The sequence below is a fragment of the Ixodes scapularis genome, unplaced genomic scaffold (assembly GCF_016920785.2).
Source record: "Ixodes scapularis isolate PalLabHiFi unplaced genomic scaffold, ASM1692078v2 PGA_scaffold5__190_contigs__length_132052651, whole genome shotgun sequence".
Classification (NCBI taxonomy): domain Eukaryota; kingdom Metazoa; phylum Arthropoda; class Arachnida; order Ixodida; family Ixodidae; genus Ixodes; species Ixodes scapularis.
The window spans coordinates 8,834,812-8,906,356 of record NW_024609880.1 but is presented as its reverse complement, the minus strand read 5'-3'; the positions used below and the strand labels follow the sequence as shown (position 1 = coordinate 8,906,356).

Sequence of the window (71,545 nt, the reverse complement as noted above, 5' to 3'; positions counted from 1 at the left end):
GAATGGCACGAACAAGAAGGAGGAGATCAACACAGCGCTGTGTTGTGTTCATATCCTCCGTTCCCATATTCTTCATGATTTCTTTTCAATAATTGGCTACTAACTAGTCCAATCATCAGCACTAGTCAATAAAAGTATGCTGCGATTTATTAGTATGCATTAACACTGTGCTTGCAGTCGAATCCTAGAGTCATTTATTAATAAACAAAAAGGATGGTGCAAGCTAGCTAAACAGGCTAAACACATAATTTATTAAAGACGGGTTCTCTGAAGGATGACACAAACGCAGAGAAGTATCAAACACAGCTGAGTATTAATGGACAAAGATGAATAGGCGACCCAAAAAAGAAAACGTAAGGAAAGACATGAAGTCAATCTTTACAATTTCTCTTCTGCTTGTCACCACTTTACAAAGGAAATTCCTTCCTGGGCCTTACAGCGTTTCACTGTTCGCAACCCCTGACATACCCAAGGACAGTAAACATAAAAAAGAAACCTACTAACATTTGAGTAAATGTGACTGAACAAACAACAGGGAATGCCTTGAGCTTTCAACGTAGGAAATAAAAAAATATGCACAACATCAAGATTTAAAAAAAAATAAAAACAGACGGACGCATCACACACGTTTCCAATAAAAATATAGGCCAAGAAACTTCTTTCACTCGATGGCCAAACACAGGGAAGGCACTAATAGATTTCTAGGTTTCATCATTGTTAGTGATTCTTTCCGTATACACTGTAATCACTCTCTTTAGTCAAAATTATTTCATCATCATCACTCATTAATTCTTCATCACAGTTGTGTTCTTTAAAGGGGTACGGAAACAAAAATTGAAATATTCAAATTTCGTTCGGAAGTGAGTCAAGCATGACGTATAATAACCGTAAATGATAATCGCACGTTTGTATTTTGAACGATTGGCTATATTTTTCGTTCCAAACGGTGCACTCGAACAAGCGCTCGAAGAGAAGCGAACGGAGAGCGCGATGCGTCATGGGATATCCGGCGCAAACAAAAACAGAACGAAAAGAATCCCCGCGTTCGTGGAGTAGCAAGGCAGGCGTGGTTATGAGCTTTGCCCTTGGTGGCGTTGTCAGCGTTGTGGTGGTGTCAATAGCGTCAGCGCGTTACAACCGAGCCGTTTGAAGTACCCGTGGCGTGACGAGCGTGTGGCTGGCCCACGTGGGCTGGCCCAAGGAGCACGTAGCTTCCACAACACTGTCAGCTTAGGGCTGAACGGGATGGGGAAAGCAACTTTTGTTCGAGTTTTAAGCGACGGGCTAATCTTCTAGGGAAAGAATGGCTGTTTCCGGTTGCACGAACGAGGGTCCGAGAATGACGGGAGTCCTTCCTTTCCGTCTTCTTGGACCGTTTAATACAATGCGCGATTTGTGAGTTGAGCCAGGAGGAAAGCTAATAGCGAGTTCGTTTCACGGCACTCGTGCTCACGCGTGCCAACTCGCAGCGTGGAACGGGTTCGTTTCGGCCGGCACTCCACGAGTGGTTGCACTCTCCGAGTTCGTGTCAGCGCTGACACCCCACGCGTGCATGCGCTCGCTGCACCGAGAAAATCGGGAGTGCGCCAAAATGCAATCCCGTCATGCCTCGCTCCGGTGGGGCCGGCGAGGAGCGGGAGCAGACGACGAGAGTTCGTCTGCTGCGATGTGTCGCGGAACCAAACGGGGAAAAAAAGAAGTAGATTTTTCGATAGAAATCGCGTCCCGCGGGCAACGAAATCAAACGCGAGCTTGAATTGTGGGCGTCTGCTATTTCACGAAGGAAGCAATCGACAACCCGTAATTTATTTGCAGGTTTTAAATCGCTCTGTTGCCGTACAAACGCTGAAATATACCAGTGTGTAAAGAAACGTTCAGAACAAACGCAACAGCGGCCCCCGAGATGTCTATCACCATCCGTGTGCGGGTGAAACATTTAACAATTGTCGACAAAACTCCCCCAGCAGAAAACACTGACTGCCCAATAAGCATCAGAGAAAGCTAAAGATGGAGACTTTACTCAAGGATTGGGCAACATCATCACGTTTAACATTTACCTACGTCAGCTAACTTGCCCCGTCGTATTTTGTTAGAGAAAGCTCTCGGTCTCGACTACCTCACCAAGGCTAATATCTAATCCACCTATAAGGACGATCCAAATCGAAAGTCGCAGTTTTGCTGGATATTCCAACAGGCTAGTTTTAAGCCGTACGCTTTCAGTGGTTCACGCATAATACCATACTCAAACGGATCAAGCTTCTGCTTGGGCAGCATCGTCAGTTTTCTTCAGTGTAAACGGTTATAAGAATTGAAAGATCGCAACCAGCTGCTTTGTAGACAGCTGGTTGCGGAAATTTACGCCCTCTGTAATTATCTCTACGGCAGCCGAGCTGCTTGAAGTCATCGCAACTATAAACTACAGGTTACAGTGACCAACGTTTGTAGATGAACGTTGGTAGCGACTTCATTCTCGCATTCCCACGCATCACTCCGAACAGAAAGGCGCTAGTTTCGGTTTGAAGTCGGTACCTTTTCTACAACATAGATGGCGGCAGCATGAGTCTTCTGCACTTGGTGCATCTGGCGAGTTCGTTTGAGTCCAGTTTTCCGTGCAGCACTCTGTGAGTGCGATGCATTCTGGGGAGAGAACTCGAACGGTGCCAGTGCGCGTGAAACGAACACGCTATAAGAAAGAAAATGTTGAAATTCCAAAGGGCGGCGCTGCTCCGAAGGAATCTGCTACGTCACGACTACGTAGCAAGTTCCTCAGTGTTGCTAGATTACCTCCCAAATAGGCTCCGCATGCATCCACCAGGTGCACATTGAGAGATCGTTTATTTAGCTTTAAAATTAGTTTTCTTGTGCCTTTCAACGGAAGACTGGTGTTTTTGAGGTTAGGGTGCAACGCATTCAAGCTAGAAAATGAGTGCTGAAATTTCGTTTCCCTACCCCTTTAAAGGGGTAGGGAAACGAAATTTCAGCGATCATTCTCAAGCTTATACTTATATGTGTTATTTTTTTTTCATTTGTTTCGCTTTATTTCTTGCTTCCCAGCTTTTTGTAATATACAGAAATTCCACTACTACTGGTCTACCAGCGCGAGTTATTCGTTGAAGAATGCATGTCGGGCTGCGCAAACTCTCGCTTAGCAGGGGCAAGTGCGAAAAAAAAGCTATGAGCTCGGAATTCTCGGATTAAAAAAAATATCAGCATTAAAAAACGAGTATTTGTTCAGAGTATTATAATAAAAATTGTGAGCAATTAAAGAACTGCCAAATTAACTGATTGTGTTTGAAAGACATGTTGAGCTGGGAAGAACAGATAACTAGGTTTTTTGTTATATTAAAAGTGCCAGCACGTCGGCGGGGCGGTATCATTTTAATTCTTGTTATCACATCAGGACAGGGCCCAAACTAGTCATATAAACAAATGAAATTTAAAGATGTCACTGCCAAAACTGTGAGTTTACAGAAAGCATAGGTCACAAGCTCTGTTCTCACGCCTTACGTCGGCCCTCGACGTTTCTGGTGTGGGCTATCTGGCCCCCACACTCTAAGAAAAAAGGGAGGAGAAAGGTAGCAACAGCGACTGTTCCTCCTTGTTGCGGACAAGTTGCCATGAGAAGGGAGGAACGGCAGTTCAAATGAAAGGAGGAGGGCGAGTTCCTCCTTGTTCAGTTGGCGCAGGGGTAAAACATTGCGCTACTGACCAAGTGGTCAAAGGTTCGATCCCCGGAGGAGCGGTCTTTTTTTTTTTTTACGTAAATTATTATTATGATTTTTTATTTTTTTTTTATTTACCGAAACACGCATAAACAAACCCACACCGATGAAAGGAAAATTAAAGTCCTTATTATTCACCGAGACGTTTTCCTCCTCCAGGCAGACCGGAGAAAGCTTTCGCCCTCCCGACCCATCTTCTTTCGGTTTCGTTTTTCGAGCACATCGCGCACGTTGTTTACTAAATTAATGTTGAGTTGATTGAGCTTCAGCGGCAGCGAAGGCTGCCTGTAATTCCGTCTTCTAGTCCAAACGTGCAGAACATTTCGGTTGCATTGACGTTTTTACCACTAATTTTATCAAACGAGCTACCGAAGCCGCTAGAAACAGCGAAGTTCCGGAGCAGTGCCAGCAGCGCTACATACACTGGGTAAGACGGCCGTCTCCAATTTGCGGGACCCACGCGGAACTACAGCAGCGAAACCACGAGGAACTGTGTCGACGTTTTCGACGTTATGGAAATCGCGGGAACTGCGTCCAAGGCAGGTAAGTTTTCCTGCCGGCTGCCTGGGTGCCTTCCATGCTGAGTTCGGTTCTGTTGTCCCGTGCCGAGTGCCAACCGGCGTTCAACGTGATTCTGTATTTCTGCGTGTCAAAAACATCGTCAACGTGGTTCTGTATTTCTGCGTGTCAGCGACATCGTGATGGCAGTGTTGTGGGTTGTGAACAGAAGACTGGAATTATCGCCGATGTGACCGTGTGTTCGCGTATCAGTGGTGTAACAACAAGATGAGATGACGTAAACTGTCGGGCATTGATGCCGCTGGTCGGGCCGTTATCGGAGGGGGCGGGGTGTCGCAGGATGACATTCCGCTTTACATTAAAGAGTTTAAAACCACTTGAGGGATTAGGTGCAGTCGATCGACGTGTGGATAGTCATGTTGGAACGCTGGTCTGAATGGTAAGCTCCTATCATACAGTGGCCTATGTGACTGTCGGTCCCCGAGAGCGATTGCGCTCTGGGGAAAAGACTGAACACTACGAAAGTATGACGGAAAGTATGACGGAAAGTACGTATATTTACAATGGAAGTTTAGCATAAAAAAAGAAAAACAGGTAAAATCGAAAAAAAAATCGCTATCCTTTATTTTACTGTTTAAATGTGTTACGGCTCCTGTAGAAACTGCCCTCTAAGTGGCGTGCTGGGATGGGCGCTGGAAGTTTTCGAGCTCGCAGCGGCGTAGCTCCGTACACTTAACAGTTGTCGCAAGTCGCGGCTTTGACTGCATTCAAGTTGATCGAAAAGCGATTTCTCTGCCCGTGAAGCATCACTTCCAGCTGAGTGGATATCCGCTCTACAGAGATTAATTCAAGATGGCAATTGCAGCCGTGCGCGAACAGCACAAATAGAAAAACACTACAATATAAATTCTGGCTACGAAGGGCCATGCGGGAAAACAAACTCATGGCTTGGAACCACATTGGAGCGGCTCGATTTATTGGCTTTCAGATAATTATGGCATGATCGAGCGTTTTCTTTTTAATAAGAGATTCATCCCCTGAGCTATTAAAAATAGCCTCAGATGTATGACATTGCTGAAAAAAACATGAACATGTTCGGAATATTGTTTATTGCTTAGGGAGTCACCTGAAAATTCCGTCGGTTCAAAACGACCAGTATAAAAGACGGAAATGCGGGGCTCGGGAGTTGTGATAGGGGTAGTGTGCTGTTGTATTGATGTTTGTATGTGCGATACCTGTGTATGCGTTCAATGTATGTTCACCTGATGCTCGTAGTGTGCTCAACGTGTCAACGTGTGTTAGAGATTCCCGAAGAAAAGTAAACGCAATGTGGCGTAAGGAAATACAAATATTTTTTTGTAAAACATGAATTGGGCGGTACCTAGCGCCACCTAGCCTAGCTACGTGCGATTACTCTGCTTGATCCTGCCATCTAGTGGCAAGCGATTTAACACTCTTTTGCGCTACGCGGCTTCGCCATAATTTCGTGTTATCGTGCTGAGGTAAGCCAAGAGGTTGCTTCGGATTTGCTTTTTTTGAGAGCGGCTTTTGGTTTTACGGGCGAATGATTTTCACTCGTCCGTGATGTGAGGTTGACGCAACGGTTGACGAAGGAATTGTGGCTCGAGGAATAGCAAAGGTTAGACATAAAGTGCGCGAACTGGGTGCCGGTTGTCTCCGTTGAACATCGCAGTGCTGACGATGAGAAGACTGAGCGACTGCATGCTTTCGAAACGTAAGTTTCTTTACCTGCAAGGGTAAAGAAACTTCGGAAATAAATACAGTTCGCGGAAAGCTCGTGTTACGTTTTTATTTCCTGCTCCTCTCGCTTCGTGCAATAGACTTAGTGTTCTCGTTAAGCATTATCGAGCTCGATTTGCTCGATTCGTGGCCACCATAATGAGATGCAGTCGACGGACGAACTTTTCCTCCCCTGCTTAAGGGACGAAAGTTTCTCCCTTTCTGAAGGAGAGATGTGTCAAGAGCGTTCCTCCCTTTAGGGAGGACTATACTGACCCTTTTTTTGTAAGAGTGCACTCTCGAATGAGTTTGAGACCACTGTCCTAGAAGATTAGCCCGTCGCTCAAAACTCGAACAAGAGTTGCTTTCCCCACCTCGTTCAGCGCTAAGCTGACAGTGTTGTGAAAGCTACGTGCTCCTTGGGCCAACCACACGCTCGTCACCCCACGGGTACTTCGAACGGCTCGGTTGTAACGCACTGACGCTATTGACACCACCGCAACGCTGACAACGCCACCAACGGCAAAGCTCATAATCACGCCAGCCTTGCTACGTCACGAACGCGGGGTATATTTTCTTTCTGTTTTTGTTTGCGCCGTATATCCCATGACGCATCGCGCTCTCCGTTCGCTTCTCTTCGAGCGCTTGCTCGAGTGCACCGTTTGGAACGAAAAATATAGCCAATCGTTCAAAATACAAACGTGCTATTATCATTTACGGTTATTATCTGTCATGCTTGACTCGTTTACGAACGAAATCTGAATATTTCAATTTTTGTTTCCGTACCCCTTTAAGGCCACACAATTATTACATTAGATCAGATGTTTTGACACAGCTGAATACAGATCCTTATTTTCTGCAACATTTATACTAAGTTCAATCGGTCCTTAATGCAGGGCTTTGTCGCATGAAGTGTTCTATGAGTCGAGCGAGAATTTCTAGCGAGCCTTGGGACATGTCGTGCTGTAGACTTACGTATTACTGGCTTTTCTTTGTTACTTTGTGGGATATGGCAAGCGGTATTGAATTTATTGCAGGTCCCAGCTGCACCAAGCGAGTAAACTCACCGTCAAAGACCGTCAAAGACCGCAAACTGCTATCTTCAAGCCGCGCAGAGTGTTCTATGAGGTGAGCAATCATGTTTGGCAGTCTTCGGTACATGCAGTGCTGGGGGTTTATGTAAAACTGGCCTTGTCCGTTTGATCCAGTTTTACTTCAGAAAAAAGTGGACCTCTATAGTGGGATGGTGCACGGCTGCATGCACATGCACCCGGTATTTATTATATTTATATATACATAAATACGAAGCTTTCTATTTTGATTCAAACAAAGTAAAAAAAAAACAAAAAAACACGGCGTTAGTGTTACTTGGATGTTGACTTCAATGTATGTTTGCGGGGCTCAGAGGACGTTGCATAAGGGGAAAACCCTTAGCAGTATGTTATTCAAAACTAATTAACCAAAATGTTTAATAATGGTTTTATGGGGTATGCTTCAATTCTAGTTTCAAAGGCAGTGAATATTGAAGACTAACACAATTGACACAATTTGCAAATGGCAAAAATTTCGAAATATTCAGTGCTAAAATACTGCCTTTTTGTCGCCCCATTCCAAAATCTTGCGCTCAGAAGGCCTCAGGATGTCGTGCGGACCTGGTTGCTTCGGACCCACCTTCACTATCCTGGAAGTATGACGCCGATGCTTCCGCCAAGGATACACTGTCGAGATAGCGACGACGTACCCTGTATGACTAGGGGACTCTTCTGCCCATTATTAACGGCACGAAATCTTGAGCTCAAGCTGAGCACGGTTTTTCCATCCGACATTAAAAACGCAAAATTTGGACAATGAATACCTCCAAGCCGCTTGGCTTTTTGTGAATGGTTTAAATAGGGATAGCCTTTAATATTGACTGGCTTTTAACACTACAGATGCAACATGGTTCATAAAGCCATGAATTACAAAGCTAACAGATTTTGGTCAATTAGTCAACGTACTGTGACAGTTATCCCCTTTACTAATGTCCGCCGAGTCCCACGAACACGCAATGAAGACATCGACAGAACTCTCACGGCCTTTTTTTAAAACTTTGTTAGCGTTCAAATAGAAGCTGTGCAGATTGTATACACGTAAAACGACTTGTAGAATGTAATCATGCGCATAATTGTTACAAAACTTTGCTTTTCACCCAATTAAGTATTGCATTTGTCATTGCAACCTTCCAAACATAAGCAAAGCATCCAGTATTGTACTCAAAGTGTATTCTATTCGGCAATAAATCAACGGACTACTACTTGGTTCGCCTTTGGCTGCATTGTGAAAATAATAGGCATGTGCGAATCATGGCTTTTGGCTTAAAATTGATAATAATTTGAGCTTATTAACTTTTCAGTTGAATGTCACATAGTTTCTGCACCTCTCTCCAAGCCCGTGAATTCTGGGTCCGTTTACATGAAGTCATCCAGCAGCCGCAGGTTACCTTTTGGGCCACCGAGATTGCTCTTCTCTTGACGCAGACAGCTCATTGTATATTATGTCAGAACACCTTTGTCTGTCACGGATTCGAGGGGTGCATTGAGGTGCAAACGCAACAATGTATCATAGATAGCTGTAGAAATATATTATCACGAGCACCTTTTAATGTGTAATCACCCCCTCCACCGTTGAAAACCGCAGCCGTCAACCTCGACACGCTGCATGCTGGATTTTGCTGCACCGGTTGGTGTTCGGACGGGGGAGTTCATATTGCCGGCGACTGTACACACTAAACTTTTTTACACACCTTAGGGGTGTAAAGCACTTGTCCCAGGACGAGCACCCTTTGAGGGTGCAAACGAGCACCCCTCTGCCAAAGCACCCTATAGGGGTGTGATGTAGTATAGGGTGCAAGGTGCAATGCACCCCAATCCAAGGGTGCTGATGCTAATTTTAATGGGTGCTCGAGGATGATTCATTCTAATCGAAACAAAACTTTTCTCATTTACACAGATGATCTCGTTACAGATGAGCACTTAGCCAAGCCGACACTTTGTACAGGCAGGCTGGCTCTAAAAGTGGACTATTCTCTAAAATTAGTTGATTAACTTTTCCAATTACTGGTTAGACAGCTGTTAGGAAATTGAAGGCAATCACCTCCTTAAATCAGTAATTTTTTTATAAATCCTGAAATGAGCACATAGACCAAAAAAGAGAAAATATCATTTCGCCAAAGGCAGCGGTATTGTAGCGGTCCAGAAAGTATTGTATCCCACAACCCGTTTTGTGTGCAACAATCTTTCACAATCGTTTTTTTTTTCTGAGGTTTGTGCTCGTTTCACGAAAAATAAGCTGGTCTGAGAAGGTGACTGCCCCCATTTTCACAATATGTGCTGGTGCTATCGAACCAGTAACTAAAAAGCTAATTCATGAATTTTATGCAAAAGTCCACTTTTAACTGTCATCTTGACTGTATAAAGTGTCTGCCAGGACAACTATAAGTCAACTGTAAAAAGATAATTTGCATAAAACAAAAGTTTTATTTTACAAGAATCTGTTCCGATGAGAATGAATCACCCTGTATCTCAGCACCTGTCAAACAGGGTTAAGTATGCCAAGCATGGCAACCAGAAAACCACGAAGTATGCAGACCAGATAAGTGAAGAAATAAGGAGATGCAAAAGTGCAGTGCCAGCCATACCTCGGCAAACCTCACTCATGAGGGCCCTCACTCACCCTCACTCACCCTCATCTTCACAGGTGAGGTGAGGGTGAGTGAGTTTCTGAACCAGGAAAATTCATGAGTGTGAGGGTGAGTGAGGGCTGTGAGGGCGGTGAGGGCGGTGAGGGCCGTGAGGGCTGTGAGGGCGTTGAGGGCCGTGAGGGCGGTGAGAGCCGGGAGGGCCGTGAGGGCGGTGAGGGCCGTGAGGGCCGTGAGGGCCATGAGCGCTATGAGGGCGGTGAGGGCGGTAGGGTATGAGGGCCATGAGTGCGTGAGGGGCGTGAGGGCGGTGAGTGGCGTGAGGACCATGAGTGCGTGAGTGGTGTGAGGGCGTGAGTGCGTGAGGGGTGTGAGGGCCATGAGTGCGTGAGGGCAGTGAGTGGCATGAGAGGCGTGAGGGCCGTGAGGGAGGTGAGTGCATGAGATGTGTGAAGGCCATGAGTGCGTAAGGGCGGTGAGTGCATGAGGCCCCCTTCAGATCGAGCATCTTTCTCAGCAATTGTGGTGTTAATGACGGGTTGTTCTGTCGCTTTCATTAGATCGACACGAATTGCTGAGATCGGGTCCGGCTCGAAATAAGCAAGCAACTCGGAGCAATTCGAATACGTTTGAAGCGGCTGCATCCAATCAGGGACGCAAATTTTTCACATGATACCTCGGGCCGGTGATGATGACACCGAAAGACTTGGTTCTGGTTTGAAATCGATCGTTTTTTTTTTTTAATAAACTGTTTCAGAAAGGTGCATTAGTATTCTTAACGAGATTTAAATGCATAAAAACACGTGCATAACGCGTAATTGTGTCTAAATAGTGCAAGAAAAATAAAATTTTATGATGACGATGGCAAATTGCAGATATTGGTTGCTGCGTGTGATCGCGGGCGGCCCGTGTTGCTGGTGTTGCGACGTAACGTTTCTGGGCGAAATTGCCCCATCTGAAGCTGGCCTGAGTGGCGTGAGGGCCATCAGTACGTGAGGGGTGTGAGGGCCGCAAGGGCGGTGAGGGGCGTGAGGGCGGTGAGTGGCGTGAGGGCGGTGAGTGGCGTGAGGGCCGTGAGGGCGGTGAGTGGCGTGAGGGCTATGAGTGCGTGAGGGCCGTGAGGGCGGTGAGGGCCGTGAGGGCAGCGAGGGTGGTGAGGGCCGTGAGTGCGGTGAGTGGCGTGAGGGCGGTGAGTGGCGTGAAGGCCATGAGTGAGTGAGGGGCGTGAGGGCCGTGAGGGCCGTGAGGGCGGTGAGGGGTGTGAGGGCCGTGAGGGGCGTGAGGGCGCTGAGGGCGGTGAGTGCGTGAGGGCTGAAGGTGAGTGTGACTGTGAGGGTGAGGGTGAGTGAGGGGCTGAAGGTGAGTGTAGCTGTGAGGGTGAGGGTGAGTGAGGGGCTTAGGTGAGTGTGGCTGTGGGGGTGAGGGTGAGTGAGGGCGACCTAAAATGCCGACGTCTGGTGCCAGCACAGGACCTTGTTACAGAAACTGGATTCCTGATTTGATGTGTACAATGCATCGGCACATATGCTACTTGAAGCAGTCGTGCATAGATGCACTGTCCGATAATGAAGGCAAGATGTGCATGGCAGAAAAGGTAATATTTCAATGTGAAGCTTATGTGCAAACGGAAGTTACAGGAAAATCTTGAGTAACTTAAGTTTTACTTCCGACAAAATTTGGAAGGAAAATAAGAAAATATCACAGAATTTGTTCCATGGCAAAAGCTTCTGAATTTATTAATTGCTCGATGGTCTTAATACTGGTATATTAGAATAGATCAGTGGGAGACATTCTCAAACATCATTTTAAAGAAGTCTGCCACCAATCTCAATGTGTCATCAACTGACCAATTGCCAAACTGCCAACACTGAAGTGTGATATGCATCACATGCATAATCAGCACTTGCTCATGCAAGCTAAGCAATGTGAGAAAGTGTATGGTACAAACATTAACAAGGAGCTTAGCTTGTTCAATTCCGACACTTGGTCCTTGCGTCCTGCTCCGGCTCGTCGGTCATTTCCCTTGCATATGAGGTGGTTACGAGTTGTCATACTTGGCATGCCGTAGTACCTTTACACTTTCGCCCAAGGCATGGCGAGTGGCATCAACTGCAAACAGCATGTGATTGAGCTGCAAGTAAATACAATTTGTTATAAAATTAGTAAAAAAACTAAAAGAAAAACTAAATTAATAACTATTTATTGAGCTATTATGTGACCACAAAAAAAATAATGAGGTATGTCCTCCACACAGATATCCAAATACAATACTTGAGGCATTCTATCAAATATCACAGCATATATAGGCCTAGATGCTAGTAAAAATCGAGACAAAATTAAGGGGTTTGAGTCAATAAAAGCCAAACTAAATGAATAATCATTTATTGAACTATTATGTGAGCACAACAAAATAACCAGCTATGTCCTCCATACAAATAACCAAATATATTTTCTTTAAATATCACAGTGCAGGCCTAAGATGCTAGCAAAAATAAGAAAAAAAATCAAAAATCAATACAGATTACCTCAGTACATCACAATGGTTCTTGATAAAATGACTAGAACAGAAGAACAATTTCGACGCCTTCCGTTTCGAGTGTATACTTTTTGTTCCCTTGCTCATGAGACTTTCATTTAGGACCCTAAAGTTGCATAAAAATCAAGCTACACTTCTTTTAGTTTAGGGCTTAAAACATTAAAACAAGCTACCACAGTTTCCAGACTATACTTCACAATCAGCTGTATAATGCGCAAGGGTAAATTTCGGCTAAAAAGAAAAAGTATTTTTTTAGATAGTCCGCACTAGGTGTATAGTCCTGGGGGAAAACTTCAGGCTGGAGAACTCCACAAAAGAGATATCTGCGGATGAATGGCAGGGGGCTTTCTGTAATCTGCTCGTCAGCCAATCGAAGAGTTCCTCAAGATTAAGCTTGACCTAAGTTGGTTGCTTGCGGGCTCCCAAGCAAACAACATGTCAGATGCGAGGTATCGAAAGCCTGGGAAACAGACTGACGGTAAGAGGTTGTCTTGATTACTTTATCCCAGCGTAAAATATCCAAAACACGGCAATCTGGCCTAACCAGTTTTGTAATAATGAACAATCTTGAAACAAAAATAGTAGAGTCCACACCTGTAGATAGACTGTACGGTGTAAAATATCAACTTTTAGACATGTATAGTTTGTGCACTATAGTCTGGAAAGTATAGTACATTTATTTTAGTTTCGAGTTAGAAGGTTAAATGGGTGCTGTACTGAATTTTGACTTCACAAAACAAGGCACCAGAAGCACACAGAGAGATGCTACAGACCCCAAAACATCACTCATGCTGCAGTATCTCAACTGGATGGGCATATTTTCGAAAAAGGGAAGAAGAGAATATAAATGTCGCAAGCTTTGTTAATCATGCTCATATTTTCCAAAAAGTACTGCCATCCGTACAAGATACCGTCATATGAGTTATGTTCTAAGGTTTGCAGCATCCCACCTAGTGCTCCGCCCTGGTTTCGTGCATCCAAATCTCGGTTCAGCATCCCTTTGGTACTAGAACGGTTGTTTGTCGGCCTCATTGATTCCACGCTCTTGCGACCTTGTTCAGGAATTTCATGAGAACTGGCCTCGGAGTAGTGCTGCTGAGGCCGACAAACAACCATTCTAGTACAGCAACTGTGTTTGCTGCCTTTTTCGAGTACGTATATTAAAAAGCCAGTAAGCCACCATGATGGCAGCGATGTCGTCCTCTGCATTCTTCACGGACAAAAACCGCTGCCTATCGACAGCGAGGTACAAAAAGTCAGCCCCCTCGGCGTCATTGCCAGAGTACACGACGCACGGCATTGCCGGGATGTCTTGCTCCTGTGTTATCAAACAAAATCAATGCAATGTAAGGCAGGAACGCTAGAAGCGCTAGGTTACATTTTGCAACCTATGCTAGAAAAGATAGTTGAGAGCTTACCCCCCCTCCAACAAACAGATGTGACAGTGCCATGGTTTCCTTGACATTGTAAACCACGATCATCGTAGCCGCTACTGCCAAGATGTCTGAAAAATAGTAGCACAGTTCCAGTATAAGGTTAGTAGAAATTCTCTACAGTTTTCATGCCCTTGGCGCCGTGGAGGGCTCGCCTTCCACGGCGCTTGCCTACATGATTTGCAAGGTCCATCGAAGTTGGAGCTTCGGGTACTAAAAGGAGTGTGGAGCTGGATGTAGTGCTGTACAAGCATACTTCTTGTAAGCGCCTAAAGCGCACTGGCGAAGACTCTTGGCTCCTGCCGGTATCAGGGGCAGCAGAAGACGACCAAGACCATGCTAATGTTCCGAGCATGCCTGCTTACAGCGCCCGGCGACACGAAAGCACAAATTGGCGAGCATTTGTTGCATTCGTCCCACAACCTCCTGTTGCACAAAATTAAGGAGCTTGGTTCCAAGCAAAGTTTCCTGCAATCACACAGGTGTAATTGCAGCCACTGCGCAGCTGTGACAACTGCTAAGTGTGCCTTTACTGCTGAGAGCTACTGCGGTGCGCCCCCTTTTCCACCGCTTCATGGCGGGTGTGTTGATGATTTGATGTTTTCATTGCTTAATGATTTCATACTTTATAATTATAACTTCAGATGTTCCTTGTTTATCTGCAATATTAAATAAAAAGTACCTTAATAAATAACTGGTGCAGCTGCCTGATTATAATATTCATTTTGCTTTAAAAAAGACAAAGCGGCGGGTCTGACCCATCGTAGTTGCTTCATGAGGCATCGCCAATGTGTCGCAAGTCACGTGCATTCGACATTATGTGACGCCACAGCACCACAAACTGGTTCTGCCTTGTTCAATTAAAACATAATGCACTAGTAACATAATTCTCTCCTTATTGCCTAGGTTGCCCAAACCACCAATACAGGGATTCTGAGGATTCCTTTTATCTGAAGAAGCTGAAATGGAAGGTCATAAAATGCAACAAAAAAAAAATGCTCCTTCATCGTCTTTCGCCCAGTACAAACTGACATGTCTAGCTAATTGCTTCAGGGAGCCCAACGACGTTACAACGCACAAAATGAAAGCAACTGCATGGCAACTCCATCGGTAGTGGATTATTCTGTCCGTCTTGTTTTTCTGTACTATTGTTCTGTCATGTGTGCATTCAATTTTGTTATCCTCTGCCTGCATTCCCCCAGGGCAGTTTCTCAGCCGCTAATACATATTATAGCTTTTTGGATCCAATTAATTTGAAGGATATGAACCTCAGCTTTCCCAGTGCCACAGAGGCATTGCCAGCGCCCGTCCTACTCAAAAGATAACGAAAGCCCATCCCCCTCTCCGCTCCCTCCCCCCCTCCCCAAAGTCTTCCATTTTGCTGGGGCCTCTTGTCCCCCATCCCCCTCATACAGCATTTTGTCATGGGCGCCGCGGAATCAAGATTTTGGCTACGTGCCTGGCTTGCACCCATTTTTTGTTTGTTCATTACTGTAGGATTTAACTGTAAGCACAGTGTTAATGCAGAGTAAAAGATAGCAGCATACTCTTGTTGGCTAGTGCTGATGATTGGACCAGTTGGTAGACAATTATTAAAAATAAATTGTGAAGAATATGGGAACAGAGCATACGGACATGACACAGCACTGTGTTCATCTCCTCCTCCTTGTCTGTGCGACTCCCATTCTTTTTTTCAGATAATAATTCATTTTTAATGATTTTCTGTTTGGTATCATCTGTATGGGGGTTCACTGTAACGACCCACCTGCCATTGCATTCACTTTGGGGGCAGCTCCCTCTTCCTTATGGTGCCATCGTAGAGGAAGTGCAGGGTGGGCGTCACTCTCACTCTTGTGGTGCAGTTCTTCAGGTTCCCATAGGTTGCAAGCTGCCAGCCAAACTGAGTCAGGCCTGCCAGCCCTGCGGGAAATGTCAATTCCACTCTTTTAGACGTAGACACCCACGTTTTGAGTGTACCTGAAAAAGCTTCAACAGAGAGGAAACGCAATATTTAGCCCTTTTTGAATGCATCTTTTTCTTTTGCTGGGAACATGCATAACACCACACACTAGTGTACATTCAGTGGTGTGGCTTAATTTATGATGAGCATTTTTTATATAACTTGAAGCATTTGGCGAAAACGTACAATATAATGGGTCTTACAGAAATTGTTTCTGTGAACTATCCTACACTTTTACACATTACCTGATATCATGAAAGCAACATAGCAGGGAAGGCTGTACTGCATGAATTACACATGATTTATAACCAATTAAAAGTTGGTATTTTTTCATTTATTACTATTGGTTATTATTTTTTGACAGAAAGAATAACTGGGCGAGTCGGTGCGTTGGTAGTCTTTCAACACCATCGAATATTCAGGATCTTTTCGCATTTTTTCATACTTTTGCTTTTTCTAGCTGCTCTGCTTTTGAAGCGGCTTTCGCTGCCCCATAAAAACGCGACATTCAAACTCACTTTATTTACATCGCACAATCGTAAACTTCAAAAGCGTGCCGTTTCGGCATACGCGAAATGACCGCGCGTTTCTGCGGCACAGGCATAATAAGCATAGGCAAGAAATCATGCTGCTCGCTCTTGTAACGTTTTTTCTCGCTCCCGCTTTACGAAACGAATCGGTGGCGAGCGGCTGTTGAGACCACACGGCAGAACTAGCATGACCTGTGATTGCTTGAACTGCCGTCAGACTGCACTTGAACGCTCCGCAAAATGCGTCATCGGACGAACGTCGTAGAACGGCGCCCAGAACAGCCTCTCGGTTCCGCCGCACACGAATCTTTCTCACCCTGCGGAGCAAGCCATAGGTTTTGAACAACGTACGCTCTTTTCAATTAACGAAATAACACCGGCCAGAAGCATCGTTAGAATCAAGCATAGCTTAGCAAGCACATCGTACACGACAGTTTCAAAACAGCGACGCAGTTCGCAAAAACAGAAGTGCTCACCGGCGTTTGCAGCAGTGTTGATGGACTGTCCGCCACTTGCGTTGGTAAGACGCAGCGTCTCCCAGCTCTCAGTCATCCCTTGCTACGCTTGAACACGTTATTCGTAAGGAAGATATCTAAAATATCGGCTAAAACGTAAAAAGGAAGCGATCCTCGAAGCCTGTGTAACACCCAACGGCTGCCAACGGTAGCTGAGTGCAATAGCGACGGGCCTTGCGCAGTCTTCAAAAGGCTCTTCTTTTTTTTTTTTTTTAAACGAAACTAAGCAAATAAGTATTATATTACTATTAATAGTGTCACTATAATGTTGTGGAAAGTTAACAAAAATTTAGCCTATCTTAGGTTTTATCTAAGTTTTAGGTTTTCTTTTTAAACACGAAACCGAAACTATAGCTCAAGCACGTTTCGTTTGTCGTATTCATTTCCGTGCGTGCGTGCGTGTGTGCGTGCATGCTCCCGTGCTCGTGTGCGCGTGTGAATACGTCCTCGTGGTTGTTTCTGCGTGCGTCTGCGTCTGCGTGCGTTTGCGCGTGTACATGCTTGCGTACGCGCGTGCGCGCGTGTATGTGTGTGTGCGCGCGCACAAGCATATCTATTTATGCATTCTATTGAACTACGCTAGCAAGAAGGCCAATAGACCGATCTCACCAAGCGTTCCACGCATGCGTGACTCCGCCATTGCTGTAGTTCGTAGGAGGCAGACGCCAATTCACGAGATAGCTCATGCCGCCTCGTGCTCTGCACGCGGAGACCTCTAGCAGGGTTGTCGCGTGTGCAGAAAGACTACAGCTCCCACGATGCATGTCGGCAGCGGTGGAGTATACTCAAACTAGCTGTGGGATCGGTCTATTGAATGTCCCTGGGCACTGCAAAAAACAATGAATGATTTTATTTTTATTGTTATTATTGAACTATGCCAGCGTGAAATCCGGTGATTCTTCCTTAACTCCGCAGTAAATACTAGTTGATTGATTGATTGATTGAGCTTTATTTTTGCTGGTCGTAATTTGAAATAGATGCCGATCAGATTTTCGGAGTAACAGATTTTGGTTGATTAGCCATAACTAAAAATAAAATGAATAAAAAATATACTGTGGTTCATCAATTCATTTAATGTACGCTGAGCCTAGTTATATAAACTGAAGACGACATACAGATATCTATCGCTTCCTTTTTTTCTAGATTATGCTGTTAAAAATAAAGAACACCCTTGACCCAATAACTGAGCACCGTTCCAACACCCTTCCAGCTCTCAGCACCCCTCACAATAAATCGGAAGGGTGCTCGCGCAAAAGCACCCTCGCTTTCGTCAAGGGTGCTAGACGGCTAAGTGAAGGGTGCAAACCCCCTGCAGCACCCCTAAAGGGTGCTGTAGCACCCTTAAAGGGTTTAAAAAAGTTAAGTGTGTACTTAAAATGTAGCCTTTGAAAATTAATTTCTACCGCCACATGCAAAAAATTTTTATGTTGGCTGTTTTCTGTAACCTTTATCTTTGGGTTTTTCAGTGTAGAGGAGGAGGCAAAAAAATTAGCATTGGCCAAGGGACAAATATTGGCATGTACCGTTATGGTCAGTCGGCAGCCCTATACGGTTCATAAATGCAGGTTGGCGAGGTGAGAAGGGTGCGTCTGTGACAAACATAGATTGTAGCACCTAAGTTCCCAGTCTTCTGTCGGTGTTTGTCCCTTTTTTTTCGCAACTTGACTTCCCTTGGCTATGTTTGCTGATACCGAAAAGAACCCATTATCGCACCCAATGAACGCTGGCGACCGATGACACCGCCTGACAAAGCGTGTCTGCCCAAACGTCCCTGCTTTTTGCCTTCTTCTTTTAGACATATTGTTTCTCATCCGTGCACTTGTTAGTGGCCTCTTACCCATAGAATAACTTATATGTACACAGGAAGGCTGCTGCCAGCAGAAAGAAAACCGTCCGCTGTAGCAGTTAAAAGTGAGAGCAAAGCAAAAAATCGCTGATTGCGAAAATAAACCAGTGATGCGTCGGATCTTTCCGTGGCTTTTTTTATCTCCAAACCTGTCAGCTCATTTTTAACAATAAATGTTACAAGATACATAAGTCTAGCAGCGTATCATAATACATCGCAAAAGTATTTCATTACTGAAACACAAATAGATTTCGTAAATGCATTTCGGTACAGAAATAGAGATACTCACAAGTGCCCCTAAGATTATATCACAATGCTTGCATGTTGTGATGTTGCCCCGATTGTAATTCTTCATTCGTTTTACATTGCTGCAGACGCCTGTTACTTGTTCCAACATAAGCACTGTATGCCTGTGTGTAGGCTGATGCTCATGGCCTTAACTGCAGCGAATAATAGCAGTTGACAAGAGCAAACATGTTTTGGCCTTCTACATTAAACTATGTTTTGCTTTATCCTTTTACCTAACGCAGGACGAGAACACCCCACCGGCACCATGTGTCCTCTACAACAAGCAAGAGCTGGACGATGCAGACTTTCTTCACCTTGTTGAGGACCGTGAGCGCTTGTTTTCCGTTTTTAATGCAGAAGAGGGGCTGTGGATGTTGTTGGCAGCATATTGGCTTTTCAGCATCCAGTACGAATGCAAGGCCTCCAACACACTGGTTGCTCTGGAGAGGATTTTCCTTGGCTTGAGCGACACCAATCCAAGGACAGTCGTAATTAAATTTTTGAACAAAGTTTGCAGAAAGGTATGTGGTTGAAGAGATGTTTCGTGAGCCGTTTTAAAAGTGTATAATCCACTTTTCTCGCCAGTATTATCAGGTTAATTTTTATTTTGCTTCCATAACGAATGATGGAAGGTTTTATGAAGGCATGTTTTACTTTTTTTCTTTAAATGTTGGGCACTTTCTGAGATAACTAATGCTGACCTCATCTAGACGAGGTGCTTAGAATTTAGCTGTACGAGTTCCTTATCCATAGTCGTCTTCCAGAACTTTATAATTTTCTTTGTACGTGAGCAAGAGGATAGCGTCTTCTACTGAAACGTTTGCTTTTTTGCCGTAGAGTGCAAGGTCATTCTGTAATATTTTTCATTACATGTTTGCAGATAGCATTCTTTATTTCATGGAATGGCATACATTGTATTTCCCATTTCTCAAGGCTCAATAAATGTTCAATTTAACACATTCTAATTGATGTCATAATGAGCTTCACCTAATGAAATACTGCTGAGGTTCAGTCAAGGGCTAAACCACCCCCCTCTACCCTGCTTCCAATTAGTAAACAGATGCGCGTAGGAGATAAGTGATAAGCGAAGCGTGTTGCCTGCAATCCTCTGAGATAAAGAAAACATGTCACTTGATCTCCAAATCAGGAAAGCTTTACATGCTTCGTTTGTGGCAGACCATGATATTCACAATGGTTCAGCCGTGCAGTACGATGCTTGGGGCCACTGCTTGCTCACTTAGAGTTCGAGAAAGGGGGGTGCCGTAACACTTCCCAAGTGCCCACGGGGTTATGATGTGGCTTGCAAGGAGCTCTTTTGTATTACTTCTTCATGAAGTGAGTTGTGTTTAGTGTGACTCATTATTTCTTTATCACGTGCCTCGTATGTGGTGATGTGGCAATCCCTCTAAGTGAAAAAAATGTAAATTTGTTCAATAAACATGATAAGCTGTAAATCATATAATAATAATTTAAGAATATGCAATACCATATATGATTCTCGTACAATTCACAAGTTATGATATGTGTATTTGACAGATTCCAATGAAATGTTCACTGGGGTCTATACTTCATTTCACCCTTCGTCCGAGCGCGGCGGACGCTACCAGCCAATCCAGTGTCGAGAGAGCGTCATGTGACCTTGAACTCCACATAAGCAAAATGTCGCATGATACTCTCCCGGCGCCAGATTGGCTGGGGTGGCCCAGCATCCACTGGGCCACCCCAGCAGGTGCCTATTTCATGCCAAACACCCTTCACCAAGGGTGTTAGCAAGCATCCTTTGTAAAGGGTGCTTGCCTGAACGCCATAAGGGTGTTAGCCCAGGGACAAACTGATTTACACCCTTAAGTGTGTAAAAACCTTTACTATGTACTCAAGGATTCTCTTTCCCATTAGTGCCAGTAACCTTGTGTAAAGTGAAAAATATTGTAACTGAACAGTAGAGAGTTTTAGTAGATCGCCCCCATGACTCCGATAACGATACCTGATACTCCGCCACCGCCTCCCTTGCGCATGCATGGTATCGTTATCGGGGCTATCGGAGGTATCGGAACGATCTACTAAAACTATCTATTGTTGCACTGTCCCTTCACCTGAAGTTACTTTCTTTAATTTTTTTTAACTGCTGCACTACCGGGGGATCCTAATGGTGGGACAACATACCATCCCTGAACCTGCGACGACTGGAATGGTGGTCCCAACCAGCGTCGTAAGACTTAGTACTCAAAACGTCCAATAAATATTGAGCAGCCTTGCAGCAGCTTCGCGTGTTATTACTATGTAAGAGTTTCTGGGGTTGAGTTCTAAAACTTGACCTCCCGAAACTCTTGACAGTCTTCTGAGGAACACTGAGGCAGTCTCTGATAAATTATGTATTAAGTGTATAACTACAGCCACTTTCGGCCAGTGACTGGCCGGAAGTCAATGGCCAGTGGCTGGCCGAAAGTGACTGGCCAAAGGTGAATGGCAAGTCACTGGCCTAAAGTGAATGGCTAGTCACTGGCCAAATGTGAATGGCCAGTCACTGGCCAAAGGTGAATGGCCATTCTCTGGCCTAGAGTGAATGGCCAGCCACTGGACAAAGGTGAATGGCCAGCCACTGGCCTAAAGTGAATGGCCAGTCACTGGCCTAAAGTCAATGGCCAGCGACTGGCATAAAGTGAATGGCAAGTCACCAGACGAGGACGAAAACACTTTTATTGCCGAGCACTTTGGCCAAGCTTGGGCCATCGAAAATCTGGTTGGCCATAGTACACTTGCCAGCGATGGCCCATTCACAACGTGCTGCTTGGGTATGCCTTGGAGCCTTGGCTCATCACCCCTCTCCCTGGATTCCACGCGACCCTCAGCGCATGCGGTCGGTTTAATATAGCATATTCTTCGACGAAGTCCGTTGTGGAGCGCTGCATTTGGCTGTTGAAAAGCAGATACCGGTGTCTGGAAAGGCACCGGGTTCTCTATTATCATCCTACAACAGCCACCATCAATATATCGGCGTGTGCAGCGCTCCACAATATCTGCCTTTCATCGAAGGAGCCAGAACCGGAGCCAGACTCTTACCCTGACGAGCCAGGGTTGGAGTCTGGGCCGAGCTCGGACGGTTCAGAGTCAAGCTCGGAGGGGTCAACGGCGGATGACGAGAGGCCGGCTCCTGCCCACCCTCAAGTCAGCCTCTCGGACAGGGGGAGGGCTCTGAGGCAGCGCCTTGTTGCCCAATTCCAAACCTGCCACAGCCGTGCCGCCCGGGAGCCCCATGCAAGCCACAGTGGCAGTCCCGCCCACCAGGGACACCACCAGCGCCAAGGAGTCTGTCGCCACAACGGAGGTCCCGCCCATCAGGGACACTGTCGGCGACAGGGAACCCTTCATCGTCCTCGCCGCGGTGGCACTCCCGCACACCAGGGACACCACCGGCGACAGCGAACCTTTCGTCGTCCTCACCTCGACTGACGCCCTTGACACCAGAGAAGCCCTCCCTATGGCAGTATGTACTTCACTTGTTGTTCCACAGTCATGGCCGTCCATAAGCTCCACAGTGTCAACTCCAACGCCTTCGTAGTTCGCCGCACAACCACCATGCTACCTTTAAGGACATGTAGTACTGCCTCCGAAAAGCTATTCGGTGCATCACGGTGATGTTGATGGAGCCTTTTTTAATTTGAAAGCAGGGTGCATTAAATGTGTGGGACAATAACAGAAGGTTTTGTAAGGTTATGAAGCTAGCCAACAGGGGGCATCTGGCTCGCCCTTGCAGGAGACTAAGAACTCAATGAGTCTACTGGCGATTCCTAGTTTCCTTTCTTTACTGCAATATAATGTTTGTATCGGGTTTGTACATCGATTAATTTTCTCTACACTTCCATTGCCCTGCTCCATTTTACAATCTATTATGGCTACCACAGAGCCAGGTGTATTACTCGATAATTGCAGATTGGATTTGTTTCAGGTTGAATGTATAAAGAAGACAACAAGCAGTTTGTTTTTGAAAGGGCTTTCTTTTTTTTATAACAGTGCCGTATGTAACGTAAAAAATAAACATGAAAAAACACAGGTTCCAGTGCTTTCTTTAAAGGGAAATTGAGCATAGACTAGTAAACACCGTATAAATTTTTTGTCATTATCAAGGATATATCACAGACATTATTTCACACTTCACTTCATTCACGACACTGCTATTTCGTTTGCATTTTGTCACACATGGAAGCATGACATTCCATAGTAGAGGCATGTTGACATCAACAATGATATAAGAAAACGAAAACACACAAAAAAAACTCGGGGACACAGACGAAGGTAACCAGGACAAGATGCACTCTCAACTAAAGTTTATTGAAAATTCAACTTCAGTTGAGTGTGCGCTTTGTCCTGTTTCTCTTCGTCTGCCCCCGCAGGGGGCACTTGTGAAAGCAGCCCTACCGAAAAAACGAGTATGATTTTAATCGGGAAACAAATTGGTTTTGTCAAAACCCAGTTTAAACAAACCAGGGAACATACTGATTTCCACTACCCAGTTTAAACATTTGGGGTTTCATACTGTGAATGAAATCGGAACTCTAAAACCCAATTTGGGCATGCTGGGTTTTAATCGGTAAGTATATATGGAAGTAAGAACCCAATTTGGGCATCCTGGGTTCCAACCGGGAAGTATATATGGAAGTAAAAACCCAGTTTAGGCAAGTTGGGTTTTGGCTGGGAGATGTTATATTTGTAAAACCCAGTTTCGGTAAACTGGGTATTAACCCGGGAATACAGCAGTGTATAACCATTTTTCAGAGAAGCTGGGTATAAAGTGGGAAGGTGGGCTGGTTGACTGATGACTATAATAACTCTAAAAGATGATGTGCATGGTGCTTTTCTGTAAAGAAACATATCAAAGCAACGATCTAAGAAAGTTTGAAGTGAATGCGTGCGTAGAGGCGAGGTGGTTGCAAGCACCGGCATTAACAGTTAAGTGGGGAAACAACGAGACAGGAAATCACCAATGTCCAAACACAGATTATTATTGAGCGAACCACATCCTTAAATAGATAACAAAGTAAAAGAGCCGAATATACCAGAAGACGACTCGGATAACGCCAACTAGGACACACAAACCTAACTAGGCGATGACATATTGAATCCCCAAACCAGGCTTCACTACAAAGAGAGTACAGTTGGATGCAGACTAAATTTAGGGTACACGCGTCAGGATAAAAGTACATAAAATCACTAAAAGAGAAACCATAGACATTGGCCAGGCGATGACATGAACCCCAAAACCTGGTTTTACAACAGAGACGTTGACACGCGATGACACAACAAACTTTGCTACGTAAAGCAGGTATCTTTACGACCTTATCCGACTATAACCGGTACGCCACTTCCTGTATAGGACAAAGCTCAAAGCGACAAACTTTCCAACAAAAAATACAAACAAACGAGGGTGTCCTTCACACAGAGTGTGCGAGAAATTCCGAGGAACGCCCCTTGTGGAGAGCGCCAATGTCGCTGGATTCTCCAATCCCTTCCTTCAAGAATTCGCGAAATTTAGTAGTTGCGAATTTTATGGCCTTGTCCACAAGAATTTGCAAACTTACTAAGTAGACGCATATCTGCACCCTTTTCCACCATTCGTGAAATTGAAGAGTTTTACAGCAACTGATTTGGAATACATGTCCAACTGTATATTTAGTACATAAAGGGGGAAATTTATAATGCTCTGCAAGAAGCCAAACATTTTTTTTCTACGGTCCTTGAGGTAAAATAAGTTTAGCTTAAAAGAGGACGACTAGAGAACAGCTGTTCTTTTAAAAAAAATACAGATCACTTATTACAGCTATATACAACAAGCCGTTTATACAGTGCGAAACGAGGCTCAATATGACGCTCAAATTCAAACATAGTCCTCTTTAGTCGCGTTCAATCTCGTTTGGTAGCGTGCAAACATAGCTGGACACGGGGTTCTGAAACCTCATAAAAAGGCATGCTGCCTTCAGATTGTGAGGCTCCAGGACATGTAAAGTACCAACCATGGATACAAACCAATCCTTAATATGTGAAGGAAAATGCCCACTTTCTATAAGGATAACTTTCTTGCACAGCAAGAAAACCCTTCCACTGAGGGAAATGATCTTTGTTATTACAAAGAAGTCTCTTTCGTTTGTCTCAATGACAGATGAGTCAGACTTTGTGGCACGCTTGTATGCTGTGCTGTGAAAAATCTGCCGTCAGTAAACCAGCCGTGAGTATTCCACACAGGTCCCAGGACATGGCTGTCCTGCAAAAGCAGCGTGAACTTCTTTTGGAGTCTCTAGTTGCTTAGCATGGCCAAGCAAACAAACATCCCCAGCAAAAACAAAGTTTTCTAGCTTTGCATATCCCAGCATTTCTCGGCACAAGCTTGCAATGTGCTGAGAGACCAGTGAAGAAGAAAGAAAACACTCCAGTTGTTGAGACATCACAACTCTCTCAACAATTTGGAGCGGTGCACCACTGGCCCCAGTCACCAGCTTGACGAGCCGTCCATTTCCGCTCTCGAAAACAAACGCTGAGTGAGCCCAGAGAGGTCCGAACCGGCGAGCCACCTCTGCCAGGTGCAGCATCTGATGGACATTGAATGTCATCGCTGTCGATTCATACAACCGCTGCGTGTCAACAACGAAGAGCTTCAGCAGTGTGTCTGCAAAGAGAAAAATTTTAAATATTTATTTTTATTTTAAGGCCAAGTGAGCAATATTAATAAGAGCCACCCTCAGATCATGGACTTGTTGATTCCTGAACAACAGACTGTGTTTGAGTTACCAATGTCCGATATCAATGCAACCCATTACATACTTACTAGAGTGTCGCCCTCTTCTCCGTGTCAACTGAGATATCTACAGACCGCACACGCGAAGTGCAGATGTGCAACAGAGCTGAACACAGATGTTGGCAGAGTGGGCAAAAAAAGCTGCTCTTGAGTGCGGCTGAGCATGTATTCTGGCCAAAACCGATGCGATGGATGCCACATCCTTCCTCCAGCTTTTTGATTTTCTTATCTTCAGTTCCTTTTCTCAACACTTATTAGTTTCTTTTTACAAAGGCTCTTAATTACACGCTGGTTTCCCTCACTTGGTCACATGATAGCCCGGCTAGCTTTTGTATAGAGTATAAGGTATATTAAATAAGATTAATTGAAAGAACTAGACAAAACTTGCATGACAGAAGTGCGAATATGCAAGTTGCGTCACCACCTCCAAGTTTATCAAGGCAAAAGCCGTATATGTCTCATCGTTCAGTCGACCTTCAAAAAACGTTGGTGACACAAAGGTACCATAACTTCCCATTGGCTGGGATGCATCATATCAGGACCGGCTTGCTAGAAACAGCGTCTCAGCATAGACTAAGTGAGAGAAAGCACTGCTAAAGCCAGCGCACGAGCTGAGTGGGACTCAACCCGCATCTCAAGACGCTCCCACGTCCCAGCCTTTGTAGTGCTTTCTTTCACTCAGTCTCAGCCGAGATGCTGCTTATAGCAAGCCGGCCCAGGTGCTTCGTCACAGAAGCCGGCGAGGCCGCTTGAGGTCAAAGCGGACGTGCCTCAGAAATAAAACACAAAGGAAAGAACAGCAATGCAGATGCACCGCGAATGCCAATGAATTGGTGCCAAAAGTGTGTCATTAGAGAGCGCGCTGTCTTCGGAAGCTCGCTATCACCGGGACCACAGTCAACGCCACGATCCGAGTGAGCCAATGAAACGGCACCAAACGTGTGTCGTCATAGAGCGTGCTGTCTTCGAAGGTTTCCTATCACGTTTACGTGACCACTCAAACGAATTAGAGGCAATGAATTTGCAAAGTATGACAAAGCGAATTAACAGGAGAAAAAGTGAATTAAGTCAAGAGCGGCAAGTGCAGACTCAAGCCGGCTCATGTGTCTGTCTTTAATGCATTGGCGCTTGGGCTTTCGCCTTCAAGTCGTTTTAGGGTTAACATAAGAGCCCTGTTAATTTTTTGAAGTAGCAGAAGTTAACAACCCCCTTTCGTGCCTTCTGTGTTGGAATAAGCTCTCCTTGCTCACATTACAACAAGTAAAAAAAAAGCGCATAGATGTTCAGAGAGGTCTTGCCTTGCAGCAACCAGCAGCACCCAATGAAAAGGCAAGCCAGCTGCAACACCGCACTCTACAATCACCATATGTCTAGACAAAGTAAAAAAATATAATGTGGAAACACTCACCAGCACGGTCAATAGAGAGCTGCGTGAGCTGATCGCTGAGGAGGATGTGCACAGCCTCTACGAACTGCTTGAGATGCGCCCAGTATTGTTGCGGCAGCACGTCGAGTGTACAGGGGAGGGAGTAGAACAACAGCCAGTGGCGCCATTCACTGGCCTTCCAAGATCCTCGAGTGCCGAGTGGCCTGGGCAGTCTTGTGAACGAGTGGGGTGGCTTGATCGCTGCAAGCCGCCGGTTCATCTCCGCAACACGTGCAGGGGTGCCTGCAAGTTCAGTCAATGTGTCCAATAATAATTAAAAGGGTGATGAAAACAAAACAGATTCACCTGGTTTTCACTTTCCAGCTTCTTTCACCAGTACGAATGATATTTAAGAAATGTTTCAGCAAAATATTGCACCAATATTTGTGTTTAAATTTATGTTTAAGAAATAGTTAGCTGAAGAGATCACTCAACTTGAGTGGTTATTGTGAGAGTTGAAGCATGTCACGTCAGGTTTGCAAGAATAAAGAACAATCGCAAACGTTTTGTGTGAAAATAAATCAGATTGAAAACAACAGTGTGCCAGATGCAATTCCGTCATACATTGTTTGAGTCTCCTGTTTCGCAAACAAGCAGCATTCCGTCCAATGTTTACAGGCGGACTCGGCACTGACAGACTAACAACTGTGTTTGCATTTTCTAACTGAGGTTTTGTTGTAGGAGTGCTGTGGCTTGCAGATCTGAATTATTTGGCAACATCAATGCTTGTCACGCAGATAATCGGCTATGACTTTGGTGCGTGAGCAGGGTGATGCACTTCGGCTCTAGGCTGCTAAGACTGATGCAATGTCTCCGTTTCCACCGCTGCACTTCTCCACACGGTGTTCCTCGTTTATTTCAATAAGTGTTCTTGTGCCGACAGCAAATCCTGCGAGCTCGTGGAAAAGATTAGTATCAAGAACGATAGGCCTGTTGAGAAAGCTGCACCCAAACAGCAGCGAGAGGCCGGCAGGGCAAGTGGCAACGGTATTGTTTGTCTCTGGGCTGTCTGTAGGATTTTTTGTTACAAGATTGTACAATTCTCTTCCAATGTCACTATTAACATTAAAAAAGATATATCATCGCAGTTGCCAAACCAGGAACTGAAAGCGTTTGACAAAGCTGCTCAACTCACCACATATGTACAGTCGGCCTTAAAAAATATGAACACAAAGGAGCAATGGCCCGGCCGGCGATAAGGCGACACGGGGCGCTACGATAGTGTAAGCATGCTAAGGCCACAATTACCGAATTAGTCCACTTTTGGATACGTGGGGGACGTCGGCACACCGAAGTCGTTCCCAAAGCACGTTTTTCAAATGACACTGTTTGACCGCGCACATGTGTTCTGTTTTCGCTCACTCCTTGAGAGCAGAACTATCTTTTTTATCTTTGTTTTACCGTCATTTACGATTTATTAATGGTAAACTGTCAAAACTAACAAATAAAAAAACTGCCCGTAAAAAAAAAAGAAAAGGAAAATGATTGCAAACAATAACTCTCTTCAAGCACCCCTGCGATTCAAAAGTGGGAATGCCCCGGCCACTCTCACTCCCAGTGTTATCACGAAATACAGCACATCTGGCGGTTTCCCCGCGCCGGCCACGCATAATCTTTTTTAAGGCCGCGTCTACATGACTGTGCATATGTAGTTACCAAATAGCTTTGTTGCCTTATAATAGCCCTTTCCCCTGGCAAATAGCGAGCGCTCGGCGAGCGCTCGCTGAGCGGATTCTTGTTTCCCTCGCGAGATGAGAGCAATCTCTCCGCGTGCCGCTTGAAGATCTGGAGCCAGTGGGGCGCTCGCCGAGCGGCTCCAATCGCTCCGTGGAAAAGTGGCGGAGCGCGTTGAGCGGTCCGGAGTAGTTCTCCGCGCTGCCTTTTTCGGAGGAGTACGATCTGTAGCCGACTCTCGCAACGTCTCAGTTTCGTTATCGACATTCCCGCGGGGGAGTGAAGGAGTTTCGCAGCTTTTTTGTTTAGACTGCTGGGTGGGCTCTCTTTGTGTGCTCGTTTTCGTTCCCCTCGTCATGACCGACTCGCTTGAGCATACTGCGGCGATGACATCGTTGCAGTTAATTTCAGGAGGTCTAATAAAACGCAGTGACAGCGACGAAGATACCAGCTTAGCTCCAGCTGGAGTGATGACGAGGCAGCCATTCTCGGCGAAGTATTTGCAGAGTCGTTTGGCCGGCCGGCGAACAGGCCCAAGATACCGCGTTACGCCGAAGGCGTTGTGCGCGCCTATTCGGATGAAGAGCTAGGTATGTCGTTTGTTTGTTTTATGGTTTCTGTAATGTAATTGGAATAATTAGAAGACAACACGCCAAATACTCCGCAGATGTAAGTCGCCTTTGCAGGTGACGATCGCTTTACGGCATACGTGTTTGGTATTGCTTAATAGCATCCTACGGCTCGTACAAGTACTTCTAGTTGTCTTCATCGGGCTTATATAACTGTAAGGAAAAATAAATTGTGTCTTAACGTCGGGGCCACCGTTAGTCAAGTAGTAAACAATCAATTTTTTGTCAAAGCATACAGTTCCGATCAGAACTTCATGCTTTCAGCAAGAAACCAATGGGAGCCGCAACTGTTCAAAAGCGGGAGCAGACGCTCTGGAAGCGGTGGCGCTGGGAGCGTTACATTCGATTTGCTCCGCAGCGCGTACCACTGGGATGGGTCACGTGACCAATCGCTCACAGAGGCCGACCGCTCGACGACCACTAGCACGGAGCGCTCGGCATTTGCCAGGGGAAGGGGCTATAAGTCACCACATGTTTGACTGAAAAGTAAACATTTGTATGGACTGCAATTGAATCGATTTTCATTTCAGTGGGGACAGGAACAGCAAGAATAGTCTATTGTGAGCGAGTTCAAAGTAACAGGGCACGTGGCAGCTGCTCTAAACAATGAAAAATTGTGGGATCTCTGTGCATTCCGGACCATGCGATGGACCGCATTTGTATGTTGCTTTTTGAGCATAATGCTTCGATCTGCGACGAAGTGCATTGTTAGCGGGAATGCTCGATCATCGATTTCAGGTGTCTGAAGACAACACAGTGACATTTGCGACTGCAAAACCAGTCGCAGTCTGTATCGGTTAAAAGGGTTATGTCAAAAAAATATCTTCTAATCTGCATTCCAATGCAGTAAGTGCTGGCAACCATTCCTTCTTACAGTTCTTGTGTGGGGTTTTGTGTGAAATTTACGCAGCCTCTAAAAATCTCCACGACAGTGAAGTTGTCTAAGGCATTTTCCATCGCAAGTGGAATCAATTCACTGCACTGTTGTAATCCCCGCCTGTCCCATCATCCTCCAGCGCGCTTGCTTGGGTTCGTGGTTGGTACATCTACTACAACATAGATGGTAACAGCACCGGGTCGTGCTCAGCGAGTTTATTTGAGACTGGTTTTCGGTGCACCTCTATGAGCGTGATGCAATTCTGGGAAAAGCCAGTACAGTGTCAAACGAACTGTTCATTACTCATGACTCAAGTCTGTGTTACATCTAATGAGTGTTATTTTGGTTTCGATTTCAAACTACCATGATGAAAACGTTAATCTAGCTAAAAAAACAGAGCTAGCAGTTGTTATATGTATTAGAAGCGCTTAACAAAGTTATACCTGTGTCAGATGGGCATTTAAAATTAAACTCAGCTGAATGGCATTTAGGAATCAGTGAAACAATGCGTGCCTCTAAGAATGCTGAGAGTGCCACGAATGTCACTCGGTCCCGGAAGTGCAATCTGATTTGCTGATTGCTTAAATACCATTCTACTAAATGCAGGTGCTCGTCTGAGAGCAGTGCTGTTGGGTGTGCCAGCAGCTGGGAGTCATGTTGCACACAGCTAAGGAATGAAAAAGCAGGCAATACCAGCAATGCAGCCTATGTGGACGTGTGGAATACTTTCAGCATCATTGCTCTTTTATACAGTCAGCAGCTCTGGTTGTGCTTTTTGATTGCTGCTCATGTACTCTTGGAGTTAGCGTATGCCAACATTTTATAGTGCAGCTTTCATGAACTCCTGCAAAAATTGCAAAGCCTCTTTTCCAAAGTTGCAAAGCCTAGTTTCAGTGTGCTTCTGTGGTGCGTGTGTGCACAATGGTAGCCAACATAATGTTTTGGGACGACAGTGCCCTTTCAAAGCATGTGAAATTCTGTAGAGTTAACTTGCAACCTCTCTCACCATCATCGCCCCAATGAAATATTGAATAGCACAAGGAGTAACCATTCGAGATATTTTTGTACAAGTCAGTGCTACTAAGTGTGCTACTTTGTGCTAGTAGAGCATGAAGGGGCACACTTCTAGGATATTCTTATGTCTTACTATATTCATAATTTTGTGTAGAAAACTCACCAATGTAGTATCTCTTTTGGGAGTTTGATGAAGTAAGCAGTTCCTCGGTGATCTGGCGGGTAACGCCCAGAAGCACGCCGTGCATGTAGTCCACCGTGAAGCCCCACACTAGGTCAAAGTGGGGAAGCTTCACGGTAGGAGATGGGCCCTTGTACCCATTGATGGGCACAGAGCACTCTAGACCGAGGGCCATGTCCCTCAGAACGCCTTCCGTTGTCCTGTCTGGTGAATCAGATGAATTGATGTAGCGCACACATCCTGTGACGCAAAAGTTAAAATACATAAAGAGTTCATTTATACACAGGCCAGGTGCATGCTGTTAAATAAAGCCATGAAAATTGAGAAAAGAAAGACAAAAAAAAAGACTGATTAATAAGTCTGGTTTACAATTTTTAATAAAAAATAATGCATTTACATTAATTATAATTTAACTCTTTGGTCACAAATTTAGGCACCTCAACCTTGATAAGAGTTTATTACATTCCTATACTCCTAGAACAAATTTGGTGATATAGGGGTGATAACTTCTGCTATACACTCCAGTCATGGCCGCAATGTCTTCCTGAAATTTGCAATGGGGAAGGATTGATCACTGCAATGGAACAAGCACACTCGTTTTTTACAGCTTCATTTTTCTTATATATTGTTCACCAATGTTTGCTACTTCAGGAAACCTACTATACTCGTTTTCACCTCAATACCGGCTAGTAAAAAAAGACTAGCTTTTGCGGAGGGTTACTAATTCTCATCTTTTTGTACTCAGTTAGGTACGTGTTTATGACCAAAATGTAACCTGAGTAAAATGCACAATGAAATGCCCAGCACGTCATGTAACGAGTCGGAAAAATGGCATTTGATCGCGCTAAAGGTACTCGGCCTTTAATTGTGCATCAGTCTCATGTCGAATGCGTTTAGATTCAGCCATCTTTCCAACACATTGTATGATGGACCAGGCACTGTGTGCATCTAGCCCTTAACAATAAGGATTTTGTATGAAAAAGCTCCAATAAATTAAAAATCACTCAAACAAAATCACTACTCATTTTTTGCTTAAATTTATTGAGCCAAATAGTTAATTTGATTGCAATATGTTTATCTCTCTGCCCACATTTCAAGGGAGATAGTAAATCAATTTGGTGTAACATGCTTGTATGGCTCTGGAGAATAGAAGAACATATTGAAATATGTCTCTGCTACATGGCTTGTTTTCAAATGTGAAGCACCTAAAGGGGTTATGACACAAAAATTAAACGGATAGATTATTCTTGAAATGGAATGCTCATAGGCTACTTAGTATATACACAAAGTTACGCAATTTTTAGAGCTCTGGTAATTGCAATATTCAATTTACGAATTTTTATCACTTTCATCTGGCGACCAGGCAACGCTGCCCAAGTTGGTCACACCATGGTGTCCATAAACCATATGACCATGAACGCTCTCTCGTTCTAGGCACCCCCATGATCACCAAAGCTCTCCTCGCCGTGGTACGATCAAAACCGCTCACGCAACTCGGTAACCCAAAAGCTATTCGCACTCTCGCCCCGGCTCGTTGACCTTCCACCCCGCATGCGCCTGCAAGATATTCTCGGACGGTGGTGACCACGGCGAGTTCGTCCGTAACTCGTCGTCGCTGGAGCTGGTCGCCAGCGGGTCGCAGTCAGATTGAACAGCTTCCAACATCTCTTGTTAGCAATCACTCTGATCGCTGCTGCGATCACTGTCAAACATTTTGACAAGGGGAGCAATGCCGTAGAAGTAATCGTCACGGACCGCATGCACGCAATGTGGAAGGTAAACGAGGCAGCTGAAGCTCAAGACGCTAAGAGAGCCAAGTCTGTGAATGCGTGCAAGGAGACACCGCGCTGGAGGCTGGCTCTGTAGCCAGCCTTCAGCTCCGCCCGGATCCGGCCCTCCGAGGGACCTGCATATAAATCGATTTACCCATCGAAACTATTCTGCCATTTTAAAAACAAATTTAGCAGGATTATGGGAGCATCCAATGGGTCCTAGCAGTATAGTTATCTTATATTTTATTTTTTTGGCATGTCATAACCCCTTTAACATTGTGCTTTAGCACCAAAGACAAAAATATGCAATCATACGTTACTGAATAATTGTCTTTGCTACAGTTCGAAACTGCAAAGTAATATTCTCACCCTCAATGTAGTCTCCTTTGATTAAGCACCACGGGCAGCCAAAGTAACCGTTGAACAGCACACAGTTCTGGACCGCAGATCGTGCTGGTGCATCAAGGGAGAAGCAGATGACAAAGGCTCTCGAAGAATGGCGGGTCCCTTGGTGCTCCCAGACAACTGGCTCCATGCTGTTGATGTCCTCAACAAACTTATTGAGGAATAGAGCCATGTTTGGGTGTCCCTTGCCAAACCACAGTCCTGCGAGGGTGCAATGCTCAAAACGCTGGGGGACCGGCAGTTCGTTCACCGTGAACTGGATGGGCCAAATGGAAGCCCCAGATGAAGAAAACACTGGACTGCCATCGGTGTTCACGGTGAGGGTGAGGTCACTGGCACCCAGACGCCCGCTTGCCCGTAGCTGGCAGTGTGTCGTGGCTGAAGTAATGTCTGCGATCACTACAGGCTCACTGGATGGCATATTTGTAAGACTGTCATGTAGCATGGCCTTTGTTTGACTGATGACCTGTTTCAGCTGTTCGTGCATTTTCAATGTTACGAAGAAAGCCCCACTCCTCTTCAGCTCATTGGCTTTGTTTTCTTCCTCGCACGTTGGGCAGAAAAGGGAATCCATTCCGTCACGAGACGATAACAGGTCACTGCAGGAATTGCAGTAATAGTGGTACTCTACCAGTTTTTCGGTCTTCGACCCCCACAACTTCCGAAACAAGTATTTGCTCCGGGGGAAGACGTCTGCCGCCGGAGCGAAGAAAATGTTGCCCATTTTCACGAGGTCGTCCAAACCCTTACAGCTCAGCCCATTTGCCGATAGGAAGGACATCATCAGCGCGACCGCTTCGGCTTTCGTGGTGGTTGAGTGCGGCAATGTTTCCGATCCGAATTCACGAAGTCCTGCCGCCAGGAATTCCTCTTCCGACATGGCATCTGGTGGAGGGATGTTTTCGTCGACGTACTGACCTCCATCGGCCGTCTCAGTGTCGTCTGCGCTGTGTTCCTCGTCACTGGATGAGTACAACTCGTCGTCGTCGTCGTCGTCGTCGTCGTAAGTGCCACCGGGAGGGCTTTCTGATCCGGCGGGTTCCGAATCCGAGTGAGCCGAAGGCTCTCGTGTGTGCGACTCGCTGTCGGAAATGTGGACAGCAATCGTCGATGGCAGGCTTTGAGAAGACAATTCTGTATTTGCGGAACTCGTCGATGAGTTGATGGCCCTATAATGTGCCATTGTCGACTTTGGAACATCAAAACTATTACCCTTCTCGTAATAGCGCAGCCGCCGACGCTTGGGTTCGCCGCCGCTGGCCATATTTTCTGCGGAAGCTCTAGGGCCCCTAGACAACCTTGTCTCAAGACTTTACGAGGACACAAAAGCTTTTAAGATGTCACTGAAACAAGAAACTCCGTAGGGGCATAGCAGCCTCGCTGGCAAACTATGTACATCACCATGCTTTGGCTCCTTGGCGTAGCTCGCTCGATCAGCTGAACGACGTACCTTTAGAAATGGATTGGTTTGGATTAGATTGTTACTGGGGGTGTTGCTGCTGTCTCGATACAAGTGCTCAAAGTTAATTTCAAGACTGAGATTTTGTTTCATTCAACAAAAATATGGTTCAATAGTATAAATTAAAACGTACAACACACTAATGCGTACTATTATAAAATAATTTTGAGAGGAATTTTAATTTACTTTTTTTATTTCCATTAGTTTTTTCCGATTCGATCCAATCCGTAGCCGATTGAGTTTCCCTTTACCGCCTTTACTTTCTGCTCGTCCTTGTTCCTCGCTCAGTTTCAGATTTCATTTGTGTCTCGGAGTTTATTTGGTTTGTTTTGATTATCGCTATCTCTAGTCTTGTGGTTTCTGCGATGAGGTACGCTTAGATCAAATATGTTCAGGACGGAAAGCGGGCCGTTCTGCCTGTTTCTCTACTACAGAGGTTTTGTGCGAAGTCGAACGACGACCTTCCTTCGGCTTCCGTGAAAGCTTACTGGAGAATGCCGAACGGTGATGAGGAAGGATATTACGATGCCCATGTCCTACACCTTGCAGGTGAGTACACTCTAAGAAAAAATGGAGGAAAAAAGTAGCAACGGCGCGCCTTCCTCCCTCCTACCGACGCGCCCCCAAGCGGACACGAGAAAAGGGGAGGAACGAAATGTTTTTCTCCTTCTCCAGGCAGACGGGAGAAAGCTTTCGCCCTCCCGACTCATCGTCTTTCGGTTTCGTTTTTCGAGCAGGTCGCGCGCGTTGTTTAATAAATAGCTGTTGAGTTGATTGAGCTTCAGCAGCAGCGAAGGCCGCCTGTAATTCCATCTTCTAGTTTAAACGTCCAGAACATTTCGGTTGCATTGACGTTTTTATCACTAATTTTATCAAACGAGCAAACGAAGCCGCTAGAAACAGCGAAGTTCGGAGCAGTGCCAGCAGCGCCACACACTGGGGGATGGCCCTCTCCGGATTGCGTGACTCGCGCGGCACGGAACGACGGAACTAGAGCAACTAGAGCCACTGCAGGCTGCAGCACTACAGACTACAGTAGCGAAAGCACGCGGAACTGTGTCGACGTTTTCGACCTTATGGAAACTGCAGGAACTGCGTCCAAGACAGGCAGGCTTTGCTGCCGGCTGCCTGGGTGCCTTCCCCCCTGAGTTCGGTTCTGTTTTCCGATGCCGAGTGCAACCGGCGTTCAACGTGGTTTTGTGTTTGTGCGTGTCAGCAACATAGCTGCAACATCGTGATGACAGTGTTGGGTTCTGAACAGAAGACTGGAATTATCGCCGGTGTGACCATGTGTTCGCGTATCAGTGATGTAACAAGAAGATGAGATCGTAAACTGTTGGGCATTGATGCCGCTGGTCGGGTTGTGATCGGAGGGGGCGGGGTGTCGCAGTTTGACATTCCGCTTTACATTAAAAAGTTTAATACCACTTGATGGGTTACGTGCAATCGATCAACGTGCAGATAGTCATGTTGGAACGCTGGTCTGAACAGTAGAAGCTCCTATCGTACAGTGGCCAATGTGACTGTCGGAATTGTCTCGTCCCCGACAGCGATTGCGCTCAGGGGCAAGGACTGAACAGTACGAAATCGTGACGTAAAGTGCGTATATTTACAGTATGGAATTTCGGCATTAAAAACGGTAGTAGGTAAAATCGGAAAAAAAGCTACCCTTTATTTTGCTGTTTAATTATACTACGGTTGCTGGAGAAACTGCCCTCCGTGGCGCGCTGGGATCAGCGCTAGAAGTTTTCGGGCTCGCCACGGCGTAGTTCCGTACACTTAACACTTGCCGCAAATCGCGGCTTTGACTGCATTCAAGTTGATCGAAAAGCAATTTCTCAGTCCGTGAAGCATCACTTCCAGCTGACTGAATATCCGCTCTACAGAGATTAATTCAAACGGCAATTGCAGCTTCGCGCGAACAGCACAAATAGAAAAACAAATAGAAATACAAGCTACGACTTGCCGTGTGGGGAAACAAACTCATGGCTTCGAACCGCATTGGAGCGGCTTGATTTATTGGCTTTCAAATAATTACGGCATGATTGAGCGTTTACTTTTTAATAAGAGATTCAACCCCTGAGCCATTCAAAATACTCTGTGGGGTATGACATTGCAGGAAAAAAATGAACATGCTGGGAATATCTTTTATTGCTTAGGGAGTCACCGAAAAGTTCCGCACGTTCAAAACGACCAGTATAAAAGACGGAAACGCAGAGCAGGGGTGTAGTGTTCGGGTTAGTGTGGTCGGTGTGGTGTTCCGTTGTATTGATATTTTTGTGTGCAGTGCATGTGCTTAATGTATGTTCACCTGATGCTTGTAATAAGTGTATATGGGTGTCATGTGCGTATTCGCGACTCCAGCGACCTATAGGGGGCGCCTCCACCAAACAAACATGGCGGCTGAGTCCAGGTCGCGTCGGCTCGGCCGGGCTGCCTGAACAGGTGGCGCGTTCAATTTAACAGATTTCCTTTTGTTTAATGCCCGATTTTATAGGTGTTTGAACTGAGACGGTTAAGTGCAGCCGGTGCGCATAAACTTGCAAAGCATGGTTTTGTTTTCCCGGTGTTTTTTGTTCTTTTCATGTCAAACTTTCGTTTCGGAGATTTCGTTCAAAACCGAAACTATGGGCTCCGGAGGGGCGGTAAAATACTAATCAGTTTTGATCATCTAAGGAAAGTGGCAGTGACTACAGAATTCTTCCACCGAGAGTAATTTTCAGCTAACTTGGATGCCTCGACCATGCGACTTCTGTGTCCGCGAAATCGAGCTTTTGTGCGTATCCACGTTCAAGAAACAGCTCCAGTTGTCTGCTCGGTCAACAACACAGGCTGCAGGAAAATTACGAAAATTAAGCAAGCGCTCCTTGAGCCAAGGAGCATGTTAACCCGCCGGCACCTCACTAAGCAGCTGATACTCGTATTTCAATTCAGGTTTTAGTAGCAATCGAGAAGTCATTTTGACGAGCGGGTTATGTATTATATTACGTACTATGTCCCACTAAAACGATATTAGTATATTCTTTGGGTTGAAATATGAGCTTAGTTGACTAGATATTAGGTGAACTGCCGAATAAAAGTCTATTTGACAGACAGAGAGATACTACTTAAACTTAGCCAAATGGTTCTAGCCGGCAGCACGGAGACAAACTGAAGAGAGTCTTCATTGGAGTTCACTGAACGGAGAAAAGAAGTATTTTTTTTTGTGGTTGGTCAATTTGAGCGATGTAGACATATATTGCTGCTGGCTTTGACGGGGGTATAATATAAATATTGGAGGCGCGATAGATCAAAATGCCGTGACAGCTTCTAACGTTGCGAGACGCGTCCCCCACCTTTTGAAAACAGATAATTTCCCTCATTCATCATTTGCAGCGAGCAGGTTTTCCTGAATAAAGTAATTTCGAAATCAGCCCAACTCCTTCAGAGTGGTCCAGAGGCTTTTTCGATGAAAAGCAGCCAAGATGAATAGCCAACGCACCGACCAGCGTGGGTGGCTCAAACTTGAAGCTAATCGAACACAACCAAACTCAACAAAAGCACCTATCGAACCTTCCCATTCACTTGACTGCGACATTGGTGCTCCCTCCAGTGAAATGCCTCGTCTGTCGTCCTCAGTCCACTGTTCTACATCCTTATAAAGAAACCCTTTATCAGTTACCAAGTAGTCGTCACTTTGAATCTGTTTCGAGACAGACAAGAAATCAAAACGTTTTTCCATGGTTCCTCCCCCTCCAAGAAATCGAAAGCACGTAACCGTGTGTTGTGGAGTAAACGGACTTTCAAACACGTGATGGAAGGAAACAATCTACTGAGGCTTCACCGCACTGATTAACACTCAGGCGGACCTTCGTGAAATTACACTGTACGCCATCGCGCCGACAACAACTGTCCGCGAAAGCCATCAGAGACGCGGAGGGGCGCGGAGCGACCTGGACCGGCTGGTTCCCGGTTTTCCCGCTTGGCGGCGTCCGTTTTGCTGGAGTCGCGAATAGTAGAGGATCCTCAAGCACAGTAGTGGCCTGAGAGAAGCAAATTATTTTTTGTAGAACATGAATTGGGCGGTACCTAGCGCCACCTAGCCTAGCTACTTGCAATTACTCTGCTTGACCCCGCCATCTGGTAGCTAGCGATTTAACCTTCTATCACGCTACGCGATAAACAGCGGCTTCGAGTTCGTTCTTTCGAGAGCGGCTTTTGGTTTCGCGGAGTGAGTTTGCCCTTCTCCGTGGTGTGCGGTTGACGAAGGAATTGTGACTCGAGGAACACCAAAGGTAAGACGCAAAGTGCGCGAAGTAACTAGGTATCGGTTGTCTCCGTTTAACATCGCAGTGCTGTCGACGAGAAGACTGAGTAACGCCGTTCGAAACGCAGGTTTCTGTACCTGTGGGGGGAGTCTGGCTTCGGAAATAAACACAGTTTGCGGAAAGCTCGTGTTACGCTTTCATTTGCTGCTGCTCTCGTCCCGTACAAGAGACGTAGCGTCCTCGTTAAGCCTTATTGGGCTCGATTTGCTCGATTCGGGGCCGCCATATTGAGATGCAAGCGACGGTGGAACTTTGCTCCCCTGCTTCAGGGGCAAAGGTTTCTCCCTTTCTAAAGGAACATAGGTTACAAGACCGTTCCTCCCGTAAGGGAGGACTATCCGTACCCTTTTTTCTAAGAGTGTACTTTTCTTTTGTTGCGTTTGTCACCCGCACAAGTTTAGAAACGTTGTGGAAGTGGTATTGCTTTATTCGACCATAAGTCCGAACGCGGCCGATCCTACGAGCAGGAGCAGCCAGTCCGACGCAGAGACCATATCACGTGACCTGCCTAGGGTGACCAGACGTCCCGTTTCCGCCGGGACAGTCCCGTTTTTGAGGTCCACTTCTGCCGTCCAGTCTTTTTATGTTAATATAGAATCATGTCCCGTTTTCGCAGGAGTTCATAGTTTCTAAATTGGCACCGAGCGAGTAGAACCAAACCGAAACTACGCCTGTTTGTACAAGTATATTTCACAAAAAATAATCGTAAGTACTTTAAAATTTTTACCCAGAGAGTAATATTTAGAACTGTTCTTGCCCACAAACATCCTTACTCTCGCGAAAACGCGTGAATATTTTTTAAGCTGCTGGATATAGCACGCATGTAGAATTTCATTATGTTTATTTTCTCCAAATCTTGTACTTTAATACGCCCCCCTCCCTCCCCCTTTTCCGCTAGGATGTCCCGTATTCTAGCTTGAGGAATATGGTCACCCTAGACCTGCCGGTTCCGTGCGGCGGCGTGCGGAGCACATATTCCCCAGAGTTTAACACAAAACTGTTAATGACAACGTTTTGCTGAACTAAACGGTATAGGAATTCCTTTCCGGAGGTACTATCCGGGAAAAATGAAATGCGAACAGAGGAGCGCGTGGTTCGCGGTACAGGCTGCGCCGCCTGTAAGTGAGCCTAGGAGCGAGGGTGTGTGGCCTACTTTGACGTGTTCACGACCCTCCCTCTGCGCTCCCCAAGCTTCAACAGTGCGGCTCTCAGTGCGCTGAAAGCTATCACCGCTATCTTTGCTGGCTCAGCGCGTGCGGTGCAAAGAAGCTCGCCGCACTCGCCGAGCAGGCAAAGATAGCGGTGACAGCTTTCAGTGCACTGAGAGGCGCACTGCCGAAGCTGGGGGAGAGCCAATCGAGGGGCCTGAGCACATTGAAGTAGGCCACGCACCCTCGCCCCTAGGTTGACTTGCAGGCGCTGCAGCCTGTACCGCGAGCCACGCGCTCCTCTGTTCGCATATCATTTTTCTCCGATTGCACAATCGGGGACAGCGAGTTGCTGGCTGGATGCCGCAAGGGGGCATGTCCGGGGACCAAGTGGGTTAATAGGTTTGTAACTAGCAGCCGCAGACTGTTGCCATGAAGCGGGGGGGGGGGGGTCGTAACATGTTCACCAGGGATACATGAGCCGTCCGAAAAGGGTGACTGAAATGGCATGAGTTCTCTGCGCAGTCGTGCATGTAGCAACTTCCCGTGGAGCTGCACTACGTAGTGCAAGTCTCAACTCTGTGCAAACTTGCACTCAGAGTTGCGACTTTAAACAAGTGCAGTCAGTAAGAGCGGTATGGTGGCAGCTAGTAGATGTGCACAATTTTTAAAAGTCCTTGTTTACAAGGCCATCATGGCTACCGTATATAAACAACACACGTCTAAATGCAGACTCGTGTATAATCCGTTACGCAAAATTTTCTCTCGCACTGCACTTAAATGTATATATAATACTCATTTCTTGCAATTCATTACATATTTTTATTGGCAGATAGAACTATCTAAAAATCTAAAGACTTATTGAAAGTACCTGGCCCACTTCCACAACTTGAGTCAAAGCAATTAGTTCTACTGATATTTATGCAGCATAATGGTTGGATGCCTTGGAATCTGGTCACTTTTATTCTGGTTGCAACGGTGATTTGTTCAGTGCAAAAAACTTCTTATGTGCTGCCACTCTTTTTGCATATGAATGTACCAGTAATTTTTCATTATCGCGTACAGAAACAGAGTCGGAGGTCTGCAGGTACCTGGCCAAAATTAAACGGGTGTCTGTTCCGGTAATTTTTACCGAGGATGGCAAAATAGTAAGTATAATTCATAATTTGTCCCTGAATATGTGGAGTGTCTTTTTATTTTACAGGACATTGAAAAGGTCTAGCCCACACAATTTTATTAAATAAAGTAGGATTTTTAAAATCTAAAGAGTCAAATTTTGGACTACAAATACAGACGACCACTCTCTTGTATATAGCAAAACCATTCTTGTTATTTTACTCTTTCGATTGTAAACATTCAACTTACAGTGGGCTTAAGCTAAGCAAACTTTAAATTTTTTTGTAAGGCCTAAGAGCCAAGCTTTGTGGATAAGATGGCATGAATAAGAAATACCGGACTTGTCAAATTGTTTTTTACTCGCTGAGACTGTATGAGCATTGCTCTGTTCAGCACTGCGAAAACAGATTTACTAAAGCTGAGCAAAACATCCTTTGCTGCCGCGTACAATTTCATATTCTTATTTTTTTTTTAGGGTTCTGTCTGCGCTCACGGATTGTTGACATTGTCGTCTGTTTTCTTGTAATCTTTGCAAACATTCAGATATATATATTTTTTTTTATTAAAGAAAGAAGTGGAGCGACCCAGGTCCCACAAAAATGAAACGTCAGGGCCTGCAAAGAAGCAGAGGCCTGCTAATGGTGCAGCTCCGACTGCCAAAGAAATGAAGCGGAAAAAAAATAGCCCAGGACCGTCGAATGGGGGAGTTCTTGCCACCGAAAAGTCGCAGCCGTGCTCCTCAGCATAGCCACTCAGACACGGACTCAAGTGGTGACGACGAGCTGTGTCTAAAGAGTGAACTCCGGCGAGCCAAAAGAACAATCAGGCGTTTGGAAGAGAAGCTCGAGCGGTCGGAGCACACAAACCGTCGCCTGACAAATGCCTTACTGCTGAAGATTGGTGAGATTCCCGGTATTAGAATAATGTTGTTCACATTTTTCTTATTTCTGCTCGTTTTGTATTTTTATTGTACAGAGGCAACAGCTAACAGCACAAAGTTGCCTTCGTCACCTGCAAGTGCCACAAGGAAGCTGCCCACTACTATGCCTGCAGCATCCACTCCAAAAGCGTCTGAAATGCCCCCTCTCGTGGCCCCGCTTGTTCAAGGTAGATTTATATTGTGAATATTTTATATAGCTTTCTGGGAAAAAACATTGGAGCATAAAGATCTCTAAGTGCTTTTCTGCTACACTGCTTTTGCACATAGCCCTTAAAAGTTTTGGTTAACGCAGCAAGGGTGGCAAAGGTGCGAGCGATAGCATTTCCAAGCCTGATAGCATTTTCAAGCAGACAATAGTAGCCACAAAGTCATTTTATCGAACACACTGATGTGTGCCAAAGTACTACTGTATAACCTCCCAAAGAAAGCTGTGTAGTGAATTCTCTTAATCTGAAAACATTGCTGACAGAGCAAGCGTTTGAATTTTCGGAGTGGTCGGTGGTGGTTAGACGTGGCTCCTCCTTGTCAGCTCCGCTTGCATGATTCACGTCTGCGAGTCTCTTAAGATTGATTCACCCTATAAAGCTCACGCTTGAAAACTATGACAGTCTCCTAGCAGTGGGTAACTGACACCACCATTTTGTTTCCAGTTTGCTAAGGCTGCTTCTGCTGCTTCAACTATTTCGGTTTGTAGAGCGAAGATGATTGGAAGTCAGCAGCAGATCACCTAACTTTCCAGAAAATATAAGGTCGCATGTGCAGGTTTCTTAGCAATATTGGTGTGCAATGGAAGTTTGGTTTGATGTAAAGAGGTGAAAAGTGTACGGTAAAAGCAGGGGCCCAAAACAGAGCCTTGCGATGTGCAGCAACGCAAAGAAAACCTCACCCCGTGAACGGAGTGCAGTAGTACGCCCTAAACTTGAGACCAAGGTTGCGGACTTTGGTCAGCGAACTCTAGCTGCGTAGAATTGGAGTAATGCTTAAGTACAAATTTCTTTGCTTATTTTTTTCACATTTGAAACATGCTCCGGTGCATGGTTTCAGGTGCATGTTTGGCAGCAAACGATCAGACATCTGTGGGCTATAAAATATTGCTTCACTTGACTTATTTTACCAACCTTTTATGTCAATCATCTAGATCAGGGGTTCTTCAACTGGGTTCCGGGGAACACAGGGGTTCCACGAGCTGGTCTCATGGGTACCGCGAACACCCAAATTGCAACCCCCCCTCTTCCCTCCCCCACCGCAGGCTGCGCGGCAGGATTGGCAAAGCGCTTTCATCTCACCTTGTACTGACATCGCGATTGATATGGTGGGGATATATGGGAAGCAACACAAGCAAAATCGCCTACAGTTGTGCATCTGTTGCTTCTCGGTCGGCAAATATAGAGGGGGGGGGGGGGGGGGTTCCGCGGCAGTTTTTGAGACTTCCTGGGGTTCCGTGAGACCAAAAAGTTTGAGAACCCCTGATCTAGATAATTCTAACAGATTTCTGGTTCCCAGTGCAGTCAAATTAAGAGAAGTTTACTTTAACAGTACTCCCCCAGGCAACTTCCACGTGATGAATGACTGGCTCTATGGCACTATATATATATTTTACTATCAGAGGCACCAGACCCAGCATCACAGATGGCACCACCGCTGGCCTGCTCGAGCAACACCTCTTGTGGCACGGGGAGAGGTGAGGACGTGCCAGAGGATGTAGCCGTCGGTCCTGTGGTTGGTACGTCCAAACAAGAATGCACTGCATGTCTGCACAACTATAGACGCTTTACAGCGGTTGTGCGTGGGCGCCGCCATAATTGACCTTCAGTTTTTGTTTCCTTTTATTCCGTTCACTTCACTTGGTCATTACCACAACAGACCAGGTATTTGCCATCTTAGATTCTATAATGTCCTCCCCAGCATTGACCTTTGTGGAGGCTCGTCAACACCCGCCTCAGTGGCTCGACATCTTAGTAAGACAAGAGAAGGTCAGCAATGGCAGATGTAATCTGGCACGTGTGTAAAGCGTCTATAACAAGATGATGAATATACAGCTAGCTGAACCTCGTTGGTATGTTCCCAGTTGATAAGCTTTCCCCGCTGTTGCTTCCACGAATGGCAGTCCCATTAATCTTCCATAGGGGTATATGTATTAATTTCCTAGCAATGCATGTTCACATGAAGAAAAATTGGTAATTGCTTTCTGTCTCAAATAACTGACCCCCTCTGCCAAAGAGCATTATTCACTGTTACATTTTCTCGTATCACGCCTTCATTTACGAGGTTCCTTAAAAAACATCAAGGATGTTGTACTGTAGTGTGAACTGAACTTTTATGCATGCTAAAGTTGGAACAGAATAATACTACTTAAAAGCATAGTCCCCTGCATTTTATCAACTTTTGAATTGGATCGAAAGGTCATTTATTCTCTCAATTTATATTGTTACTTGTTCAGTATTTTACAACTTATCATGAACCTTGCTTTTGTGATCACAAGAGGAATGTGTTCGATACAATAAAAAATGCTTTAGTGATAGCTTACATTTGAATGCAGTTCTAACCTCTACAACCATGGTCGCAGTTGCTACAGTAAACTTTCGTTCATTTTATGCACATTCTCCAGCTTATTATTCACCGGGGCAAATTTCCTTGCACAAACCTCAATTCCAGGAAAGCACTAGGGAGACGGTTCTTTTGTATGTTCATTGTGATAATGTAATTTTTTAATGTAATCCTTAAATTTTGCTCCAAAGGTATTGGAGACTTTAAAAAGGGTAAATTAACCCACAATACTGTTTAGCTTTTAACTTATAGATAGCACTGCTTCCTCAAGCTGCATATGAAGCTTGAGGAATGCGACATGATGGGATGGGGGAGAATTGGTGACCGAGCGGGCTAAAGCGCACACCCAGGATCCTGGGTTCAATCCCTGCTTGTTTTAATCTGGATGAGCATCGTTCTGTCGTGCGGTCAAGTATACCACTACTGTTTGGGGCACATTAAAGATCCCAGGCTGGTGACAATGAACCAGTGTCGCCTCATCCTGGCAGACCGAGCTTACGCTGCTTAAACATGAATATCCAATTTGTCTTTTGATGGGATGGGGTCGCCATATCTTCTGCGAAATTATAAAACTGCAAAGTTTATTTACACAAAGACGCGGAAATTAAAGCTCTTTAGCCTTCCTGTCTGTGATAACCTGCAGATTGGAAGCCAAACAGTGAGCAAAGTTTATTCAATAGAACACACACCTATTTAGTAGCTGTTGTCAAGTCTCTGCAGACCATGTGGCATGACATTGCAGTCTCGAGACCATGACATCACACTATCATTGTCTTAAAATTAAGGTAGGAGACACCTCTAGTGGGTGTAATCACGTTTCTGTCACCTTCTCTAGGTAATTTTCATTTATTATTACCTGAAAAACTGCAAAAACATACAATTTTCATATTTCCGGATTTTTTACAACATTTCTGGCAATCTTACAGCAAAATCTAAGGGTTGCATGAACTCTACAGTAGAACCTCGATAATTCCACGCCTGTTAATTAGGTTAATTCAGACTGCCAACACGGTCCCGGCAAACATACGCATTAACATATGGTGCCAAACGCTCACTAATTCGAAGGCAGACGGCATGCATCGGATAATTCAGACTAGCCTCAAAATCCATTGCAATTTCGCAGAGCATGAACGGTGCAAAATGTGCATTGCAGGAGCTGTGAGCGGTGCTGGGGGTTCTTCTTCAGCCGCTCACGAGAGATGCAACGAGCCACAGCTTCTTGTCAGGCCAAGCCAAGCAAAAGCTGCGAGCAGCCTTCTCTTCGGCACGACGGGTTGCGGTGAGCGGCGAGGTGAGAATGCAAGCCCTCTTTTCTATCGCCCGGAGGAACTCAAAGCTCCGGCAGGCACCAATGGCCACCGTCAGTGGGGAGAGCCTGGCTAGTAGGCGTTCTGACGCAGCTTGCACTGCCGGGTGTTGAAATGCAGATGGCACCACACACTGCCGCACGGCCACACTGCAGAGCATGCACTGCGATGGTCATCCTCTACAGATGGGTAGTGGTAGCAGCGACAGTAGCAGGTAGCGGTGGAAGTGCTTCGGTTCTTCACGCCATTTTCGCCCTCATCCGTAGTGTCTGTGGTGTGCAGTTGAGCTCTTCTGCTATTTCCATTTTTTTCTATGGCATGCTTGGTTTCGGGTCTGCTTTTGTCTGAGGTGAACTCTGTTTTGGGTATGATCTGTACACTGTTGTATGCCTTATCATGTCTGCCTTTGCGGCGACGCTGGCACCCAGAAAAAGGCCTGTGCGAGGAGCTGCCAAAGCATCGCACCGTCAAGAAGGTTGCGGAGGCTCTCGTACTAAGATTTTTGCTTTAATGCGCCCGACAGTGCGCAGCGCAATGCAACACTTCGTTGAGTTAAAAAAAAAAAAAAAAGTTGTCGTTACCGCACATATTTTTTACGCAACGCAAGAGGCCATAACAGGGTTCTTCATGAATAGATAGACCATTTCTGCGTCTCTTTTTTGTCCATTAGATATTTTAACACTTTGGTAATTCTGACATTTTTGCCGGTCCTGTGAGACCCAAATTAACAATGTTTTAGTGTATCGCGTCATCTTAATCAACATGCGTTAGAATTGTCTTTCTAGTGCTTTCCTGGAACTCACATTTGTGTAGGTTGACGATTGACGAGTGGATGAAACCCCCTTATGCTGAGTTTATGGGTGTGATCAGAAAATGTCCAGTATGTTTCTTGATTCACAGTACAGTTGAATCTCGTTAATTTGAACAAGAGGGGAACCGAATATTTGTTCAAACTGACAGTAGTCTTTTTTAATGAGGTGCTAACATGTCACATGTTGTGAATGAGTGCACGGCAACAGCTTTCAAGATTTAATATTATGTTGGGCGTTGCCGTACATCACGCATGCGTGGTACTAAGAAAAACGTTTGCAGACTGTAATAACTGCACGGCTAATAAAGCATAACTTTCACCCAGGAGACGTGGAGAGAAAGCAAAGCTGCATCACTAAGCGCTTTCCGGCTACACTATCGTGCTACCGTGTTAGCAATTGACGGCCGCAGTGTATACGGGTGTCTAATAGCAACGTGAACATGGCACTATACAGAAACGTGATGGTAGCTTTCCACTTTCTTTAGGAATTTCGCCTTGGTACCAAGATCCTTTGCCGCATAGTTCCCCCGACTTGCCACAACGGACGAAAGTAACGCGCCGCAAAAAGCGTGCATGCGAAACCACTAAATCAGAGAAGCTGTAAATTATGCAGCTTTTTTTATCATGCGCCACACAATGAACAAGCTTCCCGTGGCACAGGGAAGATGTGATGCCGGCCGCATTAGCGGTATATGCCTGTATTTTCACGACTCGAACATACTCTTCTCCCCTAAAAAATAGGTCTTTATAAATAGCTGCATGTTACAGTTGAAATCGAGAAGCAAAACTGAAATGAAAAATGAAAGAAATACTCGGTGTAAGGTGGTTAGTACAACTGTCATCGTGATCAGATTTATTTATGTTCGCCATTTTGGCATTGGTTTCATACTCTCACACATATTTACTTGTGTCAAAGGGTGTTGCTCTTTGCCTATTTTTTTTATTTTTAGTTATTTCATGTACGCTGAACTTACTTTGGGGCGTTTGATCCTCAACGAGAGACAGGATACCAAGTATACGCTTGCGGCATCATCGTTCAAATTAACCTTTGCACATTTTTATACGTTTGAATTGCCTGGAGCTTTCTCCCTTTCAGATACATAGTACAGTCGAATCTCGTTAATCAACTTGAGGGGGATCAAACATTTTTTTTTAATAAAGCAGAGTTTGAATTGCTGCGAGTTTCCTCCCATAGAGACGCATAGGGTGGGACCTGCATGTTTGATTGAATTATCTGCAAGTTTGAATTAATGAGATTGAACTGTACAACTCTCCCTTTTCTTGCATGTAATAAAATGCATTATATTTGATCTTAGATGCTGCTGATGATTTTGCTGGGGGTCCTGCTGAGCATCTTGCTGAGCATCTTGCTGGGGATCCTGCTGTGGATCCTGCTGTGGATGCTGCCAACAGTGCTGGACCTGCACCTCTGGATGTAGCAGGTGACCAGGTGAGGCTATTCACATGTTTCATAAATGGTACTGAGCTATATACAAACAGTGTACTTTTGTGTTTTTAGATGAATGTGTGAATAGCATAACCTGTCTGACATATAGGAGAGGGCATCAACAGTTTTTTTTCCTCATAGCCACATGGAGCTGGTCTCAGGTTTGCACTCATCGGACATCTTTATGTACTATCGGAAACAAAAATTCTTGGGACGCGCGAGTGGCAACTAAAGCACATCACTGCGCCACTTGCATGGTTTTGAGACTACGGAGGAGCGCATGTGCGTCCTTCTATTCTTTCAAGCATGCGTGTTCTTCCGCTCCACTGTGACATGGTGCATACCCTAGAATTTTACGTGAGGGGCCGCTTCGGAAGCCACAGTGATGGGCATCTGCCATGGATGCTGCAACTAGAGCTGGCGCTTGTGGCTTTTAGGCTCATAAAGCCTAGCAGAAATGCTCAACTTTAGAACAAACTAAGCTTAAATACATTTGTTGCATTTCTTGCTGCATGTTGATGCATGCTATTAGTTTGAAACTGAGTTATCGCGAGCTCTGAACAGCAATACCTCTCCCGGCAAGCCAGCGTATTCACAGTGGCTGTTGGTAAAAGATTAGTGCCCGTTCAGTGATGTCAAGTGCGAACGTTGTGTTCAAGAATAAAGGCGGGAGAGTAAAAACGTGATTGCCTTTTGGAAATTGGAGGGAACATATCTATAGAAGTCAGGGCACTTGATTGCGCTACCTACTGATGCATTCAGAATGTCGTAGACAAAAAGCGAGTTTCATGTCCAAATGTGTTGATTTCATGTTTCTTTTCATATCGCGATTATAGGGCGCACTTTCTGATATATATCTATAGAGCAACAGGTCATAAGCTGTTGACTAAGCGATCCTACGGATGCTGTGATCTCTAGTCGCGGCACCCGTAGCAGAGGATCTTCACAGCTGCCGCCGAAGCACTGACTCTAAGTAAATTTTCTTCACATAAGATGCGAAGAACACGCATGTTTGCAAGCATGGTAGGATGCACATGCGCTTTTACGTGTCCCTAACACCAAGCTAACCTCCGGCAGATGGTGCAGCCGTGCGCATTAGTAGGAAAAACTGTGGACATAAATCGTGGGGATATTTGTTTGCGTTAGTAGATCACTTACTACTTGAAATACTGTTCTGGTTACTTGCAGCGTTACCTGGGCCATGGGATATTCGTCCCAGATTACAAATTTATGTCGGCCAAGAAACATGCCCCAACCGACTCGCGGTTTTGTGGGCTTCTACTTCGCCAGTTGTACACAAACGAGGAGATGATAAATAGAAGTGTGACGGGACAACCGTCCCGTCGAAACCTCAAGAAGGGTGCCGAGAAGAGGAAGCCCCTCACTCCTACAAAGGTCGAAGCCGTGAAGGGTGGGTGTTGGTTTTATTTATGCTTGCTTCCTAGGGTCAACATTTCAAGATGAATGACACTATAGGCATAAAGCAGGATGCTTAATTGTTTAGGATGTGCATTAGCGAATTGCAGATTTCGGCGTTTTACCGTGCAGAGGTCGACCTGGTAGTGTAGAATTTGCATACACGTTTTTTAGAATTATGGTCTAAATATTGAACTGCTGTTCATTTGCAGGTTTAGGTCGTGCAACTAAAGTGTCCATTCAGTCTAGAGAGCTTAGCTGCAAATAGCTAGGCATTGAATTAAAGCATATACCACACAAGTATTACTGCAAAGAACCCAGCTGTAGGGTTGCTGTATTTATGTACAAATCAACCCACTGTCAATGATTGTACCATTCTTATTTGAACCTAGGCCAGCCCCGATATTAAGCCAACCGCAAAAAATCTGAAGCCAGGAAAAAAAAAACTTATCTCGAATGTAGGCCAAATGAAAAGGCAAGGACGGCATTGACAAAAAGATATTTATTGAACCTAAAGATACCGTGCTCATTCTGAGTCATCATCGCTGCTAGCCTAGTCGCTGACTTGTTTGTCACTGTCATCTTTAAACAGTGCGCTATCCTCAGTACCATCAAGCGCATTTGATATGCTGCACTTTTTGAAGGAGAGCACGATTAAAGTTCCAGGGATGTCGTCCCACGCTGCAGCTAGCCAGCCTGCCATCCTCGTTGCGGCGCACGCAAATATCCTCTCCCGTTGCCTCCTCCAACGATGGACATTTTTTTCATCCACGCTGAAGTCCCGCCCGGCTTGAACGTTCGATGACAACTTTTCTTTTAAAGGCGGAACTATAATGGCACTGCCTGTTTGGTGCCATTGCGCTGTTGATAAAAAGAAAACGCCACGCCGCACACAGGCCACTATCAACGCAGGTCAAAATGGCGGCACTGCCTGTGTACTTAAGTGGCTACTGGCTCGGCTAGTAATGGCTAAAATACTTACTTTTCTAGGTGGCGCAGCTGCGCGCCACTTTCTTCAATTTTATTTGGAAATTGGTGCGTGTTTCAAAATCCTCGAATCTAAGCCGTCCCTAGAGTTTGATGATGTATCGATATTTAAAAAAAACTTTCGGCCTAGATTCAAATAAATACGGTAAATCTGCAATAGTTGTCAAACACTCTCTGTGAGATTTGACTCTTTATGGACCTAAAAGGTTGCAGCTGGGCACACATAACCATATTACACTGCTCATATTTGTCTGTATGACTTCTTTTCCCATTGTTTGTAGGAAACTTTAACAACTTCTAATTGTCTCCAGCTATACATTTCTTATGCTTTTGCAGTTGGCTTGACCGATTACATCAGAGGAAGAAAAACAGCCGTGGCCGATGGGGACCGCCTGGACAAACTGAAGACTATATTGTCAAACTTTTTTAGTGACAAAAACAGGCCGGAGAGGGAACCCCGCAAGCCAAAGCCGAAGGCAGGGGCAGAAACTCTGCCGGTGGAGGACTCAGCAGTTTAAATAAACGTCCTGGTTTGATCTTTTTTCCGAAAATGTATGTGGCACTTTATTTTCTCAGCGTTTGACTTCTCAGACCCACAGAATGTGTTGTCACACCCAAGACTTTACACCAACATGGTTATCGGATGTGAAACAAACTGGTTCAATTCAAAATTCATTTCCAGCTAGTTGATTGCCGATTTGAAATGAACCGGTGTATCCCGATCGGGAATGAACCGGGTTCATTTCCCGATTTGGAACGTACCGGTTCGTTTACGGGTTGCAATATATACTGGGTCAGGCACGGTTCAATTCCCAGATTCCATCCCGGTAAGACTCACCGATATGATCCCTGGTTCGATAAACCATATTGAAACCCGATAATAAAACCAGTAAGAAAATTCATATCGGTTTTTTCAGTAGGGAGGTGTTTGGAGAGTGGCGTCTCCACGGGCCCCGAGCCCCGCAGGGGGCGCCTGCACCTTAGGTGCTAGGTGCTTGGTGAGTAGCGTCACCACGGACCCCAGCCACGTGGGCCACCATACCCGCACGCAGGGGGCACCTACTTTTGTAGGTGCTTGGTGAGTGGGGTCACTACAAACCCCGAGCCATGTGGGTTTGCCCACCTACGTCTGACTGTGTGTGGCCTGCCCGTGTCCGGGGAAAAGGGGACCCTGGTGGTTGAGCTGCGCCTGGGGTATGTTTGGACCCTTCGGGGCCCCCCGGGCGAGGCAATACACCGCTTCGACCCCCGCTTCTCGTAGACGGGTGTCCTGGCTTGGCCCGACCAGGATGATTCAGTCAGTCGCCTCTTCTACCCTCTTCTTCCTTCTTTCACTTTTCCTCCCACCTCTTTCTTTTTTCTTCTGCACTCTCTTTCTTTTTCACCTTCTTAGGCGGCAAAGGCTAACCTTGAGTGGAAACATGTCCTGTCCCTGCATCCACACTCGGTTATAGTGCCCGGGCAGCACTGGTAGAGTAAATGTGTCAGCCAAGCCTTCCTTGTTATGGCACATTACCTACCCCCTCGTTGGGCGCCGTGGTGGGCGGTGCACCCGGGCACTGAAATTCCTTCCCATCTTTATGGGTTCCAAAACTGAACCAAGTGATCGGGCCTTGAAAAGGGCCCACACCGAAGTCATTGACATTTCCACTAAAACCCCTGATCTTTTCAAATTTCCAAAGTTTCTTGTTCTGCACTCAGGACGAAAAGCCACACAGCGCTGCTCTAAGTGCCAGAGGTTCGGCCATGGGTTGCGGAGCTGTCGGGGTTGCGAGACCTGCGCCAAATGCTCCAGTAAGGAGCAAGTCGCTAATGTGTGTGAGAACGAAGATCAGTGCACTAACTGTAATGGAAAACATCCAGCATACTCCCGATCTTGCCCGTTATGGAAGCAAAAAAAATAAATTCTCACCTTAAAGGTTAAAGAAAACATTTCCTACATTGATGCAAAAAAGCATTTTGCCTTTGTCTCCAAAGGCTCTTATGCCCAGGCCATACATAGGGGACCGGTACGGCAAATGGTTTCGACTTGAACACAGACGTCTACAGACGATCTGCGCCTCCCGTCGAGGTCTCTGGCGTCCTCGGGAGCGCTGCCAGTGATACCGCTTTCGAATCGCAAGGTGGATGCTGCCTCCTCAGCATCCACCTCAGGGCAGGGGCTGACCCACCCTGCTCCACCTGGCCCTTTGGCCCCTGAGGGCCGAGGCCTACCCCCTCGCACCTGTGCTTCACAGAGGAAGCCCGGGGAGCCGCCAAAGCAGTCGACCTCCAGGGGTCAACTGCCGGCGGCAACAGACGAGCCCATGGACGTAAGTGGGCCCAGGTCCGAGGAGGATGCACCCCTCTCAGGATCGGAGTCGTCTCTTCCTGTCACCAGTGACCCCACTTGGAAACAGAAAGATCCTCCTAAAAAGCAGAGTACCCCACGTGTAAAAATAGATTTTAAACCTTAACGGATCTCCCTTTTAGGTCACTTTTATATTTTTTTTCGTCTTTAAATGGCAAAGAACTTTAGAATTATGCAGTGGAATTGCCGTGGTCTTTTCCCTAATATTGATGACATAAATTTTTTTCTTGATGAGTTCGAGCTGTCGCTATATGCCTACAGGAGACTCATCTCGAGGACACACAAACAAATGTTCTACGTCGTCATCAGGTTTTTAGAATGGACCTTGCATCCCATAGCAACTCCTCTGGTGGAGTAGCTGTGGTTGTGCAGAGTGGTATTGCCTGTGCTTCTGTTCCTCTCACAAGCCCTCTAGAAGCAGTGGCAGTTCGTATTCTTCTTGACCACCTTATTACGCTTGTTTCACGTTACTTCCCACCAAATATTCCACTGCATTTACATGACCTGCATAAACTTGTAGCGCTACTTCCGCAACCTTTTTTTAATCTTGGGGGATTTTAACGCCCACCACCCCATGTGGGGTAGTGCTCGCCAAGACTCCCGTGGTGGTGTCATTGAAAGATTTTTGTGGGAAAATAAGCGCCAAAAAAACACGGACAAAGAGCAGATTGACAACGACACAGGGCGCACTCTCAACTGAATTTATTAGGAAAAAAACACAAACTTATATACCAATGGGAGCACACTATCAGATACCACACGTCACGTTAGTCTCCGCCCAGACCACGTTTCAAATATTCAAACTCATTCGTAGACAGAGCCAATGATATATCGCTAATGCATTTTTTACCCCTTGTCCTAATCTCAAATGCCTCGTGAAGCTCGCGTGACACTTTGTTTCTGTACCTCGCCAATATTTTAGTGCTGTCAAATGATGGGTCGCAAGTGCATCTTTTGCAATGTACAGCCAAATGCCCTGACGGTGTAGTTCTAGTTGAAGCGGCGTGCTCGCGGACCCGATCATTAATACACCTTCCAGACTGCCCTACATAGCTTAAACCACACGTCATTGGTATTTCATAAACGACGGCGGTTGCGCAATCAGTGTACTTATTCCTGTGCTTGGTATGGCACGGGTCAGTTATCGGTTGTGGATCATTAATTCTCCTGCATAATCGCGACATTTTGTTGGGCGCCGAAAATACGACCGGGACATCATAGCGCCCAGCCACCTTCTTAAGGTTATGGGAGACACCGTGCATATATGGTATCACCACAGGCCGTACGATGCTCTTTTCGCGCGGTGGTTTCTGCGTCCCCTTGAACTTCTTTATCAAGCTCCCAGCCACTTCGACCAATGAGCTCATTGGGAAACCCCCTTTGCGCAGACGATCTACTTGTCTGACAAAGCTATCGTGGGCGCTATGCAGGCAAGACTTTCTGAGAGACGCCTCCATACACGAGCTCGCGATGCCTCTCTTCACTAGCTTGGAGTGGCAGGAACTGAAGGGAAGGACCCCCTTCTTAGATCTAGGGGAGTACTCCCAACAAATGTGCTCACCTAGAAAACTTAGCTTGAGGTCAAGAAATTGTATAATTCCGTCCTTAGGAGTCTCGTGCCTAAATGACAATCCGCGGCAGCAAGACTTGAACACCTTTAGCGTCTCTGAAACTTCACAGCTAGAGAGATCGGGATTGCGTCCCAGGATGAGAAAATCATCCACATACCTAAATATCTTGTATTTGCCATCACTCATATCAGAGCTATCCGCTATCGCCTTTCCGCACTTACTTAAAAAGATATTGCACAAAACCGGCGCGACACTGGCACCGATGCAAATTCCCTTCTTTTGTAAATAAACACCTCCCTCAAACGTCACAAACGTGTTCTTTAAATAAAAAGACAGGAGCTCAAGGAAAGCCTCAACATCGACACCACAAGAGCTCTGAAAAGCCGCAACCCCACTCAGGTCGATGCAGTCTCTTACCGCAAGGAAGAGGGGCTCATAAGGGATGGAATAAAACAAATCCTGGACATCTACGGAAAAGCCACTGCGCATGCCATGGTGAGCGTTGCTCAAAAATTCAATGACGCACTCAGAGTTCCTTGCGGCAAACGGGTCGTCCAGTTTTAACCCTAACAAATGATTGCGCAAATAGTCCCCTATCTGCGACTGCCACGTGCCTCTCTCTGTCACTATCGCCCTGAAAGGGCACTCAGGTTTATGAGTCTTAGCGGTGAAAAATATGTCCAAAATCAATTTCTTGCTGGCTTTCACATTTTTCAGAACCGTGGGCAGCTCCAAGGAACGGCGCAAGTCCAGCGCGCGGTCCCTCACCTTCGTTAGGGCACCAGGATTCACCAGCATGAAGTTCCTGTCGATGGCCTGTCTCGTCCTGGTACTATACAGGGCAAGGGGGGCAACCACAAAGCCTCCCTCCTTGTCAGCTGCAAGCAGCTTCAAATCGTGACTCAGGAAGTGGTCGATGATATGGCCGAACTTGAAGCCCCTTGGGGAGATTCCGGAAGTGCGCTGTAGTACGTCTGCGCCGTCCGCCACGCATCGATCTTTGTCTTCGGGTTTGGCCTTTTCACCTATCCATCTCACCAGTGATAGCTTTTCCACAGGGCGTAGCCCTGGCTCATGGCAAAACTTCGGTCCGTGGTCTAGAGCTGACTTGATGTCCGGTGGAAGCCTTGCATCACCTAACAAGGTGACTTCTGCTTGCCCTCCTGACGGGGCAGCTGGGCGCTCCGTACGTTTCCTCTTTACCAGCAGCGGTCTTGCTTGTTCCCAGAAGAACTCCGTGTATTGGGCGGCGGTCCGAAGGTGCGTTCTGTATGCGCTCTCCGCTGAAGCCTCTCTAACTCCGCCTGCGTGACACCGGATCCTCAGGCAGTCCCTGTAGCGTTCCACTTGTTTCCACGTCTCGGAACGGAGAATTCTGCACATTCTTTTGACGTGACCAGTTGACGGCTGGGTTCCATTGAAGAGGGACGTTATTTCGCTCGGGCAGGTGCCTCGACGAATGGCATACGAATACTGCCTGGCTCGGCAGCATGACGTAGCGATGAGGTTAATAAGGGTGTGGACCGAATGATGGGTGGAAGGGGAACATTGAAAGATTTTTATTGTCATCCGGCCTTTGCCTTTTAAATGGGCATGATCCTACATTTTTTAGTGCAGCTCATAATACTTCCACTTCCATCAAATTGTCTCTTTCATCCCCAACTTTACTTCCCTGTTTTTCTTGGAAGGTTTTCGATAACCCTTTTGGGAGCGACCATTTTCCTGTTTTTTTTAGAAAGTACCTGTAGCACCTCCTTCACTTTCAACACATATCTCCAGGTGGAAAATTAGACAAAGCTGACTGGGCTCTTTTTGGATAGGAAGCACTGCATGACCCAACTGAACTTTTAGCTATGACTCCGGAAAATGCCACCTTGTACGTTACTGACCGTATGATAAATGCTGCTTCTGCCTCCATTCCACAAACATCTGAAAATCTTCCTAAGCGCTGCAAGCCTTGGTGGACCAAAGACTGTTCTGTTACGCTTAAACGTCAGAACAGGGCCTGGGGCACTTTTCGCCGCTACCCAACGGTCTGGAAAAAGACAGAGTTTAAAAAATGTAAAGCAAAGGCTCGTTGGACAAGGAAACGAGCTAAGAAAAGCTCATGGATGAAATGTGTTTCCAAGGTGAACTGTTTTGTCACTACTAAGGAGGTGTGGGACCGAATGAGGAAAATTCGGGGTAACTACTACTCTTTTAGAACGCCTCTCTTTCCCTCGGCTTCGCCAACCTTGAAAGGCCAGGCAAATGTTCTTGCGAAACATTTTTGTGAAGTGTCTAGCTCTTCTAATTATTCGGCAAAATTTAAGAAGTTCAAAGCTGTAGCAGAAAAGCGGCCAATCGCTATGTCAGGATCAGACACTCTTGTATACAAGCAGCCTTTCACTCTGTGCAAATCGAGGTGGCCCTTGGGTCAAAAAAGCAGTCGGCACCTGGTCCTGACAAAATCCACTATGAAGTGTTGCGGCACTTGTCTCCTGAATCTCTAGGCCATTTGTTAACCTTTTTTAATCATTTGTGGATGGCTTCTACCTTTCCTCAGGCCTGGAAGCGGGCACATATAATTCCTCTCCTAAAACCCGGTAAAGACTCTACTCTACCAGCAAGTTATCGTCCCATTGCAATGACCAGTTGCCTTGGGAAAACTTATAAAAAACTAATAAATAGACGATTAGTACACTTTTTGGAGACTGACGGCATTTTAGATCCTAATCAGTGTGGGTTTAGAATGGGGCGATCAACATTGGATCATCTTGTTCGCCTGGAAACTTTCATACGTGAAGCGTTTGTTCATCGACAGCATTGCATTTCGGTGTTTTTTGACCTAGAGAAACTATATGATACTACTTGGCGTTACGGGATTTTAAAGGACTTATTCACACATGGTGTCCGTGGCCGCATGTTGCGCTGCATAAGGGAGTTTTTGACTAACCGAACTTTTCAGTTTACGTTTGGTTCCACACTTTCGGATGTTTTTCCTCAGGAAAATGACGTCCCTCAAGGGGCTGTATTGAGCGTCACTTTGTTTGTGGTGAAGATAAACAGCCTTGCTGCAGTGATACCTCCATCAGTTTCATATTCATTATATGTAGATGATGTGCAGAATTCCTTTTCATCTTGTAATCTCTGAAGTTGCGAGCGCCAGCTTCAATAAACAAAATCAGCAATTGGGCCGATCAAACTGGTTTTAAGTTTTCATGTGAAAAAACAGTGTGTTTCCTTTTCACTATGTCGTGGTCTGTCGCTATCCTTGTTTGCAGCTCAATAGCGCTGCAATACCTGTAAAATACGAGCACAAATTTTTAGGGGTTATTTTCGACAAGAAACTTACCTTTCTGGTTCACGTCATAGAGCTGAAGCAGAAATGCTTGCGGTCGTCTAACATTCTCAAAGTACTTTTACACACACCCTGGGGTCTGACAGGCGATGTCTCATCCGGTTGTACAACTCACTGGTCCGTTCCCTTCTGGACTATGGTCCAATTCTGTATGGATCCGCACGGCAATCTGTCTTAAAAATGCTGGATCCGGTCGATCACCTTGGCCTTCGACTTGCCACAGGAGCACTTCGGACAATGCCTGTTTTGAGCCTGTATGTAAATACACATCAAATGTCACTAGAGAAGCGCAGACAATATCTTAGCTTGTGTTATGGGTACAAAGTGAAATCTCATCCTATGCATCCATCAAACAATTCGGTTCACACCTCTATGTTTTTACGGCATTTTGAAAACAAACCTAGCATAATACGCCAATTAAGCTTCCGGCTTCAGAGCATTTCTGCCTCCCTGCAGCTGGGTCTTCCTGAAAGTAACTTGATTAAGGAAACACAAACTGTTACCCCTTGGAAGGCAGTAAGATTGTCATGTGATTGGTCGCTTACAAAATATAATAAAAGGTCAGTTAACCATCAGGTTCTTCACAAGGAATTTCTTGCATTACCAGAGAAATATCGAGACTATGTGCAATTTTTTACTGACAGGGCCAAAAGCTCGTCTTTCGTAAGTTCCCCAGTTCATTCGGAACACTTTAGTAGAGCGAGACGTATTGACAGTGTTGCAAGTATTTTCACTGCTGAGCTTTACGCTGTGCTCATGACGCTTGAACGTATCTTAGAAGATTGTGTGAGAAAGGCTATTTTGTTCGTAGATCCCAGAGTGCTCTACTGGCTGTTTGTTCTCTTACCGTTACGAAGAATCGCCTCGTTCAACAAGTGCGTGTCCAAATGAATCGCGCTCTCCTACTTGGCTTTGATATAAAACTATGCTGGGTGCCAGGCCATGTAGGTATTCCAGGTAATGAGGCAGCAGATAGATTGGCTGCCTCTGTTAATGGTGGCCTAAAAGCATCGGTCTGCCTACGCTTTGAGGATTTTAAACCAGTTAATAAAAAATCAATTTATGAACTTTGGGAGTTAGAGTGGAATCAAGAAACAGACAATAAACTACATAATATTAAACCCTGTTTAGGATTATGGGACAGTTCCCACAAGAGGAACCGGTTCCACGAGGTCTTGATGTGCCGCTTGCGTATTGGACACACTCGTTTAACGCATCTATATTTACTTTGTAATGATACCCCGCGCTGTGAGCATTGTGGTAAAACATTGACTGTCCTACATATTCTGTGGCACTGTAGGCACTTGGATCAAAAACGACGAGTATGTTTTTCCACTATTTTTAGATCCCATCTTCCATTTCATCCCAAATATTTGCTAGGAAATGAACGTCTTGTACCTTTCAGTAAAGTTTTGGAATTTCTTAAAATAACAGGCTATCTACACCTGTTATAACCCCCGTTTTTCACCGTTTTTTATTTTCAGATAATTCCTTATTGATTATAACTTTTATACTTACCTGAAATTCATATCTATATCTTTTACACGATTCATGTTCATACTTTTATTGCATCACCAGCTACTATGACTGTCTTCTCCCTAACCCGTCTCCTGCAATAGTGTATGCACCTGGTGCAATTTGGCCTAGTTGCTCTCGCGCCCTAAAACTCCAATCAATCAATCAATCTTCGTCTGCGTCCCTGTGTTTTTTTCAGCGCTTTTTTGTTTGCCATGAACCAACTGGCGATATAAGAATAATGGCAAACCCAGAGGCCAGTTTCAGGTTTAAGAAAACTACAAGTATAAAATTCCGATGGCACAAGCCACTTGATACCTTTGATGAAAAAGCACACACTACATATTGCTGTCCTACAAACATGAGGAATGGCTAGTTTTAGCATATATCTGTCATGCCTGTTGCCAAGAGCATATTACTAACTTGCTTCACTGGTTATAGTGACTCCAATAAACAAACGCAGAAGGCACTGTCTTTTGTAAACAAACTATGCACTGAAACACATGGACGGACTTTCCTTTTTATGTCAGCATTGTTCTCAAGATGTTTAGACAGGAGGACATCAGCCTTCTTTTAAGCAGTGGCTCATTCATAGTATTATTCACTGTATGGCGAGCCCAGTGTGCGTAAGAACTTGTTCATTAACATGCACCACATACCAGTGGCACAAAAGAACATATTTCTTTCTGGAGAACAAAACAAAAAAGTAAAAGCCGTTTACAAATCCCTGTAACGCCGAATTGGAGCGCAGCTCTTGAGGAGGAGTGAAGGGTACTGAGGGGAGGGTAGACCCCTCCTCCTTCTCCTCCTCCTCCCCTCATTCTTTAATATGCTCCGGGGGGGTGTCACGTGACCTCGGGGGGGGGGGGTGTCACGTGACTTCGGGGAGGGGGGTCACGTGACCTCAGGGAGGCGTGACATGGGGGTCACGTGACCTGGGGTGTCACACGGGGGTCACCTCAAGGTCACGTGACCCCCAAGGTGACCCCCACGTGACCTCAGGGGGTCACGTGACCTTGGGGGTCCGTGACCTGGAGGGGTCCCGTGACCTCGGGGGGTCACGTGACCTTGAGATGACCTTGTGAGGGGTCACGTGACCTTGGGGGTCACGTGACCTTGGGGAGGAGACCACGTGACCTCGGGGGTCACATGACCTCAGAGGGGTCACGTGACTTGGGAGTCACGTGACCTTCAAAGGGTCACGTGGGGTCATCTTGGGGTCACGTGACCTTGAGATGACCTTGGGAGGGGTCACGTGACCTCGAGGGGTCACTTGACGAGGTCACGTGATCCCAAGATGACCCCACGTGACCCCCAAGGTCACGTGACCTTGGGGGTCACGTGACCTTCAGGGGGTCACGTGGGGTCACGTGAGCTTGAGATCACCTTGGGAGGGGTCACGTGACCTTGGGATGACCTTGGTTACGCCGACGCCGACGGCGACGCCGCTCAAGCCGGGAACGGGCCCCTAAGAGCTGCGCTCTAAAACAAAGAAATGAATATCGACTTGGCACATAAAATAATTGTCTATTAAACTAAATTATTCGTGGCTAGACTCTGCGGGACTCGGCTCGGTGGTGCTGGCCTCGGCGGTGCTGGGCTCGGCGGTGCTGGGCTCGGCGGTGCTGGGCTCGGCGGTGCTGGGCTCGGCGGTGCTGGGCGCGACACGGCTCGGCTCGGCTTGGCTGGGCTCGGCGGGGCTGGACTAGGCTGGGCTGGAGGGGTGTCTGGGCAGGGCTCGGCAGGTCTTGGCTATGCTGGGCTCGGCTTTTCTCGGCAGTCAGCAGCAGAACAACCTCGACGTGCACGCGGGTTGTGTTTTGGAGTGCCAGGGCCACAACCTGTGTGGCGCGAGCTTGCTCGTGGTTCGCCTCCGCAACAGCCTCCATGCAGTGGCTGAGGGTCTCGATGGAACGCAGGAGCTGGAAAGACGGGGAATTTAATGCACAGCAGCAACATATTTCTAGACACCCAGAGAGCGTGAAAACCTTGAATATGTCACAGTTAGGTTTGCATTATGCTTTTGTGGATCTTCATTGCCCTCTGCTGTAGTCCCACTTTCACAGTGGCATCTTTGTTGAACTCGTACCTATTAGTTTTTAGCCATGTTACAGAGTTTTTAGCCATGTTACATGGAGTTCCAAGACCAGTACCTGGCCTTGGAACTCCATGTCCCATGCGACCCTCGTCTCATTCTGCTGCAGCTGGAGAGTGTGGTTGGCGACAGCGTGCATGGCAGCCTCGTTGTGCCGCTCCTGCCTCGACATTCGAGGGGTGGCACGAGGCGCCGTGGATCGCACCTGGGGCCTTGCAGGTGGCCTGACATCTGCCAGGAAACAAAGAATGCTTCTGTCATGTCACACAATCCTAGTTGTCCTCATAAGAGATTTCACCCCATGAGGAGGAGGCCACCGGCTCGGCTGCCTGCTGCCCATGACCTGCCTGGGCACCTGCGGATCTCCCCTAGAAGGGAATTTATAAGTTCTAGACAGCACACAGGACTCTCCTGCATTTCCTAGATATTGAGAGTGGGTTTGATGAGGCTGCATTCCACTCAGAGGAAACAAAATTAGACTGTTTCAGAGGTAGTGCCTTTCATGTCAAGGATTGACTTCCCATGTATGTCTAATGGCAGCTGGAAAGGTTGCACTCCCTTTTTTGTGAAAATGTACCTCTGTGATACAGAAATGGAATCTTACGACAGCGTGCACACAATACAACTGAGGGCTGCAACAACCACAAAAACAACAAGAAAAAGGACTACACACAAACTACACTTGTTTTAGCCTTGGAAACTCCAGTATTGCAATACATATGTTTTTGTCGTACGTGCTTTTGTTTTAGATTTTGCCTTTACGTGGACGAATTAATCCGCCCTTTGATTCGCTCGATTATAAAAAGTGCCGGCACCTTTAGTGCATACATTCGCGTTCATATTTATCACAGTTCATTGCGTTATACACCGTAGCTCTCTGATAATAAACCCTGCATGGATATTTTCCTTCCTATTGTGTGGGATTGAACAGTTACATGTGCAATAGTATGTTATGTTCAAGTGTGCACTCGCATCGGCCTGGTCCTCAAAAGCCGAGACGGAAATCCCGGGAGCGCCCAGGGCTGAGTCCTCGCCCACCGGCATCAAAATACGTGCGTACGATGACGCCAGTGAGCGCACCCAGCCGCCTCCGCCCCATTTGCCTGCGAGTAAAGGAAGTAATTGATTAGCTTGGTCCACACTATGAGTAGACGACGCAAATTACCTCGCCTGTTTCGGCTGCCCGCGCCCGCTCCTTTGACCCCTGCACGGCCCAGTAGCATTTCCAACCTTTTGGCTCCCTCCTCAGTGGCCCGAGAAAGTTCAGCCGGGAGGTTAGCTCGGTCCAAAGACTAACTTTGTTGTCTCTGGACAGCGCCGGGCTCAGCTCGGTTGCACCACGTACCAGAGGGGGGTTCTCAGACATAAATGTATCGAGTTCCTCCCTCTGGGCCGCGGTTACGCGTTGCCTGCTCCCGTCGTCCGTGTTGTCTGAACCCTAGTCACTGACAATTTATGAAACGCAGGGTGCTGCAAGTCTGGAACGTTTTATTATCGCTCCGCTGCCAATGAGATAGCCGCATTAGCCGATGAAAACGCCGAGGAACGAATCTCGACGCAAGAAGAGTGAGCATGACAGGCCACATCCTCCAGTTTCTTGAGCAGTCATCAGCGACAGTGATTTGAACTAGGCGCTTATCCGCATCCCGCATGTTGTTCTAACCTTTTATGCGAGTTTAGTCCATCTAATATTTTCTGGAACCGCTACAAAATCGGTTGTTTATTTCAATAGAACACATGGAATTTTTTAGTTTAACAAGGTCATGTGACCCCCTTGATGTCATGTGACTCCCCTGAGGTCAGGTGACCTCAGGGAGTCACTGATCCCTCAGTACCCTGCCATCCTATCCCTGAGTACCCTTCCATCCTCAAGAGCTGCGCTCTAATCCGTCATTACAGGGAGTTGTAAGTGGCTTTAATTTTTCAAAAGTGCTTTTAGAGCGCAGCTCTTAGGCGCCCGTTTCCGTCTTGAGCAGCGTTGCTGTCAATGTAACCGTGAGGTCACGTATCCCCCCAGGTCACGTGACCCCGCCCAGGTCACTTGGCCCCCCCAGGTCACTTAACCACCCCAGTTCACTTGACCCCCCAGTTCATGTGACCTCCCTAGGTCACGTGACCCCCGTGAGGGGAGGAGGAGAAGAAAGGAGGGGAGCAGGGAAAATGAGCAGGGAGGACGAATCCGAATTTGCATTACTCCGAAAAATTATTTTAAAAGACGAATCCCTTGTCCTAACGAAAGCGATCCGGCTTCGAACCGGATCGCTTTCGTTCGGGAGTAGCAGGCAGGATCACGAGAGAGGAGGGAGGAGGAATATACCCTCCCTTCAATACCCTTCCCTCCTCCTCCTCAAGAGCTGTGCTCCAAATCGGCGTTACAGAGAGTGTCGTTCCCGTCGAACGCGAGTTGCTGTTGATGGCAACAATTTTCGGGGTTAATCTTTACGGCAAAGGATCCGACTGTCATCTGATTTGTTGCTAAAGACATAAACTGAATGGCTGGCCGAACTACGGCCGCTACAATGTCGACGAGTCGTGCGTCTGAGAGTGAAGGAAGTGCGGCCTGCATACTGCTAGCCACCGCTGAAGATTGTTCCGCAATCCAATGACTGGTGCATACCCCGAGTTTTAAAAAGCGCCGACAAAGTTCACCGTAGACAGAAAGGTCGCGGTCACATCGTATTGACAGATACCCGTTGTGACCGCGACCTTTCCAGACGAGATGGTGCGGAACATTTTGAGAAAAGGCTGCATCAGCAGTCACCTGGACGGCAAGCATTACAATGCTGCCTGTGACAATGAAGGCACCTCGGATAGCTGCAGTGGCGAGCATATTGAAAATAAAGGTAGGGTTTCTAGCGAGACCTGGACATTGCTTTACATGGTCAGTCCAAATAATATGCAAGGTTTTTTTTTATATTGATAATAATATAATCGTTTATTTTCTCTCCAAAGGAGTTTGGAGAGCAGGGAAAAAAAGCTGCAGTTGCAGCTTGACAGGCCCATGCCCCCCAGCACTTGACATAGAGTACACAATAAAATTCAAACTAAATAATCACTCAAAGCATAGCAGAGCATTTAAAGTCTAACCAACGAAGAGGTGGAGTGACAATAATACAGACATAAACGCGCGAAAATATATACCTATACCTGGACCTGGACATTGCTGCACCTCAAACTTCCTAATCTCAAGTAGGAAGTTTGAGGTGCAGGTTATATGCAGGGGCGGGTAAGATCCACGAAAATGTGTTAACAACGGCTCGAAGACCAAACGTTCAACCACGCAGGGGGCACCTGTGAAAGCAGGTGTTTGGAGAGTGGCGTCTCCACGGACCCCGAGCTCCGCAGGGGGCGCCCGCACCTTGTGTGCTAGGTGCTTGGTGAGTAGCGTCACCACGGACCGCAGCCGCGTGGGCCACCATACCCGCACGCAGGGGGCACCTACTTTAGTAGGTGCTTGGTGAGCGGCGTCACTACGAACCCCGAGCCATGTGGTTCGCCCACCCACGTCTGGCTGTGCGTGGCCCAACCCGTGTCCGGGGAAAAGGAGACCCTGGTGGTTGAGCTGACCCCGGGGTATGTTTGGACCCTTCGGGGCCCCCAGGGCAAGGCAATATACCGCTTCGACCCCTGCTTCTCGTAGACGGGTGTCCTGGCTTGGCCCGACCAGGATGATTCAGCCAGTCGCCTCTTCTACCCTCTTCTTCTTTCATTCACTTTTCCTCCCACCTTTTTTTCTTTTCTTCTACACTCTCTTCCGTCCTTTTTTCACCTTCTTAGGCGGCAAGGGCCAACCTTGAGTGGAAACAGGTTCTGTCCCTGCAACCACACTAGGGTATAGTGCCCGGGCAGCACTGGTAGAGTAATTGTGTCAGCCAAGCCCATCTTGCTATGGCACATTACCTACCCCCTTGTTGGGCTCCGTGGTGGTCGGTGCACCCGGGCACTGAACTTTCTTTCCCATCTATATGGGTTCCAAAACTAAACCAAACGATCGGGCCCTGAAAAGGACCCGCACCGAAGCTCTACCAACATTTCTTTCCAAGGAAAACGTAAATGACCATTTTACAAGATTTTTTGTTCTTCACTCCGACGACGCATCCAAACCACTTTCAAAACTCTCTCCGTTCCTTGTTGCCAAAGTGCTTCAGGGCACGCTAGGAGCAAAGTATGAAGCCAAAAAGCTCTTCTCGGGTGACCTTCTTGTGGAAGTTTACGAGAAATAAAAAGCTACCGCTATGGCAAATCTCCAAATGATCCAAGACCTCAAAGTGACAGTGTCAGCTCATCGTACACTGAACACCATCCGCGGTGTGATCTCGGAAGACGATTTCATAGACAGTACCGAGGAAGAAATTGTAGAAGCTCTACAATCCCAAGGAGTTGTTGCTGCAAAGCGCATCCCAATCCGTCGAGATGGTGAGGAACGAACCACTAAACACGTCATTTTGACCTTCGAGAGGCACACTTTGCCTCCATCTATAAAGGCAGGCTCCATTAATTGCAAGGTGCGACCGTACGTCCCAAATCCACTCCGCTGCTTTCGGTGCCAGCGGTACGGTCACGGATCGCGCACTTGCCGCGGTCGTGAGACATGCGCCAGGTGTGGTGGCAGGGACCATACTGCTGAGGGCTGTAAAGCTGAAAAAAAATGTGCCAATTGCAGTGGCAACCATCGTGCCTACTCCAGATCATGTGAGCTCTTCAAAAAAGAAAAAGAAATCCTTGCACTTCAGGTTAAAGAAAACATAACCTACCAAGATGCAAAGCGTCGCCTTTCCGCTTTCCAGAGGGGCTCTTTTGCCGAGGCGGTCTCCAGCAGGGGACCTGCGCCGTCCAAGGTATCAGTGGCAGCCCAGGTGTCCTTTGGGAGCCCTGGGAAACCACTCCAGTCCTCCACGCCCATGTTGAAGCTTTCTCTTCCTGGGCATTCCCTCTCGGCTGCAAAGGCAGCCGAGGCACCCGGTCATTCCACAGACTCGGGTGCCATTGAGGCAATAGAGGTGACTCCATTGCCCACACCTCGCAGGTCGTCATTGGAAGAGAGCGAGCGAGCCCCTCGCTCCTCTCAGAAGAGGACTTCCTCACCCAAGAAACCTCCAGCTTCGGGGGGAAGCACACCAGCTGACTCCCGGAGTCAGAATGGGCAGGCAATGCCAGTCCGTGGTTTGAGGACTTCCTCTGGTGAGGAGCGGCACTCTCGCCAAAACTCGCTGGAGAGGTCCTGCTCATCCAAAGGGCAGCATCGGGCTGCCCCTTCAGGATCTACGGGGCAGGAACAGAGGGACTCGGGCAATATTACGCCCAGTACCTCCCCTGCCTCTTCAGTGGGGGGTGGTCGTGGACGGGGTTTTCCACCCCGCGCTGTGGACCTACCTAGAACTCTAGGAAAGGTCTCGTCTGAGGAGGTAGAGGCGATGTACGAGGCTACTGATTCGGCTACTCCTGCGTCTGACCATGAAGACATGGAGTGACAAACCCCAAACCGTAAATCGAAAGGGAAGAAGCCTATGACTGCTCCCAAATAGATTATACCAGTTTACCTCTTTAATCGCGAGCATTAATTTTCTTTTCTTTCCTTTTTAATAATTTATTCGTGTACTTTTTTTACTTAAATGAGAAACTTGCATTTTATGCAATGGAACTGTCGAGGTCTCTTACCCAACATCGATGATGTTAATTATTTTGTGGATGAGCTTCGGCCAATTGCCCTTTCTTTACAAGAAACTCATCTTCAAACAGATCATACACAAATTTTGCGACATAATCAAGTTTTCCGCAAGGACCGTTCGAATTCCACTTCTGGTGGGGTAGCAGTGGTCGTGCAGAGTGGGGTTGCCTGCTCGGAGGTTCCTCTTTGCACGCCGCTCGAAGCTGTAGCGGTACGCCTTCTTTTAGATCGCCTCATAACAATTGTGTCCATTTATTTGCCACCAAACGTTCCATTGCAACTTTACGAACTCCAAGGGCTTGTAGGGCAACTCCCTCAACCTTTCTTAATTTTAGGAGATTTTAATGCCCATCACCCTATGTGGGGCAGTACTCGCCTTGATTCTCGAGGCCGAGTAATCAAGCGGTTTTTATTATCATCTAACTTGTGTATTTTTAACTGGAAAGAACCTACTTTTTTTAGTTCTGCTCACAACTCATTTACATCTATTGACCTTTCTATTACTTCACCTTCATTACTTCCATGCTTTTCATGGAAGGTTTTTAGTAATCCTTTTGGGAGCGATCACTTCCCTATCGTTTTAGAGAGTACTGTCTCTCTTCCGACTCTTTTAACGCGAATGCCTCGGTGGAAGCTAGACAAGGCAGATTGGTCCATCTTTCAATTGGAGGCACTAATTGATTCTTCTATAATCTCGAACATGAACGCAGATGAAGCAACACTGTATGTCACAGAGGTTATAATAAGCGCTGCCACACGGAGTATTCCTCAAACGTCTGGTCGTCTTCCTAAAAGAAGCAAGCCTTGGTGGAATGATGATTGTAAAACAATACGAAAGTCTCAGAACAAGGCTTGGGGCATCTTTCGTAGATATCCGACTTCTAGGAACTTACTTGAGTTGAAGAAAGGAAGAGCTAAAGCTCGCTGGACAAGACGCCAGGCGAAGGGAAGCTCCTGGAGGAAGTATTTGACTTCCTTAAGTAGCTTTGTACCTGCAAAAGAAGCGTGGGATCGGCTCAGAAAAATTAGAGGTGACTACTTACCCTTCAGAATTCCACTTTTCCCTGCATCATCTTCAACGTCCCTGAAAGATCAAGCGAATGTTCTTGGGGAACATTTCCAAGACGTTTCTAGTTTACGAAACTGCAGTGAAGCATTCAAAAAGTTCAACGCAACAGCAGAGAAACAACCAATCATTCTGTCTGGGGCTCGTGATGCTCCATACAACAGGCCTTTTACACTCTCTGAGCTCGAACTGGCTCTCAGTGTAAAGAAACAGTCTGCTCCTGGACCAGACAATATTCATTATGAGATCCTGAGGCACCTGTCACCTGATTCTCTGGACAGTTTGCTAACCTTTAATAACTCATTGTGGCAATGCTCTGCCTTCCCCGAGGTTTGGAGAAGAGCACATGTAATCGCTCTTTAGAAGCCTGGTAAGGATTCTTCTCAACCAAGTAGCTACCGTCCCATTGCACTCACAAGCTGCTTGGGTAAAACCTACGAAAGAATGATAATCGACGTCTCATTCATTTCCTGGAGACTGAGAATGTGCTTGACAATAATCAATGTGGTTTTCGAGCTGAACGTTCCACCCTTGACCACCTAGTCCGCCTTGAAACCTCTATTCGGGAGGCATTTGTGCACCACCAGTTCTGTCTCTCTGTGTTCTTTGATCTGCAAAAGGCGTACGACACGACCTGGCGCTATGGGATCCTACGGGATCTCTATGCTTACGGTGTTCAGGGTCGCATGTTGCGATGTATACAAAACTTCTTAATATGACGTACCTTCCAAGTACGTCTGGGCTCCACCTTATCGGACGTGTTTTTTCAAGAAAGTGGTGTCCCTCAGGGAGGGGTGCTGAGTGTCACACTTTTTGCTGTTAAAATCAATAGCCTGGCTAAGGTGATACCACCGACAGTGTCTTATTCTCTGTATGTGGATGATGTGCAAATTTCAGTTTCTTCTTGCAATCTGCATAGTTGCGAACGTCAGCTGCAACTGACAATCAACAGAATGAGCAAATGGGCAGCCGAAAATGGGTTTCGTTTCTGTCCCGACAAAACCGTATGCGTTCCTTTTTCGCTGCGTCGAGGGTTGTCACCGGATCGTACCTTGCAACTGAATAACCTTACCATCGCTGTAAAGGAGGCGCATAAATTTCTAGACGTGATATTCGACAAAAAGCTCACATTCGTACCCCACTTGAAAGAACTGAAACAAAAATGCCTACGATCTTCCAATATTCTTAAGGTGCTGTCACACACTACTTGGGGGTCTGACACACGATGTCTGCTGCGAATTTATAACTCTCTAGTGCGGTCCCGGTTGGATTACAGTGCACCGGTATATGCGTCGGCACGACCATCTGCTTTGAAGATGTTAGACCCAATCCATCACTTGGCGCTGCGTCTAGCCACAGGTGCTTTTCGCACGTCGCCCGTGCTGAGTCTGTATGCTAAAACGCATCAGATGTCGCTTGAGCGACGCAGACAATATCTTAGTCTCTGTTATGCCTACAAAGTTTATAGTGATCCGTACCGCCCTTCATTCTCCGCTCGGCAGACCTCTGCATCACTGCGCCTTTTCAGAACAAGCCTAGTATTGTTCGGCCCTTGAGCCTTCGGGCTGAGAGCATGGCAAGGTCGCTGCACCTTTCTTTTGTTGAGCCTCCCTTGTTGAAACCGGCCTATAGGGTCGCTCCTTGGGACTTGGTGCCAAGCTATTGTGATTGGTCCCTTTCAAGGTACAACTAAAAGGTTGTTGCTCCTTTTGCTCTCTTGCGGAAGTTCGCAGAGCTAGAGCAGAAATATAGTGACTATCTTCACTTTTACACTGATGGCTCGAAAACATCGACTTGCGTAGGCTGTGCAGTTTGTTCTCTCGCTTTCGGCGAAGTTAGGCAACTCAACCCTCTAGCAACTATTTTTACCGCTGAATTGTATGGTATCCTGATTGCTGTTGAATATATTCTAGAAAATAACATTAACAGAGCAGTTCTATTTGTTGATTCCCAAAGTGTTTTCTTAGCTATTTCATCTTTAGCAGACACAAAGAATGTTCTTGTGCAGCAGGTTTCCTTTCAGATAAACAAAGGTTTCCATCTAGGACGACATAAAATTCTGCTGGGTGCCCAGTCATCTGGGCATTCCTGGTAACGAGAATGCAGACCACCTTGCACTTTCTGCAAAAAAACTACACGGAAACGTCTTTTGGCCTGCCACACCAAGACCTGAAGCCAGCCTTAAACAAGTCAATTATTAAGTTATGGCAGCTGGATTGGGACACGCAGATCGATAACAAACTCCACATTACTAAGCCCAACTTAGAAGTATGGGAGAGTTCCTCCCATAAGGACCGCCGTTCGGAAGTCCTTTTGTGCCGCTTGAGAATTGGTCATTCTCGATTGACGCACCTGCACTTGCTCTGCGGTGAAGATGTAAAGCTCTGTGAAAAGTGTGGGAAAGTGTTAACTGTCCTTCACATCCTTTGGAATTGTAGATTTCTTGATCATCAACGTCGAAGATATTTTCCTGAACTTTTCAGAAACCACCTTTCATTTCATCCTTCTTTTTTGCTTGGTGATAGACCCTTGGTACCATTTGCTCGCGTTTTAAGTTTCCTACATGCAATTGGCTTTTTGAACATACTTAAAATTGAAAGTATAAAATCACAAAGGACGAGAAAATAACTCATTTAGCTATGATGTCTAGTTATGTAAATAAAAATTTGAGCTCTGCCCGAGATCGCTTTCTTAAGGGAGTGAACATTTTTTCCTGCTCTGGCCTGAGAATTTTCACTTCATGTCCTGATTGATTTAAGGATGCCGATTAGATACTTTTTTGCATTCTCCATGAGGAATGACTGGTTTCGCGTCCACAGTGGTCTTGGTTTTTCCCCTTTACCTTCGTGCTGGCGGAGTTTGGTCCGCATCCGAAGCACTTTTTTGTGTGAACCGCAGTTTAATGAATTGGGTGCTCTGCTCTTG

General features: G+C 46.2%; 3 protein-coding genes and 1 pseudogene across 3 annotated transcripts; 3 read left to right on the top strand and 1 right to left on the bottom strand.

Moving 5' to 3' along the window:
* Positions 1-19,390: 19,390 nt before the first annotated feature.
* LOC120842930 lies at positions 19,391-22,215 on the top strand. The gene is made up of 2 exons (XM_042294016.1): positions 19,391-19,408; positions 21,655-22,215. The coding sequence occupies exons 1-2, from the start codon at positions 19,391-19,393 to the stop codon at positions 22,213-22,215; spliced, it is 579 nt and encodes a 192-aa protein (XP_042149950.1).
* A 2,709-nt stretch (positions 22,216-24,924) lies between these two features.
* LOC120842928 lies at positions 24,925-34,713 on the bottom strand. The gene is made up of 4 exons (XM_040214143.1): positions 33,495-34,713; positions 31,336-31,593; positions 25,186-25,423; positions 24,925-25,021 (listed from the first exon to the last, which is right to left on the bottom strand). The coding sequence occupies exons 1-4, from the start codon at positions 34,711-34,713 to the stop codon at positions 24,925-24,927; spliced, it is 1,812 nt and encodes a 603-aa protein (XP_040070077.1).
* Positions 34,714-35,354: 641 nt separating this feature from the next.
* On the top strand, positions 35,355-43,158 carry LOC120842924 (annotated as a pseudogene).
* A 971-nt stretch (positions 43,159-44,129) lies between these two features.
* LOC120848815 lies at positions 44,130-51,533 on the top strand. Its single transcript, XM_040220849.2, has 4 exons — positions 44,130-44,223; positions 48,482-48,615; positions 49,801-50,023; positions 51,352-51,533. Exons 1-4 carry the CDS (start codon positions 44,130-44,132, stop codon positions 51,531-51,533), a joined length of 633 nt encoding a protein of 210 aa, XP_040076783.2.
* Positions 51,534-71,545: the final 20,012 nt, after the last annotated feature.

Coding starts and splice junctions, on each gene's coding strand:
- LOC120842928 (XM_040214143.1), bottom strand. CDS start 34,713: ATGGCACATTATAGGGCCATCAACTCATCGACGAGTTCCGCAAATACA. Junction 25,424..31,335: donor CCAAAAGAGATACTACATTG/GTGAGTTTTCTA, acceptor TTCTCTTTGCAG/ACACACTGCTGAAGCTCTTC. Junction 25,022..25,185: donor GTGATGTCTCAACAACTGGA/GTGTTTTCTTTC, acceptor CTGCTTTTGCAG/GACAGCCATGTCCTGGGACC.
- LOC120848815 (XM_040220849.2), top strand. CDS start 44,130: ATGGCACCACCGCTGGCCTGCTCGAGCAACACCTCTTGTGGCACGGGG. Junction 44,224..48,481: donor AGCCGTCGGTCCTGTGGTTG/GTACGTCCAAAC, acceptor ATTTGATCTTAG/ATGCTGCTGATGATTTTGCT. Junction 48,616..49,800: donor TGGATGTAGCAGGTGACCAG/GTGAGGCTATTC, acceptor GGTTACTTGCAG/CGTTACCTGGGCCATGGGAT.